This window comes from Onthophagus taurus, unplaced genomic scaffold, assembly GCF_036711975.1.
Source record: "Onthophagus taurus isolate NC unplaced genomic scaffold, IU_Otau_3.0 ScKx7SY_12, whole genome shotgun sequence".
NCBI lineage: Eukaryota > Metazoa > Arthropoda > Insecta > Coleoptera > Scarabaeidae > Onthophagus > Onthophagus taurus.
Genome location: NW_027248937.1, coordinates 1194465 through 1266553, shown reverse-complemented (window position 1 = coordinate 1266553; position 72089 = coordinate 1194465). Strand labels below are relative to the sequence as shown.

The 72089-nt window shown below is 35.0% G+C and overlaps 3 protein-coding genes across 5 annotated transcripts; 1 reads left to right on the top strand and 2 right to left on the bottom strand.

The window, feature by feature from the left end:
• Positions 1-38380: 38380 nt before the first annotated feature.
• On the top strand, positions 38381-42286 carry LOC139432271 (uncharacterized). The gene is made up of 2 exons (XM_071200753.1): positions 38381-39012; positions 39072-42286. Exons 1-2 carry the CDS (start codon positions 38454-38456, stop codon positions 42284-42286), a joined length of 3774 nt encoding a protein of 1257 aa, XP_071056854.1. The 5' UTR covers positions 38381-38453.
• Positions 42287-45797: 3511 nt separating this feature from the next.
• On the bottom strand, positions 45798-48939 carry LOC139432259 (uncharacterized). 3 transcript variants are annotated; one of them, XM_071200738.1, is made up of 3 exons: positions 48522-48939; positions 48381-48461; positions 45798-48320 (listed from the first exon to the last, which is right to left on the bottom strand). In XM_071200738.1, the coding sequence occupies exon 3, from the start codon at positions 48183-48185 to the stop codon at positions 47028-47030; it is 1158 nt and encodes a 385-aa protein (XP_071056839.1). In that variant the 5' UTR covers positions 48186-48320; positions 48381-48461; positions 48522-48939; the 3' UTR covers positions 45798-47027. The 3 variants fall into 3 exon arrangements, with proteins under 3 accessions (XP_071056839.1, XP_071056838.1, XP_071056840.1); XM_071200737.1 differs by having other exon boundaries at positions 45798-48461; XM_071200739.1 differs by lacking the exon at positions 48381-48461.
• A 1325-nt stretch (positions 48940-50264) lies between these two features.
• Positions 50265-51527, bottom strand: LOC139432270 (uncharacterized). The gene has a single exon (XM_071200752.1). The coding sequence runs from the start codon at positions 51525-51527 to the stop codon at positions 50265-50267; it is 1263 nt and encodes a 420-aa protein (XP_071056853.1).
• Between the last annotated feature and the right edge of the window lie 20562 nt (positions 51528-72089).

The following is a 72089-nucleotide window of genomic DNA, read 5'->3' as shown; positions in this document are numbered from 1 at the left end:
AATGTGGAAAATAGAAGAGTGTTGAAAAAAAACGGTATCGGAAGCAGAGTACAGAAAAACTTTTACTACAAAGGTTGTAGCAAATTGTACCCTTAACGCAATGGTCTGTAACATTTTTGCTCCCAGATGCATCAATATCGAGAATTTTTCAAAAATGTGGAAAATAGAAGAGTGTTGAAAAAAAACGGTATCGGAAGCAGAGTACAGAAAAACTTTTACTACAAAAGTTGTAGCAAATTGTACCCTTAACGCAATGGTCTGTAACATTTTTGCTCCCAGATGCATCAATGTCGAAAATTTTTCAAGAATGTTAAAAATAGAAGAGTGTTGAAAAAAAAACGGTATCGGAAGCATAGTACAGAAAAACTTTTACTACAAAAGTTGTAGCAAATTGTGCCCTTACGCAATGGTCTGTAACATTTTTGCTCCCAGATGCATCAATATCGAGAATTTTTCAAAAATGTGGAAAATAGAAGAGTGATGAAAAAAAACTGTATCGGAAGCAGAGTACAGAAAAACTTTTACTACAAAAGTTGTAGCAAATTGTGCCCTTAACGCAATGGTTTGTAACATTTTTGCTCCCAGATGCATCAATGTCGAAAATTTTTCAAGAATGTTAAAAATAGAAGAGTGTTGAAAGAAAAACGGTATCGGAAGCATAGTACAGAAAAACTTTTACTACAAAAGTTGTAGCAAATTGTGCCCTTAACGCAATGGTTTGTAACATTTTTGCTCCCAGATGCATCAATGTCGAAAATTTTTCAAGAATGTTAAAAATAGAAGAGTGTTGAAAAAAAAACGGTATCGGAAGCATAGTACAGAAAAACTTTTACTACAAAAGTTGTAGCAAATTGTGCCCTTAACGCAATGGTTTGTAACATTTTTGCTCCCAGATGCATCAATGTCGAAAATTTTTCAAGAATGTTAAAAATAGAAGAGTGTTGAAAAAAAACGGTATCGGAAGCATAGTACAGAAAAACTTTTTCTACAAAAGTTGTAGCAAATTGTGCCCTTAACGCAATGGTCTCTAACATTTTTGCTCCCAGATGCATCAATATCGAGAATTTTTCAAAAATGTGGAAAATAGAAGAGTGATGAAAAAAAACTGTATCGGAAGCAGAGTACAGAAAAACTTTTACTACAAAAGTTGTAGCAAATTGTACCCTTAATGCAATGGTCTGTAACATTTTTGCTCCCAGATGCATCAATATCGAGAATTTTTCAAAAATGTGGAAAATAGAAGAGTGTTGAAAAAAAACGGTATCGGAAGCAGAGTACAGAAAAACTTTTACTACAAAGGTTGTAGCAAATTGTACCCTTAACGCAATGGTCTGTAACATTTTTGCTCGCAGATGCATCAATATCGAGAATTTTTCAAAAATGTGGAAAATAGAAGAGTGTTGAAAAAAAACGGTGTCGGAAGCAGAGTACAGAAAAACTTTTACTACAAAAGTTGTAGCAAATTGTACCCTTAACGCAATGGTCTGTAACATTTTTGCTCCCAGATGCATCAATGTCGAAAATTTTTCAAGAATGTTAAAAATAGAAGAGTGTTGAAAAAAAAACGGTATCGGAAGCATAGTACAGAAAAACTTTTACTACAAAAGTTGTAGCAAATTGTGCCCTTACGCAATGGTCTGTAACATTTTTGCTCCCAGAAGCATCAATATCGAGAATTTTTCAAAAGTGTGGAAAATAGAAGAGTGTTGAAAAAAAACGGTATCGGAAGCAGAGTACAGAAAAACTTTTACTACAAAAGTAGTAGCAAATTGTACCCTTAACGCAATGGTCTGTAACATTTTTGCTCCCAGATGCATCAATATCGAGAATTTTTCAAAAATGTGGAAAATAGAAGAGTGTTGAAAAAAAACGGTATCGGAAGCAGAGTACAGAAAAACTTTTACTACAAAGGTTGTAGCAAATTGTACCCTTAACGCAATGGTCTGTAACATTTTTGCTCCCAGATGCATCAATATCGAGAATTTTTCAAAAATGTGGAAAATAGAAGAGTGTTGAAAAAAAACGGTATCGGAAGCAGAGTACAGAAAAACTTTTACTACAAAAGTAGTAGCAAATTGTACCCTTAACGCAATGGTCTGTAACATTTTTGCTCCCAGATGCATCAATATCGAGAATTTTTCAAAAATGTGGAAAATAGAAGAGTGTTGAAAAAAAACGGTATCGGAAGCAGAGTACAGAAAAACTTTTACTACAAAGGTTGTAGCAAATTGTACCCTTAACGCAATGGTCTGTAACATTTTTGCTCCCAGATGCATCAATATCGAGAATTTTTCAAAAATGTGGAAAATAGAAGAGTGTTGAAAAAAAACGGTATCGGAAGCAGAGTACAGAAAAACTTTTACTACAAAAGTTGTAGCAAATTGTACCCTTAACGCAATGGTCTGTAACATTTTTGCTCCCAGATGCATCAATGTCGAAAATTTTTCAAGAATGTTAAAAATAGAAGAGTGTTGAAAAAAAAACGGTATCGGAAGCATAGTACAGAAAAACTTTTACTACAAAAGTTGTAGCAAATTGTGCCCTTAACGCAATGGTTTGTAACATTTTTGCTCCCAGATGCATCAATGTCGAAAATTTTTCAAGAATGTTAAAAATAGAAGAGTGTTGAAAAAAAACGGTATCGGAAGCATAGTACAGAAAAACTTTTACTACAAAAGTTGTAGCAAATTGTGCCCTTAACGCAATGGTCTGTAACATTTTTGCTCCCAGATGCATCAATATCGAGAATTTTTCAAAAATGTGGAAAATAGAAGAGTGATGAAAAAAAACTGTATCGGAAGCAGAGTACAGAAAAACTTTTACTACAAAAGTTGCAGCAAATTGTACCCTTAATGCAATGGTCTGTAACATTTTTGCTCCCAGATGCATCAATATCGAGAATTTTTCAAAAATGTGGAAAATAGAAGAGTGTTGAAAAAAAACGGTATCGGAAGCAGAGTACAGAAAAACTTTTACTTCAAAGGTTGTAGCAAATTGTACCCTTAACGCAATGGTCTGTAACATTTTTGCTCCCAGATGCATCAATATCGAGAATTTTTCAAAAATGTGGAAAATAGAAGAGTGTTGAAAAAAAACGGTATCGGAAGCAGAGTACAGAAAAACTTTTACTACAAAAGTAGTAGCAAATTGTACCCTTAACGCAATGGTCTGTAACATTTTTGCTCCCAGATGCATCAATATCGAGAATTTTTCAAAAATGTGGAAAATAGAAGAGTGTTGAAAAAAAACGGTATCGGAAGCAGAGTACAGAAAAACTTTTACTACAAAGGTTGTAGCAAATTGTACCCTTAACGCAATGGTCTGTAACATTTTTGCTCCCAGATGCATCAATATCGAGAATTTTTCAAAAATGTGGAAAATAGAAGAGTGTTGAAAAAAAACGGTATCGGAAGCAGAGTACAGAAAAACTTTTACTACAAAAGTTGTAGCAAATTGTACCCTTAACGCAATGGTCTGTAACATTTTTGCTCCCAGATGCATCAATGTCGAAAATTTTTCAAGAATGTTAAAAATAGAAGAGTGTTGAAAAAAAAACGGTATCGGAAGCATAGTACAGAAAAACTTTTACTACAAAAGTTGTAGCAAATTGTGCCCTTAACGCAATGGTTTGTAACATTTTTGCTCCCAGATGCATCAATGTCGAAAATTTTTCAAGAATGTTAAAAATAGAAGAGTGTTGAAAAAAAACGGTATCGGAAGCATAGTACAGAAAAACTTTTACTACAAAAGTTGTAGCAAATTGTGCCCTTAACGCAATGGTCTGTAACATTTTTGCTCCCAGATGCATCAATATCGAGAATTTTTCAAAAATGTGGAAAATAGAAAAGTGATGAAAAAAAACTGTATCGGAAGCAGAGTACAGAAAAACTTTTACTACAAAAGTTGTAGCAAATTGTACCCTTAATGCAATGGTCTGTAACATTTTTGCTCCCAGATGCATCAATATCGAGAATTTTTCAAAAATGTGGAAAATAGAAGAGTGTTGAAAAAAAACGGTATCGGAAGCAGAGTACAGAAAAACTTTTACTACAAAGGTTGTAGCAAATTGTACCCTTAACGCAATGGTCTGTAACATTTTTGCTCCCAGATGCATCAATATCGAGAATTTTTCAAAAATGTGGAAAATAGAAGAGTGTTGAAAAAAAACGGTATCGGAAGCAGAGTACAGAAAAACTTTTACTACAAAAGTAGTAGCAAATTGTACCCTTAACGCAATGGTCTGTAACATTTTTGCTCCCAGATGCATCAATATCGAGAATTTTTCAAAAATGTGGAAAATAGAAGAGTGTTGAAAAAAAACGGTATCGGAAGCAGAGTACAGAAAAACTTTTACTACAAAAGTAGTAGCAAATTGTACCCTTAACGCAATGGTCTGTAACATTTTTGCTCCCAGATGCATCAATATCGAGAATTTTTCAAAAATGTGGAAAATAGAAGAGTGTTGAAAAAAAACGGTATCGGAAGCAGAGTACAGAAAAACTTTTACTACAAAGGTTGTAGCAAATTGTACCCTTAACGCAATGGTCTGTAACATTTTTGCTCCCAGATGCATCAATATCGAGAATTTTTCAAAAATGTGGAAAATAGAAGAGTGTTGAAAAAAAACGGTATCGGAAGCAGAGTACAGAAAAACTTTTACTACAAAAGTTGTAGCAAATTGTACCCTTAACGCAATGGTCTGTAACATTTTTGCTCCCAGATGCATCAATGTCGAAAATTTTTCAAGAATGTTAAAAATAGAAGAGTGTTGAAAAAAAAACGGTATCGGAAGCATAGTACAGAAAAACTTTTACTACAAAAGTTGTAGCAAATTGTGCCCTTAACGCAATGGTTTGTAACATTTTTGCTCCCAGATGCATCAATGTCGAAAATTTTTCAAGAATGTTAAAAATAGAAGAGTGTTGAAAAAAAACGGTATCGGAAGCAGAGTACAGAAAAACTTTTACTACAAAAGTAGTAGCAAATTGTACCCTTAACGCAATGGTCTGTAACATTTTTGCTCCCAGATGCATCAATATCGAGAATTTTTCAAAAATGTGGAAAATAGAAGAGTGTTGAAAAAAAACGGTATCGGAAGCAGAGTACAGAAAAACTTTTACTACAAAGGTTGTAGCAAATTGTACCCTTAACGCAATGGTCTGTAACATTTTTGCTCCCAGATGCATCAATGTCGAAAATTTTTCAAGAATGTTAAAAATAGAAGAGTGTTGAAAAAAAAACGGTATCGGAAGCATAGTACAGAAAAACTTTTACTACAAAAGTTGTAGCAAATTGTGCCCTTACGCAATGGTCTGTAACATTTTTGCTCCCAGAAGCATCAATATCGAGAATTTTTCAAAAATGTGGAAAATAGAAGAGTGTTGAAAAAAAACGGTATCGGAAGCAGAGTACAGAAAAACTTTTACTACAAAAGTTGTAGCAAATTGTACCCTTAACGCAATGGTCTGTAACATTTTTGCTCCCAGATGCATCAATGTCGAAAATTTTTCAAGAATGTTAAAAATAGAAGAGTGTTGAAAAAAAAACGGTATCGGAAGCATAGTACAGAAAAACTTTTACTACAAAAGTTGTAGCAAATTGTGCCCTTAACGCAATGGTTTGTAACATTTTTGCTCCCAGATGCATCAATGTCGAAAATTTTTCAAGAATGTTAAAAATAGAAGAGTGTTGAAAAAAAACGGTATCGGAAGCAGAGTACAGAAAAACTTTTACTACAAAAGTAGTAGCAAATTGTACCCTTAACGCAATGGTCTGTAACATTTTTGCTCCCAGATGCATCAATATCGAGAATTTTTCAAAAATGTGGAAAATAGAAGAGTGTTGAAAAAAAACGGTATCGGAAGCAGAGTACAGAAAAACTTTTACTACAAAGGTTGTAGCAAATTGTACCCTTAACGCAATGGTCTGTAACATTTTTGCTCCCAGATGCATCAATATCGAGAATTTTTCAAAAATGTGGAAAATAGAAGAGTGTTGAAAAAAAACGGTATCGGAAGCAGAGTACAGAAAAACTTTTACTACAAAAGTAGTAGCAAATTGTACCCTTAACGCAATGGTCTGTAACATTTTTGCTCCCAGATGCATCAATATCGAGAATTTTTCAAAAATGTGGAAAATAGAAGAGTGTTGAAAAAAAACGGTATCGGAAGCAGAGTACAGAAAAACTTTTACTACAAAAGTAGTAGCAAATTGTACCCTTAACGCAATGGTCTGTAACATTTTTGCTCCCAGATGCATCAATATCGAGAATTTTTCAAAAATGTGGAAAATAGAAGAGTGTTGAAAAAAAACGGTATCGGAAGCAGAGTACAGAAAAACTTTTACTACAAAGGTTGTAGCAAATTGTACCCTTAACGCAATGGTCTGTAACATTTTTGCTCCCAGATGCATCAATGTCGAAAATTTTTCAAGAATGTTAAAAATAGAAGAGTGTTGAAAAAAAAACGGTATCGGAAGCATAGTACAGAAAAACTTTTACTACAAAAGTTGTAGCAAATTGTGCCCTTAACGCAATGGTTTGTAACATTTTTGCTCCCAGATGCATCAATGTCGAAAATTTTTCAAGAATGTTAAAAATAGAAGAGTGTTGAAAAAAAACGGTATCGGAAGCATAGTACAGAAAAACTTTTACTACAAAAGTTGTAGCAAATTGTGCCCTTAACGCAATGGTCTGTAACATTTTTGCTCCCAGATGCATCAATATCGAGAATTTTTCAAAAATGTGGAAAATAGAAAAGTGATGAAAAAAAACTGTATCGGAAGCAGAGTACAGAAAAACTTTTACTACAAAAGTTGTAGCAAATTGTACCCTTAATGCAATGGTCTGTAACATTTTTGCTCCCAGATGCATCAATATCGAGAATTTTTCAAAAATGTGGAAAATAGAAGAGTGTTGAAAAAAAACGGTATCGGAAGCAGAGTACAGAAAAACTTTTACTACAAAGGTTGTAGCAAATTGTACCCTTAACGCAATGGTCTGTAACATTTTTGCTCCCAGATGCATCAATATCGAGAATTTTTCAAAAATGTGGAAAATAGAAGAGTGTTGAAAAAAAACGGTATCGGAAGCAGAGTACAGAAAAACTTTTACTACAAAAGTAGTAGCAAATTGTACCCTTAACGCAATGGTCTGTAACATTTTTGCTCCCAGATGCATCAATATCGAGAATTTTTCAAAAATGTGGAAAATAGAAGAGTGTTGAAAAAAAACGGTATCGGAAGCAGAGTACAGAAAAACTTTTACTACAAAAGTAGTAGCAAATTGTACCCTTAACGCAATGGTCTGTAACATTTTTGCTCCCAGATGCATCAATATCGAGAATTTTTCAAAAATGTGGAAAATAGAAGAGTGTTGAAAAAAAACGGTATCGGAAGCAGAGTACAGAAAAACTTTTACTACAAAGGTTGTAGCAAATTGTACCCTTAACGCAATGGTCTGTAACATTTTTGCTCCCAGATGCATCAATATCGAGAATTTTTCAAAAATGTGGAAAATAGAAGAGTGTTGAAAAAAAACGGTATCGGAAGCAGAGTACAGAAAAACTTTTACTACAAAAGTTGTAGCAAATTGTACCCTTAACGCAATGGTCTGTAACATTTTTGCTCCCAGATGCATCAATGTCGAAAATTTTTCAAGAATGTTAAAAATAGAAGAGTGTTGAAAAAAAAACGGTATCGGAAGCATAGTACAGAAAAACTTTTACTACAAAAGTTGTAGCAAATTGTGCCCTTAACGCAATGGTTTGTAACATTTTTGCTCCCAGATGCATCAATGTCGAAAATTTTTCAAGAATGTTAAAAATAGAAGAGTGTTGAAAAAAAACGGTATCGGAAGCAGAGTACAGAAAAACTTTTACTACAAAAGTAGTAGCAAATTGTACCCTTAACGCAATGGTCTGTAACATTTTTGCTCCCAGATGCATCAATATCGAGAATTTTTCAAAAATGTGGAAAATAGAAGAGTGTTGAAAAAAAACGGTATCGGAAGCAGAGTACAGAAAAACTTTTACTACAAAGGTTGTAGCAAATTGTACCCTTAACGCAATGGTCTGTAACATTTTTGCTCCCAGATGCATCAATGTCGAAAATTTTTCAAGAATGTTAAAAATAGAAGAGTGTTGAAAAAAAAACGGTATCGGAAGCATAGTACAGAAAAACTTTTACTACAAAAGTTGTAGCAAATTGTGCCCTTACGCAATGGTCTGTAACATTTTTGCTCCCAGAAGCATCAATATCGAGAATTTTTCAAAAATGTGGAAAATAGAAGAGTGTTGAAAAAAAACGGTATCGGAAGCAGAGTACAGAAAAACTTTTACTACAAAAGTTGTAGCAAATTGTACCCTTAACGCAATGGTCTGTAACATTTTTGCTCCCAGATGCATCAATGTCGAAAATTTTTCAAGAATGTTAAAAATAGAAGAGTGTTGAAAAAAAAACGGTATCGGAAGCATAGTACAGAAAAACTTTTACTACAAAAGTTGTAGCAAATTGTGCCCTTAACGCAATGGTTTGTAACATTTTTGCTCCCAGATGCATCAATGTCGAAAATTTTTCAAGAATGTTAAAAATAGAAGAGTGTTGAAAAAAAACGGTATCGGAAGCAGAGTACAGAAAAACTTTTACTACAAAAGTAGTAGCAAATTGTACCCTTAACGCAATGGTCTGTAACATTTTTGCTCCCAGATGCATCAATATCGAGAATTTTTCAAAAATGTGGAAAATAGAAGAGTGTTGAAAAAAAACGGTATCGGAAGCAGAGTACAGAAAAACTTTTACTACAAAGGTTGTAGCAAATTGTACCCTTAACGCAATGGTCTGTAACATTTTTGCTCCCAGATGCATCAATATCGAGAATTTTTCAAAAATGTGGAAAATAGAAGAGTGTTGAAAAAAAACGGTATCGGAAGCAGAGTACAGAAAAACTTTTACTACAAAAGTAGTAGCAAATTGTACCCTTAACGCAATGGTCTGTAACATTTTTGCTCCCAGATGCATCAATATCGAGAATTTTTCAAAAATGTGGAAAATAGAAGAGTGTTGAAAAAAAACGGTATCGGAAGCAGAGTACAGAAAAACTTTTACTACAAAAGTAGTAGCAAATTGTACCCTTAACGCAATGGTCTGTAACATTTTTGCTCCCAGATGCATCAATATCGAGAATTTTTCAAAAATGTGGAAAATAGAAGAGTGTTGAAAAAAAACGGTATCGGAAGCAGAGTACAGAAAAACTTTTACTACAAAGGTTGTAGCAAATTGTACCCTTAACGCAATGGTCTGTAACATTTTTGCTCCCAGATGCATCAATATCGAGAATTTTTCAAAAATGTGGAAAATAGAAGAGTGTTGAAAAAAAACGGTATCGGAAGCAGAGTACAGAAAAACTTTTACTACAAAAGTTGTAGCAAATTGTACCCTTAACGCAATGGTCTGTAACATTTTTGCTCCCAGATGCATCAATGTCGAAAATTTTTCAAGAATGTTAAAAATAGAAGAGTGTTGAAAAAAAAACGGTATCGGAAGCATAGTACAGAAAAACTTTTACTACAAAAGTTGTAGCAAATTGTGCCCTTAACGCAATGGTTTGTAACATTTTTGCTCCCAGATGCATCAATGTCGAAAATTTTTCAAGAATGTTAAAAATAGAAGAGTGTTGAAAAAAAACGGTATCGGAAGCAGAGTACAGAAAAACTTTTACTACAAAAGTAGTAGCAAATTGTACCCTTAACGCAATGGTCTGTAACATTTTTGCTCCCAGATGCATCAATATCGAGAATTTTTCAAAAATGTGGAAAATAGAAGAGTGTTGAAAAAAAACGGTATCGGAAGCAGAGTACAGAAAAACTTTTACTACAAAGGTTGTAGCAAATTGTACCCTTAACGCAATGGTCTGTAACATTTTTGCTCCCAGATGCATCAATGTCGAAAATTTTTCAAGAATGTTAAAAATAGAAGAGTGTTGAAAAAAAAACGGTATCGGAAGCATAGTACAGAAAAACTTTTACTACAAAAGTTGTAGCAAATTGTGCCCTTACGCAATGGTCTGTAACATTTTTGCTCCCAGAAGCATCAATATCGAGAATTTTTCAAAAATGTGGAAAATAGAAGAGTGTTGAAAAAAAACGGTATCGGAAGCAGAGTACAGAAAAACTTTTACTACAAAAGTTGTAGCAAATTGTACCCTTAACGCAATGGTCTGTAACATTTTTGCTCCCAGATGCATCAATGTCGAAAATTTTTCAAGAATGTTAAAAATAGAAGAGTGTTGAAAAAAAAACGGTATCGGAAGCATAGTACAGAAAAACTTTTACTACAAAAGTTGTAGCAAATTGTGCCCTTAACGCAATGGTTTGTAACATTTTTGCTCCCAGATGCATCAATGTCGAAAATTTTTCAAGAATGTTAAAAATAGAAGAGTGTTGAAAAAAAACGGTATCGGAAGCAGAGTACAGAAAAACTTTTACTACAAAAGTAGTAGCAAATTGTACCCTTAACGCAATGGTCTGTAACATTTTTGCTCCCAGATGCATCAATATCGAGAATTTTTCAAAAATGTGGAAAATAGAAGAGTGTTGAAAAAAAACGGTATCGGAAGCAGAGTACAGAAAAACTTTTACTACAAAGGTTGTAGCAAATTGTACCCTTAACGCAATGGTCTGTAACATTTTTGCTCCCAGATGCATCAATGTCGAAAATTTTTCAAGAATGTTAAAAATAGAAGAGTGTTGAAAAAAAAACGGTATCGGAAGCATAGTACAGAAAAACTTTTACTACAAAAGTTGTAGCAAATTGTGCCCTTACGCAATGGTCTGTAACATTTTTGCTCCCAGAAGCATCAATATCGAGAATTTTTCAAAAATGTGGAAAATAGAAGAGTGTTGAAAAAAAACGGTATCGGAAGCAGAGTACAGAAAAACTTTTACTACAAAAGTAGTAGCAAATTGTACCCTTAACGCAATGGTCTGTAACATTTTTGCTCCCAGATGCATCAATATCGAGAATTTTTCAAAAATGTGGAAAATAGAAGAGTGTTGAAAAAAAACGGTATCGGAAGCAGAGTACAGAAAAACTTTTACTACAAAAGTAGTAGCAAATTGTACCCTTAACGCAATGGTCTGTAACATTTTTGCTCCCAGATGCATCAATATCGAGAATTTTTCAAAAATGTGGAAAATAGAAGAGTGTTGAAAAAAAACGGTATCGGAAGCAGAGTACAGAAAAACTTTTACTACAAAGGTTGTAGCAAATTGTACCCTTAACGCAATGGTCTGTAACATTTTTGCTCCCAGATGCATCAATATCGAGAATTTTTCAAAAATGTGGAAAATAGAAGAGTGTTGAAAAAAAACGGTATCGGAAGCAGAGTACAGAAAAACTTTTACTACAAAAGTTGTAGCAAATTGTACCCTTAACGCAATGGTCTGTAACATTTTTGCTCCCAGATGCATCAATGTCGAAAATTTTTCAAGAATGTTAAAAATAGAAGAGTGTTGAAAAAAAAACGGTATCGGAAGCATAGTACAGAAAAACTTTTACTACAAAAGTTGTAGCAAATTGTGCCCTTAACGCAATGGTTTGTAACATTTTTGCTCCCAGATGCATCAATGTCGAAAATTTTTCAAGAATGTTAAAAATAGAAGAGTGTTGAAAAAAAACGGTATCGGAAGCATAGTACAGAAAAACTTTTACTACAAAAGTTGTAGCAAATTGTGCCCTTAACGCAATGGTCTGTAACATTTTTGCTCCCAGATGCATCAATATCGAGAATTTTTCAAAAATGTGGAAAATAGAAGAGTGATGAAAAAAAACTGTATCGGAAGCAGAGTACAGAAAAACTTTTACTACAAAGGTTGTAGCAAATTGTACCCTTAACGCAATGGTCTGTAACATTTTTGCTCCCAGATGCATCAATATCGAGAATTTTTCAAAAATGTGGAAAATAGAAGAGTGTTGAAAAAAAACGGTATCGGAAGCAGAGTACAGAAAAACTTTTACTACAAAAGTAGTAGCAAATTGTACCCTTAACGCAATGGTCTGTAACATTTTTGCTCCCAGATGCATCAATATCGAGAATTTTTCAAAAATGTGGAAAATAGAAGAGTGTTGAAAAAAAACGGTATCGGAAGCAGAGTACAGAAAAACTTTTACTACAAAAGTAGTAGCAAATTGTACCCTTAACGCAATGGTCTGTAACATTTTTGCTCCCAGATGCATCAATATCGAGAATTTTTCAAAAATGTGGAAAATAGAAGAGTGTTGAAAAAAAACGGTATCGGAAGCAGAGTACAGAAAAACTTTTACTACAAAGGTTGTAGCAAATTGTACCCTTAACGCAATGGTCTGTAACATTTTTGCTCCCAGATGCATCAATATCGAGAATTTTTCAAAAATGTGGAAAATAGAAGAGTGTTGAAAAAAAACGGTATCGGAAGCAGAGTACAGAAAAACTTTTACTACAAAAGTTGTAGCAAATTGTACCCTTAACGCAATGGTCTGTAACATTTTTGCTCCCAGATGCATCAATATCGAGAATTTTTCAAAAATGTGGAAAATAGAAGAGTGTTGAAAAAAAACGGTATCGGAAGCAGAGTACAGAAAAACTTTTACTACAAAGGTTGTAGCAAATTGTACCCTTAACGCAATGGTCTGTAACATTTTTGCTCCCAGATGCATCAATATCGAGAATTTTTCAAAAATGTGGAAAATAGAAGAGTGTTGAAAAAAAACGGTATCGGAAGCAGAGTACAGAAAAACTTTTACTACAAAAGTTGTAGCAAATTGTACCCTTAACGCAATGGTCTGTAACATTTTTGCTCCCAGATGCATCAATGTCGAAAATTTTTCAAGAATGTTAAAAATAGAAGAGTGTTGAAAAAAAAACGGTATCGGAAGCATAGTACAGAAAAACTTTTACTACAAAAGTTGTAGCAAATTGTGCCCTTAACGCAATGGTTTGTAACATTTTTGCTCCCAGATGCATCAATGTCGAAAATTTTTCAAGAATGTTAAAAATAGAAGAGTGTTGAAAAAAAACGGTATCGGAAGCAGAGTACAGAAAAACTTTTACTACAAAAGTAGTAGCAAATTGTACCCTTAACGCAATGGTCTGTAACATTTTTGCTCCCAGATGCATCAATATCGAGAATTTTTCAAAAATGTGGAAAATAGAAGAGTGTTGAAAAAAAACGGTATCGGAAGCAGAGTACAGAAAAACTTTTACTACAAAGGTTGTAGCAAATTGTACCCTTAACGCAATGGTCTGTAACATTTTTGCTCCCAGATGCATCAATATCGAGAATTTTTCAAATATGTGGAAAATAGAAGAGTGTTGAAAAAAAACGGTATCGGAAGCAGAGTACAGAAAAACTTTTACTACAAAAGTTGTAGCAAATTGTACCCTTAACGCAATGGTCTGTAACATTTTTGCTCCCAGATGCATCAATGTCGAAAATTTTTCAAGAATGTTAAAAATAGAAGAGTGTTGAAAAAAAAACGGTATCGGAAGCATAGTACAGAAAAACTTTTACTACAAAAGTTGTAGCAAATTGTGCCCTTACGCAATGGTCTGTAACATTTTTGCTCCCAGAAGCATCAATATCGAGAATTTTTCAAAAATGTGGAAAATAGAAGAGTGTTGAAAAAAAACGGTATCGGAAGCAGAGTACAGAAAAATTTTTACTACAAAAGTAGTAGCAAATTGTACCCTTAACGCAATGGTCTGTAACATTTTTGCTCCCAGATGCATCAATATCGAGAATTTTTCAAAAATGTGGAAAATAGAAGAGTGTTGAAAAAAAACGGTATCGGAAGCAGAGTACAGAAAAACTTTTACTACAAAGGTTGTAGCAAATTGTACCCTTAACGCAATGGTCTGTAACATTTTTGCTCCCAGATGCATCAATATCGAGAATTTTTCAAAAATGTGGAAAATAGAAGAGTGTTGAAAAAAAACGGTATCGGAAGCAGAGTACAGAAAAACTTTTACTACAAAAGTAGTAGCAAATTGTACCCTTAACGCAATGGTCTGTAACATTTTTGCTCCCAGATGCATCAATATCGAGAATTTTTCAAAAATGTGGAAAATAGAAGAGTGTTGAAAAAAAACGGTATCGGAAGCAGAGTACAGAAAAACTTTTACTACAAAGGTTGTAGCAAATTGTACCCTTAACGCAATGGTCTGTAACATTTTTGCTCCCAGATGCATCAATATCGAGAATTTTTCAAAAATGTGGAAAATAGAAGAGTGTTGAAAAAAAACGGTATCGGAAGCAGAGTACAGAAAAACTTTTACTACAAAAGTTGTAGCAAATTGTACCCTTAACGCAATGGTCTGTAACATTTTTGCTCCCAGATGCATCAATGTCGAAAATTTTTCAAGAATGTTAAAAATAGAAGAGTGTTGAAAAAAAAACGGTATCGGAAGCATAGTACAGAAAAACTTTTACTACAAAAGTTGTAGCAAATTGTGCCCTTAACGCAATGGTTTGTAACATTTTTGCTCCCAGATGCATCAATGTCGAAAATTTTTCAAGAATGTTAAAAATAGAAGAGTGTTGAAAAAAAACGGTATCGGAAGCATAGTACAGAAAAACTTTTACTACAAAAGTTGTAGCAAATTGTGCCCTTAACGCAATGGTCTGTAACATTTTTGCTCCCAGATGCATCAATATCGAGAATTTTTCAAAAATGTGGAAAATAGAAGAGTGATGAAAAAAAACTGTATCGGAAGCAGAGTACAGAAAAACTTTTACTACAAAGGTTGTAGCAAATTGTACCCTTAACGCAATGGTCTGTAACATTTTTGCTCCCAGATGCATCAATATCGAGAATTTTTCAAAAATGTGGAAAATAGAAGAGTGTTGAAAAAAAACGGTATCGGAAGCAGAGTACAGAAAAACTTTTACTACAAAAGTAGTAGCAAATTGTACCCTTAACGCAATGGTCTGTAACATTTTTGCTCCCAGATGCATCAATATCGAGAATTTTTCAAAAATGTGGAAAATAGAAGAGTGTTGAAAAAAAACGGTATCGGAAGCAGAGTACAGAAAAACTTTTACTACAAAAGTAGTAGCAAATTGTACCCTTAACGCAATGGTCTGTAACATTTTTGCTCCCAGATGCATCAATATCGAGAATTTTTCAAAAATGTGGAAAATAGAAGAGTGTTGAAAAAAAACGGTATCGGAAGCAGAGTACAGAAAAACTTTTACTACAAAGGTTGTAGCAAATTGTACCCTTAACGCAATGGTCTGTAACATTTTTGCTCCCAGATGCATCAATATCGAGAATTTTTCAAAAATGTGGAAAATAGAAGAGTGTTGAAAAAAAACGGTATCGGAAGCAGAGTACAGAAAAACTTTTACTACAAAAGTTGTAGCAAATTGTACCCTTAACGCAATGGTCTGTAACATTTTTGCTCCCAGATGCATCAATGTCGAAAATTTTTCAAGAATGTTAAAAATAGAAGAGTGTTGAAAAAAAAACGGTATCGGAAGCATAGTACAGAAAAACTTTTACTACAAAAGTTGTAGCAAATTGTGCCCTTAACGCAATGGTTTGTAACATTTTTGCTCCCAGATGCATCAATGTCGAAAATTTTTCAAGAATGTTAAAAATAGAAGAGTGTTGAAAAAAAACGGTATCGGAAGCAGAGTACAGAAAAACTTTTACTACAAAAGTAGTAGCAAATTGTACCCTTAACGCAATGGTCTGTAACATTTTTGCTCCCAGATGCATCAATATCGAGAATTTTTCAAAAATGTGGAAAATAGAAGAGTGTTGAAAAAAAACGGTATCGGAAGCAGAGTACAGAAAAACTTTTACTACAAAGGTTGTAGCAAATTGTACCCTTAACGCAATGGTCTGTAACATTTTTGCTCCCAGATGCATCAATATCGAGAATTTTTCAAATATGTGGAAAATAGAAGAGTGTTGAAAAAAAACGGTATCGGAAGCAGAGTACAGAAAAACTTTTACTACAAAAGTTGTAGCAAATTGTACCCTTAACGCAATGGTCTGTAACATTTTTGCTCCCAGATGCATCAATGTCGAAAATTTTTCAAGAATGTTAAAAATAGAAGAGTGTTGAAAAAAAAACGGTATCGGAAGCATAGTACAGAAAAACTTTTACTACAAAAGTTGTAGCAAATTGTGCCCTTACGCAATGGTCTGTAACATTTTTGCTCCCAGAAGCATCAATATCGAGAATTTTTCAAAAATGTGGAAAATAGAAGAGTGTTGAAAAAAAACGGTATCGGAAGCAGAGTACAGAAAAATTTTTACTACAAAAGTAGTAGCAAATTGTACCCTTAACGCAATGGTCTGTAACATTTTTGCTCCCAGATGCATCAATATCGAGAATTTTTCAAAAATGTGGAAAATAGAAGAGTGTTGAAAAAAAACGGTATCGGAAGCAGAGTACAGAAAAACTTTTACTACAAAGGTTGTAGCAAATTGTACCCTTAACGCAATGGTCTGTAACATTTTTGCTCCCAGATGCATCAATATCGAGAATTTTTCAAAAATGTGGAAAATAGAAGAGTGTTGAAAAAAAACGGTATCGGAAGCAGAGTACAGAAAAACTTTTACTACAAAGGTTGTAGCAAATTGTACCCTTAACGCAATGGTCTGTAACATTTTTGCTCCCAGATGCATCAATATCGAGAATTTTTCAAAAATGTGGAAAATAGAAGAGTGTTGAAAAAAAACGGTATCGGAAGCAGAGTACAGAAAAACTTTTACTACAAAAGTTGTAGCAAATTGTACCCTTAACGCAATGGTCTGTAACATTTTTGCTCCCAAACGCATCAATGTCGAAAATTTTTCAAGAATGTTAAAAATAGAAGAGTGTTGAAAGAAAAACGGTATCGGAAGCATAGTACAGAAAAACTTTTACTACAAAAGTTGTAGCAAATTGTGCCCTTAACGCAATGGTTTGTAACATTTTTGCTCCCAGATGCATCAATGTCGAGAATTTTTCAAAAATGTGGAAAATAGAAGAGTGTTGAAAAAAAACGGTATCGGAAGCAGAGTACAGAAAAACTTTTACTACAAAAGTTGTAGCAAATTGTGCCCTTAACGCAATGGTTTGTAACATTTTTGCTCCCAGATGCATCAATGTCGAAAATTTTTCAAGAATGTTAAAAATAGAAGAGTGTTGAAAAAAAACGGTATCGGAAGCATAGTACAGAAAAACTTTTACTACAAAAGTTGTAGCAAATTGTGCCCTTAACGCAATGGTCTGTAACATTTTTGCTCCCAGATGCATCAATATCGAGAATTTTTCAAAAATGTGGAAAATAGAAGAGTGATGAAAAAAAACTGTATCGGAAGCAGAGTACAGAAAAAGTTTTACTACAAAAGTTGTAGCAAATTGTACCCTTAATGCAATGGTCTGTAACATTTTTGCTCCCAGATGCATCAATATCGAGAATTTTTCAAAAATGTGGAAAATAGAAGAGTGTTGAAAAAAAACGGTATCGGAAGCAGAGTACAGAAAAACTTTTACTACAAAGGTTGTAGCAAATTGTACCCTTAACGCAATGGTCTGTAACATTTTTGCTCCCAGATGCATCAATATCGAGAATTTTTCAAAAATGTGGAAAATAGAAGAGTGTTGAAAAAAAACGGTATCGGAAGCAGAGTACAGAAAAACTTTTACTACAAAAGTTGTAGCAAATTGTACCCTTAACGCAATGGTCTGTAACATTTTTGCTCCCAGATGCATCAATGTCGAAAATTTTTCAAGAATGTTAAAAATAGAAGAGTGTTGAAAAAAAAACGGTATCGGAAGCATAGTACAGAAAAACTTTTACTACAAAAGTTGTAGCAAATTGTGCCCTTACGCAATGGTCTGTAACATTTTTGCTCCCAGAAGCATCAATATCGAGAATTTTTCAAAAATGTGGAAAATAGAAGAGTGTTGAAAAAAAACGGTATCGGAAGCAGAGTACAGAAAAACTTTTACTACAAAAGTTGTAGCAAATTGTACCCTTAACGCAATGGTCTGTAACATTTTTGCTCCCAGATGCATCAATATCGAGAATTTTTCAAAAATGTGGAAAATAGAAGAGTGTTGAAAAAAAACGGTATCGGAAGCAGAGTACAGAAAAACTTTTACTACAAAGGTTGTAGCAAATTGTACCCTTAACGCAATGGTCTGTAACATTTTTGCTCCCAGATGCATCAATATCGAGAATTTTTCAAAAATGTGGAAAATAGAAGAGTGTTGAAAAAAAACGGTATCGGAAGCAGAGTACAGAAAAACTTTTACTACAAAAGTAGTAGCAAATTGTACCCTTAACGCAATGGTCTGTAACATTTTTGCTCCCAGATGCATCAATATCGAGAATTTTTCAAAAATGTGGAAAATAGAAGAGTGTTGAAAAAAAACGGTATCGGAAGCAGAGTACAGAAAAACTTTTACTACAAAAGTAGTAGCAAATTGTACCCTTAACGCAATGGTCTGTAACATTTTTGCTCCCAGATGCATCAATATCGAGAATTTTTCAAAAATGTGGAAAATAGAAGAGTGTTGAAAAAAAACGGTATCGGAAGCAGAGTACAGAAAAACTTTTACTACAAAGGTTGTAGCAAATTGTACCCTTAATGCAATGGTCTGTAACATTTTTGCTCCCAGATGCATCAATATCGAGAATTTTTCAAAAATGTGGAAAATAGAAGAGTGTTGAAAAAAAACGGTATCGGAAGCAGAGTACAGAAAAACTTTTACTACAAAAGTTGTAGCAAATTGTACCCTTAACGCAATGGTCTGTAACATTTTTGCTCCCAGATGCATCAATGTCGAAAATTTTTCAAGAATGTTAAAAATAGAAGAGTGTTGAAAAAAAAACGGTATCGGAAGCATAGTACAGAAAAACTTTTACTACAAAAGTTGTAGCAAATTGTGCCCTTAACGCAATGGTTTGTAACATTTTTGCTCCCAGATGCATCAATGTCGAAAATTTTTCAAGAATGTTAAAAATAGAAGAGTGTTGAAAAAAAACGGTATCGGAAGCAGAGTACAGAAAAACTTTTACTACAAAAGTAGTAGCAAATTGTACCCTTAACGCAATGGTCTGTAACATTTTTGCTCCCAGATGCATCAATATCGAGAATTTTTCAAAAATGTGGAAAATAGAAGAGTGTTGAAAAAAAACGGTATCGGAAGCAGAGTACAGAAAAACTTTTACTACAAAGGTTGTAGCAAATTGTACCCTTAACGCAATGGTCTGTAACATTTTTGCTCCCAGATGCATCAATATCGAGAATTTTTCAAAAATGTGGAAAATAGAAGAGTGTTGAAAAAAAACGGTATCGGAAGCAGAGTACAGAAAAACTTTTACTACAAAAGTTGTAGCAAATTGTACCCTTAACGCAATGGTCTGTAACATTTTTGCTCCCAGATGCATCAATGTCGAAAATTTTTCAAGAATGTTAAAAATAGAAGAGTGTTGAAAAAAAAACGGTATCGGAAGCATAGTACAGAAAAACTTTTACTACAAAAGTTGTAGCAAATTGTGCCCTTACGCAATGGTCTGTAACATTTTTGCTCCCAGAAGCATCAATATCGAGAATTTTTCAAAAATGTGGAAAATAGAAGAGTGTTGAAAAAAAACGGTATCGGAAGCAGAGTACAGAAAAACTTTTACTACAAAAGTAGTAGCAAATTGTACCCTTAACGCAATGGTCTGTAACATTTTTGCTCCCAGATGCATCAATATCGAGAATTTTTCAAAAATGTGGAAAATAGAAGAGTGTTGAAAAAAAACGGTATCGGAAGCAGAGTACAGAAAAACTTTTACTACAAAGGTTGTAGCAAATTGTACCCTTAACGCAATGGTCTGTAACATTTTTGCTCCCAGATGCATCAATATCGAGAATTTTTCAAAAATGTGGAAAATAGAAGAGTGTTGAAAAAAAACGGTATCGGAAGCAGAGTACAGAAAAACTTTTACTACAAAGGTTGTAGCAAATTGTACCCTTAACGCAATGGTCTGTAACATTTTTGCTCCCAGATGCATCAATATCGAGAATTTTTCAAAAATGTGGAAAATAGAAGAGTGTTGAAAAAAAACGGTATCGGAAGCAGAGTACAGAAAAACTTTTACTACAAAAGTTGTAGCAAATTGTACCCTTAACGCAATGGTCTGTAACATTTTTGCTCCCAAACGCATCAATGTCGAAAATTTTTCAAGAATGTTAAAAATAGAAGAGTGTTGAAAGAAAAACGGTATCGGAAGCATAGTACAGAAAAACTTTTACTACAAAAGTTGTAGCAAATTGTGCCCTTAACGCAATGGTTTGTAACATTTTTGCTCCCAGATGCATCAATGTCGAAAATTTTTCAAGAATGTTAAAAATAGAAGAGTGTTGAAAAAAAAACGGTATCGGAAGCATAGTACAGAAAAACTTTTACTACAAAAGTTGTAGCAAATTGTGCCCTTAACGCAATGGTTTGTAACATTTTTGCTCCCAGATGCATCAATGTCGAAAATTTTTCAAGAATGTTAAAAATAGAAGAGTGTTGAAAAAAAACGGTATCGGAAGCATAGTACAGAAAAACTTTTACTACAAAAGTTGTAGCAAATTGTGCCCTTAACGCAATGGTCTGTAACATTTTTGCTCCCAGATGCATCAATATCGAGAATTTTTCAAAAATGTGGAAAATAGAAGAGTGATGAAAAAAAACTGTATCGGAAGCAGAGTACAGAAAAACTTTTACTACAAAAGTTGTAGCAAATTGTGCCCTTAACGCAATGGTTTGTAACATTTTTGCTCCCAGATGCATCAATGTCGAGAATTTTTCAAAAATGTGGAAAATAGAAGAGTGTTGAAAAAAAACGGTATCGGAAGCAGAGTACAGAAAAACTTTTACTACAAAAGTTGTAGCAAATTGTGCCCTTAACGCAATGGTTTGTAACATTTTTGCTCCCAGATGCATCAATGTCGAAAATTTTTCAAGAATGTTAAAAATAGAAGAGTGTTGAAAAAAAACGGTATCGGAAGCATAGTACAGAAAAACTTTTACTACAAAAGTTGTAGCAAATTGTGCCCTTAACGCAATGGTCTGTAACATTTTTGCTCCCAGATGCATCAATATCGAGAATTTTTCAAAAATGTGGAAAATAGAAGAGTGATGAAAAAAAACTGTATCGGAAGCAGAGTACAGAAAAACTTTTACTACAAAAGTTGTAGCAAATTGTGCCCTTAACGCAATGGTTTGTAACATTTTTGCTCCCAGATGCATCAATGTCGAGAATTTTTCAAAAATGTGGAAAATAGAAGAGTGTTGAAAAAAAACGGTATCGGAAGCAGAGTACAGAAAAACTTTTACTACAAAAGTTGTAGCAAATTGTGCCCTTAACGCAATGGTTTGTAACATTTTTGCTCCCAGATGCATCAATGTCGAAAATTTTTCAAGAATGTTAAAAATAGAAGAGTGTTGAAAAAAAACGGTATCGGAAGCATAGTACAGAAAAACTTTTACTACAAAAGTTGTAGCAAATTGTGCCCTTAACGCAATGGTCTGTAACATTTTTGCTCCCAGATGCATCAATATCGAGAATTTTTCAAAAATGTGGAAAATAGAAGAGTGATGAAAAAAAACTGTATCGGAAGCAGAGTACAGAAAAAGTTTTACTACAAAAGTTGTAGCAAATTGTACCCTTAATGCAATGGTCTGTAACATTTTTGCTCCCAGATGCATCAATATCGAGAATTTTTCAAAAATGTGGAAAATAGAAGAGTGTTGAAAAAAAACGGTATCGGAAGCAGAGTACAGAAAAACTTTTACTACAAAGGTTGTAGCAAATTGTACCCTTAACGCAATGGTCTGTAACATTTTTGCTCCCAGATGCATCAATATCGAGAATTTTTCAAAAATGTGGAAAATAGAAGAGTGTTGAAAAAAAACGGTATCGGAAGCAGAGTACAGAAAAACTTTTACTACAAAAGTTGTAGCAAATTGTACCCTTAACGCAATGGTCTGTAACATTTTTGCTCCCAAACGCATCAATGTCGAAAATTTTTCAAGAATGTTAAAAATAGAAGAGTGTTGAAAGAAAAACGGTATCGGAAGCATAGTACAGAAAAACTTTTACTACAAAAGTTGTAGCAAATTGTGCCCTTAACGCAATGGTTTGTAACATGTTTGCTCCCAGATGCATCAATGTCGAAAATTTTTCAAGAATGTTAAAAATAGAAGAGTGTTGAAAAAAAAACGGTATCGGAAGCATAGTACAGAAAAACTTTTACTACAAAAGTTGTAGCAAATTGTGCCCTTAACGCAATGGTTTGTAACATTTTTGCTCCCAGATGCATCAATGTCGAAAATTTTTCAAGAATGTTAAAAATAGAAGAGTGTTGAAAAAAAACGGTATCGGAAGCATAGTACAGAAAAACTTTTACTACAAAAGTTGTAGCAAATTGTGCCCTTAACGCAATGGTCTGTAACATTTTTGCTCCCAGATGCATCAATATCGAGAATTTTTCAAAAATGTGGAAAATAGAAGAGTGATGAAAAAAAACTGTATCGGAAGCAGAGTACAGAAAAAGTTTTACTACAAAAGTTGTAGCAAATTGTACCCTTAATGCAATGGTCTGTAACATTTTTGCTCCCAGATGCATCAATATCGAGAATTTTTCAAAAATGTGGAAAATAGAAGAGTGTTGAAAAAAAACGGTATCGGAAGCAGAGTACAGAAAAACTTTTACTACAAAAGTTGTAGCAAATTGTACCCTTAACGCAATGGTCTGTAACATTTTTGCTCCCAGATGCATCAATGTCGAAAATTTTTCAAGAATGTTAAAAATAGAAGAGTGTTGAAAAAAAAACGGTATCGGAAGCATAGTACAGAAAAACTTTTACTACAAAAGTTGTAGCAAATTGTGCCCTTACGCAATGGTCTGTAACATTTTTGCTCCCAGAAGCATCAATATCGAGAATTTTTCAAAAATGTGGAAAATAGAAGAGTGTTGAAAAAAAACGGTATCGGAAGCAGAGTACAGAAAAACTTTTACTACAAAAGTTGTAGCAAATTGTACCCTTAACGCAATGGTCTGTAACATTTTTGCTCCCAAACGCATCAATGTCGAAAATTTTTCAAGAATGTTAAAAATAGAAGAGTGTTGAAAGAAAAACGGTATCGGAAGCATAGTACAGAAAAACTTTTACTACAAAAGTTGTAGCAAATTGTGCCCTTAACGCAATGGTTTGTAACATTTTTGCTCCCAGATGCATCAATGTCGAAAATTTTTCAAGAATGTTAAAAATAGAAGAGTGTTGAAAAAAAAACGGTATCGGAAGCATAGTACAGAAAAACTTTTACTACAAAAGTTGTAGCAAATTGTGCCCTTAACGCAATGGTTTGTAACATTTTTGCTCCCAGATGCATCAATGTCGAAAATTTTTCAAGAATGTTAAAAATAGAAGAGTGTTGAAAAAAAACGGTATCGGAAGCATAGTACAGAAAAACTTTTACTACAAAAGTTGTAGCAAATTGTGCCCTTAACGCAATGGTCTGTAACATTTTTGCTCCCAGATGCATCAATATCGAGAATTTTTCAAAAATGTGGAAAATAGAAGAGTGATGAAAAAAAACTGTATCGGAAGCAGAGTACAGAAAAACTTTTACTACAAAAGTTGTAGCAAATTGTGCCCTTAACGCAATGGTTTGTAACATTTTTGCTCCCAGATGCATCAATGTCGAGAATTTTTCAAAAATGTGGAAAATAGAAGAGTGTTGAAAAAAAAACGGTATCGGAAGCAGAGTACAGAAAAACTTTTACTACAAAAGTTGTAGCAAATTGTGCCCTTAACGCAATGGTTTGTAACATTTTTGCTCCCAGATGCATCAATGTCGAAAATTTTTCAAGAATGTTAAAAATAGAAGAGTGTTGAAAAAAAACGGTATCGGAAGCATAGTACAGAAAAACTTTTACTACAAAAGTTGTAGCAAATTGTGCCCTTAACGCAATGGTCTGTAACATTTTTGCTCCCAGATGCATCAATATCGAGAATTTTTCAAAAATGTGGAAAATAGAAGAGTGATGAAAAAAAACTGTATCGGAAGCAGAGTACAGAAAAACTTTTACTACAAAAGTTGTAGCAAATTGTGCCCTTAACGCAATGGTTTGTAACATTTTTTCTCCCAGATGCATCAATGTCGAGAATTTTTCAAAAATGTGGAAAATAGAAGAGTGTTGAAAAAAAACGGTATCGGAAGCAGAGTACAGAAAAACTTTTACTACAAAAGTTGTAGCAAATTGTGCCCTTAACGCAATGGTTTGTAACATTTTTGCTCCCAGATGCATCAATGTCGAAAATTTTTCAAGAATGTTAAAAATAGAAGAGTGTTGAAAAAAAACGGTATCGGAAGCATAGTACAGAAAAACTTTTACTACAAAAGTTGTAGCAAATTGTGCCCTTAACGCAATGGTCTGTAACATTTTTGCTCCCAGATGCATCAATATCGAGAATTTTTCAAAAATGTGGAAAATAGAAGAGTGATGAAAAAAAACTGTATCGGAAGCAGAGTACAGAAAAAGTTTTACTACAAAAGTTGTAGCAAATTGTACCCTTAATGCAATGGTCTGTAACATTTTTGCTCCCAGATGCATCAATATCGAGAATTTTTCAAAAATGTGGAAAATAGAAGAGTGTTGAAAAAAAACGGTATCGGAAGCAGAGTACAGAAAAACTTTTACTACAAAAGTTGTAGCAAATTGTACCCTTAACGCAATGGTCTGTAACATTTTTGCTCCCAGATGCATCAATATCGAGAATTTTTCAAAAATGTGGAAAATAGAAGAGTGATGAAAAAAAACTGTATCGGAAGCAGAGTACAGAAAAAGTTTTACTACAAAAGTTGTAGCAAATTGTACCCTTAATGCAATGGTCTGTAACATTTTTGCTCCCAGATGCATCAATATCGAGAATTTTTCAAAAATGTGGAAAATAGAAGAGTGTTGAAAAAAAACGGTATCGGAAGCAGAGTACAGAAAAACTTTTACTACAAAAGTTGTAGCAAATTGTACCCTTAACGCAATGGTCTGTAACATTTTTGCTCCCAGATGCATCAATGTCGAAAATTTTTCAAGAATGTTAAAAATAGAAGAGTGTTGAAAAAAAAACGGTATCGGAAGCATAGTACAGAAAAACTTTTACTACAAAAGTTGTAGCAAATTGTGCCCTTACGCAATGGTCTGTAACATTTTTGCTCCCAGAAGCATCAATATCGAGAATTTTTCAAAAATGTGGAAAATAGAAGAGTGTTGAAAAAAAACGGTATCGGAAGCAGAGTACAGAAAAACTTTTACTACAAAAGTTGTAGCAAATTGTACCCTTAACGCAATGGTCTGTAACATTTTTGCTCCCAGATGCATCAATATCGAGAATTTTTCAAAAATGTGGAAAATAGAAGAGTGTTGAAAAAAAACGGTATCGGAAGCAGAGTACAGAAAAACTTTTACTACAAAGGTTGTAGCAAATTGTACCCTTAACGCAATGGTCTGTAACATTTTTGCTCCCAGATGCATCAATATCGAGAATTTTTCAAAAATGTGGAAAATAGAAGAGTGTTGAAAAAAAACGGTATCGGAAGCAGAGTACAGAAAAACTTTTACTACAAAAGTAGTAGCAAATTGTACCCTTAACGCAATGGTCTGTAACATTTTTGCTCCCAGATGCATCAATATCGAGAATTTTTCAAAAATGTGGAAAATAGAAGAGTGTTGAAAAAAAACGGTATCGGAAGCAGAGTACAGAAAAACTTTTACTACAAAAGTAGTAGCAAATTGTACCCTTAACGCAATGGTCTGTAACATTTTTGCTCCCAGATGCATCAATATCGAGAATTTTTCAAAAATGTGGAAAATAGAAGAGTGTTGAAAAAAAACGGTATCGGAAGCAGAGTACAGAAAAACTTTTACTACAAAGGTTGTAGCAAATTGTACCCTTAACGCAATGGTCTGTAACATTTTTGCTCCCAGATGCATCAATATCGAGAATTTTTCAAAAATGTGGAAAATAGAAGAGTGTTGAAAAAAAACGGTATCGGAAGCAGAGTACAGAAAAACTTTTACTACAAAAGTTGTAGCAAATTGTACCCTTAACGCAATGGTCTGTAACATTTTTGCTCCCAGATGCATCAATGTCGAAAATTTTTCAAGAATGTTAAAAATAGAAGAGTGTTGAAAAAAAAACGGTATCGGAAGCATAGTACAGAAAAACTTTTACTACAAAAGTTGTAGCAAATTGTGCCCTTAACGCAATGGTTTGTAACATTTTTGCTCCCAGATGCATCAATGTCGAAAATTTTTCAAGAATGTTAAAAATAGAAGAGTGTTGAAAAAAAACGGTATCGGAAGCAGAGTACAGAAAAACTTTTACTACAAAAGTAGTAGCAAATTGTACCCTTAACGCAATGGTCTGTAACATTTTTGCTCCCAGATGCATCAATATCGAGAATTTTTCAAAAATGTGGAAAATAGAAGAGTGTTGAAAAAAAACGGTATCGGAAGCAGAGTACAGAAAAACTTTTACTACAAAGGTTGTAGCAAATTGTACCCTTAACGCAATGGTCTGTAACATTTTTGCTCCCAGATGCATCAATATCGAGAATTTTTCAAAAATGTGGAAAATAGAAGAGTGTTGAAAAAAAACGGTATCGGAAGCAGAGTACAGAAAAACTTTTACTACAAAAGTTGTAGCAAATTGTACCCTTAACGCAATGGTCTGTAACATTTTTGCTCCCAGATGCATCAATGTCGAAAATTTTTCAAGAATGTTAAAAATAGAAGAGTGTTGAAAAAAAAACGGTATCGGAAGCATAGTACAGAAAAACTTTTACTACAAAAGTTGTAGCAAATTGTGCCCTTACGCAATGGTCTGTAACATTTTTGCTCCCAGAAGCATCAATATCGAGAATTTTTCAAAAATGTGGAAAATAGAAGAGTGTTGAAAAAAAACGGTATCGGAAGCAGAGTACAGAAAAACTTTTACTACAAAAGTAGTAGCAAATTGTACCCTTAACGCAATGGTCTGTAACATTTTTGCTCCCAGATGCATCAATATCGAGAATTTTTCAAAAATGTGGAAAATAGAAGAGTGTTGAAAAAAAACGGTATCGGAAGCAGAGTACAGAAAAACTTTTACTACAAAGGTTGTAGCAAATTGTACCCTTAACGCAATGGTCTGTAACATTTTTGCTCCCAGATGCATCAATATCGAGAATTTTTCAAAAATGTGGAAAATAGAAGAGTGTTGAAAAAAAACGGTATCGGAAGCAGAGTACAGAAAAACTTTTACTACAAAGGTTGTAGCAAATTGTACCCTTAACGCAATGGTCTGTAGCATTTTTGCTCCCAGATGCATCAATATCGAGAATTTTTCAAAAATGTGGAAAATAGAAGAGTGTTGAAAAAAAACGGTATCGGAAGCAGAGTACAGAAAAACTTTTACTACAAAAGTTGTAGCAAATTGTACCCTTAACGCAATGGTCTGTAACATTTTTGCTCCCAAACGCATCAATGTCGAAAATTTTTCAAGAATGTTAAAAATAGAAGAGTGTTGAAAGAAAAACGGTATCGGAAGCATAGTACAGAAAAACTTTTACTACAAAAGTTGTAGCAAATTGTGCCCTTAACGCAATGGTTTGTAACATTTTTGCTCCCAGATGCATCAATGTCGAAAATTTTTCAAGAATGTTAAAAATAGAAGAGTGTTGAAAAAAAAACGGTATCGGAAGCATAGTACAGAAAAACTTTTACTACAAAAGTTGTAGCAAATTGTGCCCTTAACGCAATGGTTTGTAACATTTTTGCTCCCAGATGCATCAATGTCGAAAATTTTTCAAGAATGTTAAAAATAGAAGAGTGTTGAAAAAAAACGGTATCGGAAGCATAGTACAGAAAAACTTTTACTACAAAAGTTGTAGCAAATTGTGCCCTTAACGCAATGGTCTGTAACATTTTTGCTCCCAGATGCATCAATATCGAGAATTTTTCAAAAATGTGGAAAATAGAAGAGTGATGAAAAAAAACTGTATCGGAAGCAGAGTACAGAAAAACTTTTACTACAAAAGTTGTAGCAAATTGTACCCTTAATGCAATGGTCTGTAACATTTTTGCTCCCAGAATCATCAATATCGAGAATTTTTCAAAAATGTGGAAAATAGAAGAGTGTTGAAAAAAAACGGTATCGGAAGCAGAGTACAGAAAAACTTTTACTACAAAAGTTGTAGCAAATTGTACTCTTAACGCAATGGTCTGTAACATTTTTGCTCCCAGATGCATCAATGTCGAAAATTTTTCAAGAATGTTAAAAATAGAAGAGTGTTGAAAAAAAACGGTATCGGAAGCATAGTACAGAAAAACTTTTACTACAAAAGTTGTAGCAAATTGTGCCCTTACGCAATGGTCTGTAACATTTTTGCTCCCAGAAGCATCAATATCGAGAATTTTTCAAAAATGTGGAAAATAGAAGAGTGTTGAAAAAAAACGGTATCGGAAGCAGAGTACAGAAAAACTTTTACTACAAAAGTTGTAGCAAATTGTACCCTTAACGCAATGGTCTGTAACATTTTTGCTCCCAGATGCATCAATATCGAGAATTTTTCAAAAATGTGGAAAATAGAAGTGTTGAAAAAAAACGGTATCGGAAGCAGAGTACAGAAAAACTTTTACTACAAAAGTTGTAGCAAATTGTACCCTTAACGCAATGGTCTGTAACATTTTTGCTCCCAGATGCATCAATGTCGAAAATTTTTCAAGAATGTTAAAAATAGAAGAGTGTTGAAAAAAAACGGTATCGGAAGCAGAGTACAGAAAAACTTTTACTACAAAGGTTGTTGCAAATTGTACCCTTAACGCAATGGTCTGTAACATTTTTGCTCCCAGATGCATCAATATCGAGAATTTTTCAAAAATGTGGAAAATAGAAGAGTGTTGAAAAAAAACGGTATCGGAAGCAGAGTACAGAAAAACTTTTACTACAAAAGTAGTAGCAAATTGTACCCTTAACGCAATGGTCTGTAACATTTTTGCTCCCAGATGCATCAATATCGACAATTTTTCAAAAATGTGGAAAATAGAAGAGTGTTGAAAAAAAACGGTATCGGAAGCAGAGTACAGAAAAACTTTTACTACAAAAGTAGTAGCAAATTGTACCCTTAACGCAATGGTCTGTAACATTTTTGCTTCCAGATGCATCAATATCGAGAATTTTTCAAAAATGTGGAAAATAGAAGAGTGTTGAAAAAAAACGGTATCGGAAGCAGAGTACAGAAAAACTTTTACTACAAAAGTTGTAGCAAATTGTACCCTTAACGCAATGGTCTGTAACATTTTTGCTCCCAGATGCATCAATGTCGAAAATTTTTCAAGAATGTTAAAAATAGAAGAGTGTTGAAAAAAAAACGGTATCGGAAGCATAGTACAGAAAAACTTTTACTACAAAAGTTGTAGCAAATTGTGCCCTTAACGCAATGGTTTGTAACATTTTTGCTCCCAGATGCATCAATGTCGAAAATTTTTCAAGAATGTTAAAAATAGAAGAGTGTTGAAAAAAAACGGTATCGGAAGCAGAGTACAGAAAAACTTTTACTACAAAAGTAGTAGCAAATTGTACCCTTAACGCAATGGTCTGTAACATTATTGATCCCAGATGCATCAATATCGAGAATTTTTCAAAAATGTGGAAAATAGAAGAGTGTTGAAAAAAAACGGTATCGGAAGCAGAGTACAGAAAAACTTTTACTACAAAAGTTGTAGCAAATTGTACCCTTAACGCAATGGTCTGTAACATTTTTGCTCCCAAACGCATCAATGTCGAAAATTTTTCAAGAATGTTAAAAATAGAAGAGTGTTGAAAGAAAAACGGTATCGGAAGCATAGTACAGAAAAACTTTTACTACAAAAGTTGTAGCAAATTGTGCCCTTAACGCAATGGTTTGTAACATTTTTGCTCCCAGATGCATCAATGTCGAAAATTTTTCAAGAATGTTAAAAATAGAAGAGTGTTGAAAAAAAAACGGTATCGGAAGCATAGTACAGAAAAACTTTTACTACAAAAGTTGTAGCAAATTGTGCCCTTAACACAATGGTTTGTAACATTTTTGCTCCCAGATGCATCAATGTCGAAAATTTTTCAAGAATGTTAAAAATAGAAGAGTGTTGAAAAAAAACGGTATCGGAAGCATAGTACAGAAAAACTTTTACTACAAAAGTTGTAGCAAATTGTGCCCTTAACGCAATGGTCTGTAACATTTTTGCTCCCAGATGCATCAATATCGAGAATTTTTCAAAAATGTGGAAAATAGAAGAGTGATGAAAAAAAACTGTATCGGAAGCAGAGTACAGAAAAACTTTTACTACAAAAGTTGTAGCAAATTGTACCCTTAATGCAATGGTCTGTAACATTTTTGCTCCCAGATGCATCAATATCGAGAATTTTTCAAAAATGTGGAAAATAGAAGAGTGTTGAAAAAAAACGGTATCGGAAGCAGAGTACAGAAAAACTTTTACTACAAAAGTTGTAGCAAATTGTACCCTTAACGCAATGGTCTGTAACATTTTTGCTCCCAGATGCATCAATGTCGAAAATTTTTCAAGAATGTTAAAAATAGAAGAGTGTTGAAAAAAAACGGTATCGGAAGCATAGTACAGAAAAACTTTTACTACAAAAGTTGTAGCAAATTGTGCCCTTACGCAATGGTCTGTAACATTTTTGCTCCCAGAAGCATCAATATCGAGAATTTTTCAAAAATGTGGAAAATAGAAGAGTGTTGAAAAAAAACGGTATCGGAAGCAGAGTACAGAAAAACTTTTACTACAAAAGTTGTAGCAAATTGTACCCTTAACGCAATGGTCTGTAACATTTTTGCTCCCAGATGCATCAATATCGAGAATTTTTCAAAAATGTGGAAAATAGAAGAGTGTTGAAAAAAAACGGTATCGGAAGCAGAGTACAGAAAAACTTTTACTACAAAAGTAGTAGCAAATTGTACCCTTAACGCAATGGTCTGTAACATTTTTGCTCCCAGATGCATCAATATCGAGAATTTTTCAAAAATGTGGAAAATAGAAGAGTGTTGAAAAAAAACGGTATCGGAAGCAGAGTAGAGAAAAACTTTTACTACAAAAGTAGTAGCAAATTGTACCCTTAACGCAATGGTCTGTAACATTTTTGCTTCCAGATGCATCAATATCGAGAATTTTTCAAAAATGTGGAAAATAGAAGAGTGTTGAAAAAAAACGGTATCGGAAGCAGAGTACAGAAAAACTTTTACTACAAAAGTTGTAGCAAATTGTACCCTTAACGCAATGGTCTGTAACATTTTTGCTCCCAGATGCATCAATGTCGAAAATTTTTCAAGAATGTTAAAAATAGAAGAGTGTTGAAAAAAAAACGGTATCGGAAGCATAGTACAGAAAAACTTTTACTACAAAAGTTGTAGCAAATTGTGCCCTTAACGCAATGGTTTGTAACATTTTTGCTCCCAGATGCATCAATGTCGAAAATTTTTCAAGAATGTTAAAAATAGAAGAGTGTTGAAAAAAAACGGTATCGGAAGCAGAGTACAGAAAAACTTTTACTACAAAAGTAGTAGCAAATTGTACCCTTAACGCAATGGTCTGTAACATTTTTGATCCCAGATGCATCAATATCGAGAATTTTTCAAAAATGTGGAAAATAGAAGAGTGTTGAAAAAAAACGGTATCGGAAGCAGAGTACAGAAAAACTTTTACTACAAAAGTTGTAGCAAATTGTACCCTTAACGCAATGGTCTGTAACATTTTTGATCCCAGATGCATCAATATCGAGAATTTTTCAAAAATGTGGAAAATAGAAGAGTGTTGAAAAAAAACGGTATCGGAAGCAGAGTACAGAAAAACTTTTACTACAAAGGTTGTAGCAAATTGTACCCTTAACGCAATGGTCTGTAACATTTTTGCTCCCAGATGCATCAATATCGAGAATTTTTCAAAAATGTGGAAAATAGAAGTGTTGAAAAAAAACGGTATCGGAAGCAGAGTACAGAAAAACTTTTACTACAAAAGTTGTAGCAAATTGTACCCTTAACGCAATGGTCTGTAACATTTTTGCTCCCAGATGCATCAATGTCGAAAATTTTTCAAGAATGTTAAAAATAGAAGAGTGTTGAAAAAAAACGGTATCGGAAGCAGAGTACAGAAAAACTTTTACTACAAAGGTTGTAGCAAATTGTACCCTTAACGCAATGGTCTGTAACATTTTTGCTCCCAGATGCATCAATATCGAGAATTTTTCAAAAATGTGGAAAATAGAAGAGTGTTGAAAAAAAACGGTATCGGAAGCAGAGTACAGAAAAACTTTTACTACAAAAGTAGTAGCAAATTGTACCCTTAACGCAATGGTCTGTAACATTTTTGCTCTCAGATGCATCAATATCGAGAATTTTTCAAAAATGTGGAAAATAGAAGAGTGTTGAAAAAAAACGGTATCGGAAGCAGAGTACAGAAAAACTTTTACTACAAAAGTAGTAGCAAATTGTACCCTTAACGCAATGGTCTGTAACATTTTTGCTTCCAGATGCATCAATATCGAGAATTTTTCAAAAATGTGGAAAATAGAAGAGTGTTGAAAAAAAACGGTATCGGAAGCAGAGTACAGAAAAACTTTTACTACAAAAGTTGTAGCAAATTGTACCCTTAACGCAATGGTCTGTAACATTTTTGCTCCCAGATGCATCAATGTCGAAAATTTTTCAAGAATGTTAAAAATAGAAGAGTGTTGAAAAAAAAACGGTATCGGAAGCATAGTACAGAAAAACTTTTACTACAAAAGTTGTAGCAAATTGTGCCCTTAACGCAATGGTTTGTAACATTTTTGCTCCCAGATGCATCAATGTCGAAAATTTTTCAAGAATGTTAAAAATAGAAGAGTGTTGAAAAAAAACGGTATCGGAAGCAGAGTACAGAAAAACTTTTACTACAAAAGTAGTAGCAAATTGTACCCTTAACGCAATGGTCTGTAACATTTTTGATCCCAGATGCATCAATATCGAGAATTTTTCAAAAATGTGGAAAATAGAAGAGTGTTGAAAAAAAACGGTATCGGAAGCAGAGTACAGAAAAACTTTTACTACAAAGGTTGTAGCAAATTGTACCCTTAACGCAATGGTCTGTAACATTTTTGCTCCCAGATGCATCAATAACGAGAATTTTTCAAAAATGTGGAAAATAGAAGAGTGTTGAAAAAAAACGGTATCGGAAGCAGAGTACAGAAAAACTTTTACTACAAAAGTTGTAGCAAATTGTACCCTTAACGCAATGGTCTGTAACATTTTTGCTCCCAGATGCATCAATGTCGAAAATTTTTCAAGAATGTTAAAAATAGAAGAGTGTTGAAAAAAAAACGGTATCGGAAGCATAGTACAGAAAAACTTTTACTACAAAAGTTGTAGCAAATTGTGCCCTTACGCAATGGTCTGTAACATTTTTGCTCCCAGAAGCATCAATATCGAGAATTTTTCAAAAATGTGGAAAATAGAAGAGTGTTGAAAAAAAACGGTATCGGAAGCAGAGTACAGAAAAACTTTTACTACAAAAGTAGTAGCAAATTGTACCCTTAACGCAATGGTCTGTAACATTTTTGCTCCCAGATGCATCAATATCGAGAATTTTTCAAAAATGTGGAAAATAGAAGAGTGTTGAAAAAAAACGGTATCGGAAGCAGAGTACAGAAAAACTTTTACTACAAAGGTTGTAGCAAATTGTACCCTTAACGCAATGGTCTGTAACATTTTTGCTCCCAGATGCATCAATATCGAGAATTTTTCAAAAATGTGGAAAATAGAAGAGTGTTGAAAAAAAACGGTATCGGAAGCAGAGTACAGAAAAACTTTTACTACAAAGGTTGTAGCAAATTGTACCCTTAACGCAATGGTCTGTAACATTTTTGCTCCCAGATGCATCAATATCGAGAATTTTTCAAAAATGTGGAAAATAGAAGAGTGTTGAAAAAAAACGGTATCGGAAGCAGAGTACAGAAAAACTTTTACTACAAAAGTTGTAGCAAATTGTACCCTTAACGCAATGGTCTGTAACATTTTTGCTCCCAAATGCATCAATGTCGAAAATTTTTCAAGAATGTTAAAAATAGAAGAGTGTTGAAAGAAAAACGGTATCGGAAGCATAGTACAGAAAAACTTTTACTACAAAAGTTGTAGCAAATTGTGCCCTTAACGTAATGGTTTGTAACATTTTTGCTCCCAGATGCATCAATGTCGAAAATTTTTCAAGAATGTTAAAAATAGAAGAGTGTTGAAAAAAAAACGGTATCGGAAGCATAGTACAGAAAAACTTTTACTACAAAAGTTGTAGCAAATTGTGCCCTTAACGCAATGGTTTGTAACATTTTTGCTCCCAGATGCATCAATGTCGAAAATTTTTCAAGAATGTTAAAAATAGAAGAGTGTTGAAAAAAAACGGTATCGGAAGCATAGTACAGAAAAACTTTTTCTACAAAAGTTGTAGCAAATTGTGCCCTTAACGCAATGGTCTGTAACATTTTTGCTCCCAGATGCATCAATATCGAGAATTTTTCAAAAATGTGGAAAATAGAAGAGTGATGAAAAAAAACTGTATCGGAAGCAGAGTACAGAAAAACTTTTACTACAAAAGTTGTAGCAAATTGTACCCTTAATGCAATGGTCTGTAACATTTTTGCTCCCAGATGCATCAATATCGAGAATTTTTCAAAAATGTGGAAAATAGAAGAGTGTTGAAAAAAAACGGTATCGGAAGCAGAGTACAGAAAAACTTTTACTACAAAAGTTGTAGCAAATTGTACCCTTAACGCAATGGTCTGTAACATTTTTGCTCCCAGATGCATCAATGTCGAAAATTTTTCAAGAATGTTAAAAATAGAAGAGTGTTGAAAAAAAAACGGTATCGGAAGCATAGTACAGAAAAACTTTTACTACAAAAGTTGTAGCAAATTGTGCCCTTACGCAATGGTCTGTAACATTTTTGCTCCCAGAAGCATCAATATCGAGAATTTTTCAAAAATGTGGAAAATAGAAGAGTGTTGAAAAAAAACGGTATCGGAAGCAGAGTACAGAAAAACTTTTACTACAAAAGTTGTAGCAAATTGTACCCTTAACGCAATGGTCTGTAACATTTTTGCTCCCAGATGCATCAATATCGAGAATTTTTCAAAAATGTGGAAAATAGAAGTGTTGAAAATAAACGGTATCGGAAGCAGAGTACAGAAAAACTTTTACTACAAAAGTTGTAGCAAATTGTACCCTTAACGCAATGGTCTGTAACATTTTTGCTCCCAGATGCATCAATGTCGAAAATTTTTCAAGAATGTTAAAAATAGAAGAGTGTTGAAAAAAAACGGTATCGGAAGCAGAGTACAGAAAAACTTTTACTACAAAGGTTGTAGCAAATTGTACCCTTAACGCAATGGTCTGTAACATTTTTGCTCCCAGATGCATCAATATCGAGAATTTTTCAAAAATGTGGAAAATAGAAGAGTGTTGAAAAAAAACGGTATCGGAAGCAGAGTACAGAAAAACTTTTACTACAAAGGTTGTAGCAAATTGTACCCTTAACGCAATGGTCTGTAACATTTTTGCTCCCAGATGCATCAATATCGAGAATTTTTCAAAAATGTGGAAAATAGAAGAGTGTTGAAAAAAAACGGTATCGGAAGCAGAGTACAGAAAAACTTTTACTACAAAAGTTGTAGCAAATTGTACCCTTAACGCAATGGTCTGTAACATTTTTGCTCCCAAATGCATCAATGTCGAAAATTTTTCAAGAATGTTAAAAATAGAAGAGTGTTGAAAGAAAAACGGTATCGGAAGCATAGTACAGAAAAACTTTTACTACAAAAGTTGTAGCAAATTGTGCCCTTAACGCAATGGTTTGTAACATTTTTGCTCCCAGATGCATCAATGTCGAAAATTTTTCAAGAATGTTAAAAATAGAAGAGTGTTGAAAAAAAAACGGTATCGGAAGCATAGTACAGAAAAACTTTTACTACAAAAGTTGTAGCAAATTGTGCCCTTAACGCAATGGTTTGTAACATTTTTGCTCCCAGATGCATCAATGTCGAAAATTTTTCAAGAATGTTAAAAATAGAAGAGTGTTGAAAAAAAACGGTATCGGAAGCATAGTACAGAAAAACTTTTTCTACAAAAGTTGTAGCAAATTGTGCCCTTAACGCAATGGTCTGTAACATTTTTGCTCCCAGATGCATCAATATCGAGAATTTTTCAAAAATGTGGAAAATAGAAGAGTGATGAAAAAAAACTGTATCGGAAGCAGAGTACAGAAAAACTTTTACTACAAAAGTTGTAGCAAATTGTACCCTTAATGCAATGGTCTGTAACATTTTTGCTCCCAGATGCATCAATATCGAGAATTTTTCAAAAATGTGGAAAATAGAAGAGTGTTGAAAAAAAACGGTATCGGAAGCAGAGTACAGAAAAACTTTTACTACAAAAGTTGTAGCAAATTGTACCCTTAACGCAATGGTCTGTAACATTTTTGCTCCCAGATGCATCAATGTCGAAAATTTTTCAAGAATGTTAAAAATAGAAGAGTGTTGAAAAAAAAACGGTATCGGAAGCATAGTACAGAAAAACTTTTACTACAAAAGTTGTAGCAAATTGTGCCCTTACGCAATGGTCTGTAACATTTTTGCTCCCAGAAGCATCAATATCGAGAATTTTTCAAAAATGTGGAAAATAGAAGAGTGTTGAAAAAAAACGGTATCGGAAGCAGAGTACAGAAAAACTTTTACTACAAAAGTTGTAGCAAATTGTACCCTTAACGCAATGGTCTGTAACATTTTTGCTCCCAGATGCATCAATATCGAGAATTTTTCAAAAATGTGGAAAATAGAAGTGTTGAAAATAAACGGTATCGGAAGCAGAGTACAGAAAAACTTTTACTACAAAAGTTGTAGCAAATTGTACCCTTAACGCAATGGTCTGTAACATTTTTGCTCCCAGATGCATCAATGTCGAAAATTTTTCAAGAATGTTAAAAATAGAAGAGTGTTGAAAAAAAACGGTATCGGAAGCAGAGTACAGAAAAACTTTTACTACAAAGGTTGTAGCAAATTGTACCCTTAACGCAATGGTCTGTAACATTTTTGCTCCCAGATGCATCAATATCGAGAATTTTTCAAAAATGTGGAAAATAGAAGAGTGTTGAAAAAAAACGGTATCGGAAGCAGAGTACAGAAAAACTTTTACTACAAAAGTAGTAGCAAATTGTACCCTTAACGCAATGGTCTGTAACATTTTTGCTCCCAGATGCATCAATATCGAGAATTTTTCAAAAATGTGGAAAATAGAAGAGTGTTGAAAAAAAACGGTATCGGAAGCAGAGTACAGAAAAACTTTTACTACAAAAGTAGTAGCAAATTGTACCCTTAACGCAATGGTCTGTAACATTTTTGCTTCCAGATGCATCAATATCGAGAATTTTTCAAAAATGTGGAAAATAGAAGAGTGTTGAAAAAAAACGGTATCGGAAGCAGAGTACAGAAAAACTTTTACTACAAAAGTTGTAGCAAATTGTACCCTTAACGCAATGGTCTGTAACATTTTTGCTCCCAGATGCATCAATGTCGAAAATTTTTCAAGAATGTTAAAAATAGAAGAGTGTTGAAAAAAAAACGGTATCGGAAGCATAGTACAGAAAAACTTTTACTACAAAAGTTGTAGCAAATTGTGCCCTTAACGCAATGGTTTGTAACATTTTTGCTCCCAGATGCATCAATGTCGAAAATTTTTCAAGAATGTTAAAAATAGAAGAGTGTTGAAAAAAAACGGTATCGGAAGCAGAGTACAGAAAAACTTTTACTACAAAAGTAGTAGCAAATTGTACCCTTAACGCAATGGTCTGTAACATTTTTGCTCCCAGATGCATCAATATCGAGAATTTTTCAAAAATGTGGAAAATAGAAGAGTGTTGAAAAAAAACGGTATCGGAAGCAGAGTACAGAAAAACTTTTACTACAAAAGTAGTAGCAAATTGTACCCTCAAGCCAAGGTCACGTTGAGTGACCATGACCTTGACCTTGCCCTGAGGTTCTGGGAGGAGGTTCCAGAATCGGCTATTGCAAAGGGGGTCGTTGACCAGTAACCTTGACCTAAACAATGACCTTTACTTTGAGCTCACCTCAGGTCAAGATCACGTTTAGTGACCATGACCTTGATCAGTAACCTTGACCTGAACAATGACCTTTACTTTGACCTCAACGGAGACCTTGAAGTCAACCTTAATTGTGACCATGACATTGACCTTGTACGTGACCTGAAATGAAGGTTACACGACGTGAGTTCATTGAAAACCCCACTTCGGAGGAGGTATGCTTTAAATAGCAGATAGAAAATCGTGTTCAACAGTATTGAAGTAAGAGTGTTGTGAACATGTTGACCTGCGACGTGTGTTACAAAGAGTTTACTAGACCAGATAATCTTGTGAGACATCAACGCACAGCATGTATTGGGAAACGTCGAAAGGTGGAAGAGGATCAACAAGGAGATGTTATAGTGTGTGAAATATGTGATGAACACGTAACCAGACAATGTTATTCCTCACATCTGCGCAGCAACAAACATAAACAGAAAGCCTTCGTAATAATAGATGATGGTGTAGAAAAAATAGATTCGATATTTGGAGATAAAATATGTAGTTTTAGAGTGAGCGATCATGAACGGAAGTACGTAGACATGAAGGAATTCAGTAACCGAATTAGAGAAAAAGTTATCAGTTTGATACAGTCCGTGAGGAATGTAAATGGTAGTTTAAAAGTGAATACGGAAATTTTTGGATTGTATTTCATAAATACGAAGGAAGAAGTGGAAATCAAATCATTCAACACAAAAAATAAAATTATAACAGTAGCCGTAGACTTGTACCAAACATACGAGGACTTTATGGACGAGATTATGGTGAAAATGTCGGAATTCCAAGAACGGGACTCAGGTAAGAGTATAAGAATAGAAAAGTAGTAAAATGCGAAACTAAAGGCGTTAATACTGCAGGTTGGACCTTGTTGGAAATATTATATCTTGAAGTGAACTGTAACAAGTTTAATCCTACAAGAGCATCGAGCTACATCGACTTACCGACATCCATAAAAGGGAAGAGAGCGGTAATAAACGTGCAAAATAACGATAATAAGTGCTTTGCTTGGGCACTGATATCCGCGCTGTACCAACCCACAGGTTTACCGCAAAGAATATCATCATACCCAGATTATAGGGAAACAGAATTAAAGTTTGACTGCGTAACATTCCCAGTACCCATCAGAGACATACCAAAATTTGAGGAAGAAAATAACATTTCAATTAACGTCTATGGTATAAATTCTTGGTATAATGGAGAGAAAATGGTAGATGATATTGTAACTGTATGTATATGTAAACAGAAACGGGAGCGACATGTAAACTTATTAGTAGTCAGCGACAATTTCGGGAATAACCACTATTGTTGGATAAAAAACTTATCTCGACTGATAAATACACAATCATCGACTCATGAACATCAAAGATATATTTGTGAGGGTTGTTTGCAATACTTTTCAACTGAAGACAAGTTGGTACGACATCAGATGGATGACTGTAAAAAAGTGAAAGCAACAGTACCAAGCGAACAAATAAAAGTGAATAAGTTCGGACATCTAGAAAAGGAAAATGTTTTACAATTTGAAGGATTTGAAAAAAAAATGAAAGTTCCGTTTGTGGTGTACGCCGATTTCGAGGCGATTCTGAAACCCTTAACGCCCGAAGAAGGAAAAGTTTACGATGATAATAAACCATATACGGCCCGATGTTTTGAACACGAACCATACGCGTTTGCGTACTACATTAAGTGTGCTTACGATGATAACTTATCGAAATTCCGAATATACCGAGGGCGAAACGCTGCTCTGGAATTTATTATAAGATTGGAGAAGGATGTAATAGAGATCTATAAACAACATTTGAGGCAAACAAAGGATATGATACCGCTAAGCTGTCTGGACCAATTTGTACATGAACTGAGTTCCGTATGTCACATTTGTGATAAACCAATAAACAAAGAAGAGAAAGTGTGTGATCACGATCACTTGACAGGATTGTATAGGGGTCCTGCGCATTCCGTCTGCAATATAAATTATAAATTACCGATGTTTATCCCTGTGTTTTTCCACAACCTGTCGAATTACGATGCCCACATGTTTGTGAAAAGTATTGCCCTAAACAAGGAGGAAGTAGAGGTGATAGCACAAAACAAAGAAAAATATATTTCTTTTTCCAAAAAAATAGTTGTCGGAGAAACAACCGATAACAAGGGAAAGAAACGCAAAGTGTTTATGAAAATAAGATTCGTCGACTCGTTTAGATTTATGGCGAGTTCTTTGGAAAAGTTGGTTTCATATTTGGATGATAAGGATTGTGTGGAAGTGAAAAAAAAATTCAAAGACTCTGAAGAATTTAGATTGATGCGCCAGAAAGGTGTATTTCCATATTCGTTCGTAGATTCGTTTGAAAAGTTGGAGTATAGTAAATTGCCTGATCATACACAGTTTTACGACATATTGAGTTCAAGTAATATTTCAAAGGAACAATACTCTAGAGCACAGACTGTATGGAATAAATTTAAGTGTACAACGTTGGGAGAATACAGTGACCTGTATTTGACGTCAGATGTGTTAATGTTGACTGACGTCTTTGAAAATTTCAGGACAATATCTTTGGAGAATTACAATCTGGATCCTTGCCATTATTATACTGCGCCCGGGTTTGGGTGGGATGCTCTGTTAAAAATGACAGGTGTAAAATTAGAATTGTTATCAGACATTGACATGTTACACTTTTTTAAGAAAGGAATTAGAGGCGGTCTCTGTATGTGTGTAAAACGATCGGCAATAGCAAACAACAAGTTCCTTGACGATTTTAACCCGGAAAAACCATCATCATATATTCTATACTTGGACGCTACCAATTTGTATGGGTATGCAATGAGTTGTAAATTACCAACAGGCGGTTTTCGATGGTTGTCGAACCAAGAAATAGCAGATATAGATGTGGAGTGTTTAGATGATGAACACCTTGGTTATGTCTTTGAAGTGGATTTGGAGTATCCCGAAAGGTTACACAACCAGCATGATGATCTACCGTTTTGTCCCGAAAACATAATCGCTCCCGGATCGAAGCATCCTAAGTTGATTGCGAACTTACAAAATAAATCGAAATACATAATTCACTATGTAAACCTACGTGAATGTGTGAAAAAAGGTCTTAAGCTAACCAAAATACACCGTGCATTGCAATTTCAACAATCGCCGTGGATGAAACCATATATCGATTTTAACTCTGAGAAACGAATGAATGCTACGAATGAATTTGGGAAAAATCATTATAAACAAATGAATAATATCGTGTATGGGAAAACGATGGAAAATGTTGAAAATAGAGTCGATATACGATTAGTGTCACATTGGGAGAATCGTTACAGGAGACCCGGTGCAGAAGCTCTTATCGCAAAGCCGACTTTCAAGTCATCGAAAATTTTCTGCCATAATTTGGCAGCCATTGAAATGCAGAAGGTGGAGGTCAAATATAACAAACCTCTGTATGTAGGGTTTAGCGTACTGGAATTGTCGAAAGCGGTCATTTATAACTTTTTTTATAATTTTTTAAAAGAGAAATATGGTGAAAACGTATTATTGTTATATACAGATACGGATTCGTTAATTCTCGAAATATTTACTGAGAATGTATACCAGGATATCAAAGAAAATATAGAGATGTTCGATACCTCTAATTACAAGTTAAACAACAGACATAATATTCCTCCAGGGCCGCCGATAGTTGGAAAAATGAAAGATGAGTACCCAAATACGATATTAACATCGTTTTATGGTACAGGAGCTAAAGCTTATTGTATTAACACTTTGGAAGGAGTTGTCAAGCGTGCCAAGGGTGTGAAAAAGTATGTTATCGATAAAAACTTAAGTGTTTCAGAATATAAACGGATTATCGAAGATGGAGGTTCTGTGCGAAAAAAGATGTATGTCTTTCGCTCCTCCTATCACACGATGTATACAGAACTAAAGAATAAAGTGGCGCTCTCTGCACATGACGATAAACGTTACGTGATGGAGGATGGATGTCATACGTTAGCTTGGGGAAACTATCTTATTGAAGATCTACGCAGGGAAGATCTTTTGGACAACTTATTGGAGTTGTTAAACGTAAACATGTATGGCTAGTTAAATTGCGATCAGTTAATTTGTAAAAAAAAAAAAATACTTGCTTGTATCACAAAACTTGTATATAAAGTAGAAAGTAGGTTGTTAAAAAGGTTACTTGAAATAAAATCAACGAAATTAAAAAAAAAGTTTTTTATTTTCTTAGTGTAAAAATTATAATACATCCTTTTTTGCAATCCAAGAATTATGAGAGCTATCCATTCCCAACCATTTCACTCGGACTTTATTTCCTTTTCGACGAAGAACTTTTTCAATTAAAAATACATCCGGGTGTTTCACACGTTGTAATTCTTCGTCGTAAAATGCTCCAAGAATGGGTTCTCCTCTACCATCTTTAATAAGGTAAGTCCTGGGATTGGTATTTTGAACTGTCGCTATGGTGAAAATTTCATTGGACCAAGTTGGTTGGTAACCTTTAGCAAAAGCGTGTCTGTACTTGCTAATTCGCACGTGTTCCCCCACATTAAATTTATGGTGGTTGGGGTCGACAACTTTAATGGAATTGTATACAGTATTTAACAGAGCAGATTCATTTCGTCGATTAACAGCTGAAGGTTTCATGTGAATGGTGCGATGTATTGTGTTGTTGTAAGATTTTAGTAATTTGGGTAGTAAGTCTAACCAGCGATAATTTCCTTGCATACTAAATTCTTTCCACATTTTATTTTTTAGGGTTCTATTAAACCGTTCGATAATCGAGCTTTTTAAAGTGGAATAGGTGCTGTAATGATTAATGTTAAGTTGTTCCATTAATTTTTGAAAATCGCTATTGTAAAACTCTTTCCCATTATCGGTTTGTAAGTTGCTCGGAGTAATATTCTTTTTACTATGCAAAATGTCCTTCATAGCTTGAGTAACCTCTTTCCCAGTTTTGGTTTTGAGTGGTAAGGCCCATGCGTATTTTGAAAAAGCGTTGATAACAGTCAGTATATACTTGTAACCTTTATTGACCGACGCATATGGGATCATTTCAACCAAATCAGCTTGATAAAGATCCAATAGTCCGTGAAGCAGAACGCGGCGTCGCCGATAATGTCGTCTCGCAGGTGCATGTAGTTCGTTAACGAGATCTCGCTTAACACTAACCATTACTCTACAACCCCTTCAATCAACAACTCTACAAGAAAAGGTAGTCCTCCTATCGGTGCATTATTTTTACACTTAATGGTATCTCCGCGTTTGAGTTGGACTCCCTGGAGCGACTTAATAACGATATCGTTAACAAGTAACTGAACATGAGCGGACTTTACAACATCTTTTATCATACCTTCGTAGAAAGAATTGATGTAATCCGTAATTCCACTTTTGTTTGTGATTTTATAAAGTTTTGTTTTTGGATCAACATCTCCATCACCACGTAAAGTTAAAATAAATGTTGATGAAGGTTGTAGAACTTCGGATCTTGCTATGTGGTTCTGTATAACATGGTGGTGAACATGCTTACCAAATTTATCGATAGATGTAGAACCATGTTCACCAAAACGGTTTAAAGGCATATTGGCTTCTGAAGCGTCACAGAAACAGAAAAAAGTTTATATACCCTTAACGAATGACTTGCGCTTCCCGTAATTCCTCTATGAGGGATATAATTTCGTTATGATGAGCAGTATGACCTGCTGCTTCGGAAGCAAGTAGTAAACGCAACCGATCAACTAATTCGTTCACGTCGTCCCAGTATTCGTACTCTTTAATTGCAGCAGGTACTAACAACTTATTTAAGTGACCTGATCCAGTTTTAGGTTTTGGCCAATATCGAGCCCAGTACACATTTGGTCTTTGACCCAAGGAAATTGGTTTGATTATGTTCACAAACTTTTCATTTTCATCATCAGTTATGATACTTTTTGAAGCGTCATAATCTCTTTTATGTACATTCGAACGTTGTAAGATATCTTTGTAATTTCTCGCATCTGGTAAAGTAAATTTACCCGGTTTATTTTTGAATAACAACTCGTATAACCCCGGTGTTCCTGTATAAGTAAATTCACCCACCAAAATGTTTTTCCCGTCAAACGTTATTGGTTGATTTGCGATATACAATCCATCGGTAAGTGCACGAACACCGTAAGTTTGATCGAACTCGTTATTTACATCTACTGTTAAACCCGTAACATAGGTACGTGGTAAGGGGTCCAGCTGCCCTAAAGCTTCTCTAATAACTGTCTGTTCCATCATTCCCTCCATATTCTCTTTCATGCGCGCCAACTGCTCCCTAGCGTCCCGCTCGTAGACATCTAAAGATGTGTCTGACTCACGAACAGAAACCTCAGGTGTAGTATCTCGACCCTCGAACACCTCTTCGTCGCTGAGAAATTGCGGACTCCGTGCGAGTTCCGGTGAAACATCCATGCTAGCTCCCGGTTTAATGGGTGTTGACGTAACTCTACGTTTAGGTTTCACTCTAGGAGTTTCCAGTTTAAGTCCTTTAGAAGGTTTCTGCAAGTCAGCCAGTAAGGCTGAGATATCTGGTGACTGCTCCTTTTTCGGGGTAAATAAATCACGTTTTATCCCGAATTTATTGTCGAGCGCTAATAAATTGACAGTTTGTAATTTTTTGGAAATATCTGTCAGAGGTTCTTTCAGTGGAGCGAGTTGAGCTTCGGCAATGGACTGCTTCTGTTTTATATCTCCTTTCAAAGTGCGTATTTTATGTTTAACATCTTCTCGCGCAGCTATTAACTGTTGTGCAACATTACGATTCATAGTTCAACGTGATAGTGTAATGATCGCACAGAGACTGAGCATGCAGTCGTAAAGTCAATGGTTTTACAGTATAATGTACTCATCGAAACCTTTCCGATAGCGTCCGTTATTTTTATCGCAATCTAAATCAATAACTAATATACCGTGCGGTGTATCCCAACAAGTTCGACAAATTCTGACAAAATCATCCCACGTAATGTCCCCTAGCAAATGATCGTTGTAAATATGTTTCAAGTTAGTGAGATCTTGTTTAAATAAAACTAAAAGGTTGCAATTGTCACGTAAAAGCTGCTTGGAAATGGCGCTATAACTTTGAGCGAGTAAAAAAGTATCAACGTTTCTATGACGACCGTATGAAAAATATTCCTTGATAATCTGTTGCTCTGTAGGAGCAATATCATCAAAAATAATAATTGAATATTCTTTCACCTTTGACGGTGGTAGAAATCGTCCGACATCTGAGTATTCATAATAGCCGCAAGAGCGGATAGGTTTAAGTAATTGTCGTAGAAATTCGTATTTGATTTGGTAGAGTGAATTAGAGCACAAATATACATTCAAAAAGCGCAACCCGTTGAGAGCTGTCAATAAAGTTAACATTACGTTTGTTTTTCCGGCACCCGAAGAACCAATTATCAAACCACGTTTACATTCCCCACCAAATAATTCGCTATGTCGTTTAAATTTATTTGCAGCGAAGTCGTTATGAAGATTACAGATTGGTAGTGTTAAAGGTTGGCTAACAAACTTAACGTCTTCAACCATGCTGACGGGTGATACTTGAACGGGAGATTAACAAGAAATGAAGTCGTAGTAGAAAACAATGTTTATTTTATCATAAAATGTAGCATACAAAAAATTTCAGCAGATTATTTATTATCATTGTTTCAAAATAATGGTTTACAACACTTTAACTATATAAACTGTTAACATTGAGTTTGAAAGTTATTTAAAGCGTGCGTAATATTACACAATATTTATTTTACAATAAGACGTGGTATACATAAATTTACAAAATTATTTATTATCATGATTTCAAAAGTATCTGTATGGTTGATGTAGTAGAACCACCAGTGGGTTATTCACATACAGATGTTATGTGATTAAACAAAATAAAGCAGTGTAAGTCACAGTACAATTTACACTACTTAGTATTAAATTAACAATAAGTAGATACGGTAAATATTCAAATAAGTAATTAATAATACATATTAACAAAAGCATGGGAGCGGTAACAATAAGTAGATACGGTAAATATTCAAATAAATAATTAATAATACATATAAACAAAAGCATGGGAGCGGAAAAGGTGAAAAGGAAGCGAACTTGTTGTCATATCATCAATTCGAACGATTTTCAGTATCATACAAGGATGGTGTACAAATTTGAAAAAACCACCTACAACATATTAGTTGCTGAGACATCCCTCCGACAATTCCTCAGTACTTTGATCCTCCTCAAGTTGTGGTTTAAAACAGACTCGAAACAAAGACACACGACAACACATCGCACACCAATATTTTTTATTTAAAATAATAGTCTGCAATCGTTCAGAAGATGCATACTTTATTTTCGAGCGCAATTTCACACGACAATCCAGTTGTAAAACGTTCGTTATACTAATATGGTGTAGGCGGCGTCGACAACGATAGCAAAGGTTGCCCAAATGTGATTCATAAAAAACATACCTTGCTTGATACTGAAGACCCACTCCGAAAGTTGAACTCCAATCAACCGGAGAACCGTGGAACAACTTATGTACGGTGCCTTGCGACATTTTCTTTCCAAAGCGTTCCACGGTGGGGAAGCAAACCTCCCCAAGATTGATTCGATCGCCCTTTCGGGATATTCGACGCCAGAAGCATATGTCCCAGCTGTACATTACGTTTAGTAGTAGAGTCTTTGGTAAAACATCTACTAACCGCAACGTACGGTCTTTACGGGAAATCGTCGAATTAACGCTCTCCATAGCCAACTCCTGCAACGTTAACACTGCAAGAGACAAAAAAACTGAACGAGCTTCAAAAAAAAAACGCTATTAACCGTTGTCAGGCAGCAGCCTGAGAAGGGACTTATACAGGTTAATTTTGGTGTTGTACATGTTAAGGATGTTTGAAGAAGCAGCAAAGCAGACGGTGGGATTCTGGTTTACTGCATTCAACGCGTTCACGAAGTGGCGCTTATGATGTTCCAAAGTCGTCACTTTGGTTTGCAATTGAGGTTTCAAGCCCAAGATGAAAAAATCCTCTTGGGACAAAAGACTGCTTGCCAAGTTGGTTGTTGAATGCAGAAACGCATCAACCCATGGGTCGGGATGTGCGGTATTTACAGCTGGAAGATTTTGCCTCTGCGGGATAGTAGGGATAGGTAAAGGTGGTGGGAACACCACATTTTGTGGTGGGATAGTTGTGATAGTTGGCGGGCTGTCACGGATGTCGATGGTCACCTCTGGTGGAGATGTAACCACCGTTGCAGGTCTGGTTACTGTAGCGAGTGTAGGTACTCTTCGTGTGTTACGGGGAGGTTTGGCTAATGCGTTTCGCAGCAATCTACAGGAGTCTTGTGAAGCAGGAGAAGGGTTTGGGCGGGTAGTTTGTTTCACGCAACCCCTTGACAACAAGTTGACGCGTTTTTTTATACGGCGGGATGTGTACCGTATGGGTCCACTCGAGAAGACAGGCGAAACACATATCCTATCGGAGGGTTGGGATACGTCTTCCGTCGCTGGTACAGACGGTGCCGCAAGCACCTGGTTTTCAGCAGGTGCTTGACTTGTGACATCCGTATGTACAATATCTGGAAGTGGTTGTACCACGTCGGCCTGATTGGTAGCAGGTTCAGGTGGCACAACAACTTCCTGATATGTTCCTTCTTCTCGTATCTCCATACTGATGCGAGTTAAGCCGTAGGACGACAAGGTTGGACTGGTGGTAACAATCGCACCATTGTCGTTCCCTGGCTGTGACCGGAGCTCATTCATTATTTGCTCGTACAGTGGTGGGTCTGTAGTGAAATCCTGCATGGTACGACTCAAACCGTCAAAGTTGCCGCTGCAATATAATGGTAACGACGGTAGGCTTGACTCAACAACATTCGTACTGTCGTTATTGCGTGGCAGCACGGCAACCAGTGGGTCGGTCATACCATCGGTATTATCGCTTGCACGAGCGTGGCTGTTACCAATTAAGTGAAGCATAATGGGAAAGACTTCAAGGAATCAAAAGGGTTACAAAAAATTTGGATTATTTTATTAAAATTATACGTTCGCTCACGTCTGACAAGTTTGCAATCCGCTGAAGAACCACTTTTCTCAGCGTATAACAATTAATGTCTGAAATCATCACAAACATACATGAAGAAAACCGATAAAAATTGTATTGATGTAACTTACTTTTCAAATGGTTTTCTATCACGTCTGACAGGTTTGCAATGCGCTGAAGAACCACTTTTCTCAGCGTATAACAATTAATACCTGAAATCATCACAAACATACATGAAGAAAACCGATAAAAATTGTATTGATGTAACTTACTTTTCAAATGGTTTTCTAGCAGAAGGCGATTTCTTCGTGGTCGGAAAAACACAGTTTTTAACAAAATCTGTTATTATTGTAAACACACTTTTTAAGGAATTATCGTCTTTTGTACACTACTATATCACTCAGCGACTGCTGTACACGGAGTGAGGAGTAACCCACTTTCCACTACCTTTAAGTACGGGTTAGTGAACAGGTATTTGTCCGGTCAACTGTCTGGGAATGCGAGGTCGTTTAGGTCTTCTCCTTGTTATCGCCTGTGACTGAAGGGGAGGTCATACTGTCTGGGAATGCGAGGTTGTCCAGGTTTTCTCCTTGTTATCGCCTGTGGCCCAAGGGGAGGTCATACTGTCTGAGAATGCGAGGTCGTTCGGACCTTATCTTCGCCCGTGACTCAAGGGGGGTTACAATCCCCCCTCCCCCCTCCCCCTCCCCTCCCCCTCCCCTGCCCCACCCCTGCCCCACCCCCCCGCGCGGGCGGTCGCGCGAAGCGCGGTACGGAGCGGAGCGAAGCGGAGCGTAGTTGAGCCCGCGCGGGGGGGTGGGGCAGGGGTGGGGCAGGGGAGGGGGAGGGGAGGGGGGAGGGGGGAGGGGGGAGGGGGGAGGGGAGGTGAAGAGGTTTCTTTAAATAAAACTCATCAATATGGATAAAAAAATAACATTTATTTCTTTTCTAACGTACATTTAATACAATGCATTTTAGGTGGTGGTGGTCCATCGAAATGAGTTTCCGCACAATCATTATTATAATGTTCAAGACACGGTAACTTCATTTGTAACATTTTCGATTGCTGGTAGGCGAACGGTAGTTGGGTCCAAATTCTTCGTAATTCCATAGATGGTACTTTATCGAAATAATACTGTGTTGGTAAATATTTTAAATCACGAGCTGGAATGTTCGCAAATGAGGCATCTTGTTCATATTTTTTCATTACGCTGTACACTTTCTTGGCAGATGTAAGTGGCCAACACCCAAACACAGTGAACACTTGTTCCATCGCAACCAGCTCTTAACTATCCCCCATTACGACTTGTCTCTGCTTTATAGTCACCGACTGTCTTTCGCATCCTTGTTTTGCACCCCCTCTTCGACAACTTCTTGTAAGTGGCGTACATTGGAAAGAGCGCACATACTTCTTCGTCGCGAGTGAAAAGCACAGCTCGGTATACCCATCTCAAGTTTATAGATACTACCTTCCAACGCAAATATCGGCGCGGAAATAATATGTCTTAAAAATTTAATTTTTTCAGGTCCTTTAACATACACTTTCTTGACATTCCGACACAGATATTTGACTATGGCGTCGAATTCCATTGGATGGATAAAACCAACTTTCCAGTCGATGCAATGATGATGTGTCATTAACCAGTTTGCAGTATTCCTATATTTAGATGGTAATGAAGCTATACTGCTACTCGGTTGAAAAACGTGGTGGGTTATGCATTTGTTACTATCACATGATGCTAATTCTTTAGGTACGAACTGATCTTCGTTGACCATGAAACCTTGTATATCGAGAATTATGTATTGAGTTTTATTTGAATACATCTTGCTTCCGTACATCAACACGATTATCCATACTATGCAGCCGTAGAAATCTGTCGCACAACTTATACTCTACGACTTTTTTTTTGTTTACGCTGAATATAGAAGTCTCACATTTCGGATGATGAGCTACGGGTGCGATGCGGCTCAGGATCCGATCCAACTACACACTACCAACCCTTCTTTCCCCATACTCAAGTCATTTGTTTGACGATTTTTGTTAGTGGAGAATATTGAAACGCCTTATCATGTAAAACTAAACAGTATGCTGTGGTACCATCAGGAATCGGATTTTTTGTCGTAAATTCTATCCGTATTTCTACCCCACTTTTGTGTAGCGCTTCTGCTTGATATGTACAATCAATTCCAATCAGTGGATAATTTTCAATAAATTGTTTCGGAGTGAGTAATGGTTCTCCTTCCTTCCCATAGTAGGACTTTTGAAAGCGTGTATACATGTCATATAACACTGCGACACGATTACTATCAAAGTCCACGTTCAGATTATCGTATGGGTAGCGTTCACCGTTTAGGAATACCGTCAAATTGGTGAGTTTTACATTATCAAAGGTTGCCATGTTCGCCAACTGTTTTCCTTTCTTCTTTGTTTGAAACCCAATTATTATAAATCTAGGTGTTTCCAACTGCGGAGCTGTTTTCACAGCCCATGAATGCTTTGTTGTTTGAGGTAAAGAAGGATATTCATGTACTTCCCAACTGCGAAAAGGTATTTGCAGATCAATATTTCGTCCTGCTATTTTTGTTAGAGCTAATTGTTCTCGTAAGCCTACGGCTAGATGGGGCATTCTCCACACAACTTTATCGATTTTTAACTGTAACGGTTCTTCTACCGTATTCACAAGCACATCATTATCATCATTATTACGAATTAACACTAGCTCTTGTCTCACATTCATCACAATTGTTTTAAAATCTTCAGCAAACCCTATTAATGTCTTTAGCGGTACACTCAATCCAAAATTTCCATTTTTATCCATTATTGCATCCGTTACAGGGGATGTTGGGACCACTTGACCTAGCAGATCCTCGCCCATGTTCCAACCTGCGTTCGCCAACTTTATTATATCGTGAGGGGTATACGAAAAGTATCCTTTCATACATGATGTTAACCCCACGTTTCTCACTCCATCTATTTGAACACCATTTATAAGATAGCGAATATCACTGAACATAAACGCTACAGGATTATTTATCAATTTTGCAGTTGCACTAGCATCTTTTGTTGCTTTACCACTCGCATCCAGTTTACGTACGCTCCCTTCCACATACAAAAAACTTTCATGAGGCAATGTGTAATTGTCTATTTCGGGTATGCCTATACGAATTTCATCATTGTTACCGAAGCTAGTAGAACCAAACGGTTGATGGGAATGATATTCGTAACTTACAATCGAGTTATCTACTTTTATTTTCTCCGTGACGTTTAAGGACTCCATTTATAGTAGTTGAAAACCTAAGTTGCTTAAATACTGACGATTGACGCGTGTTAACTGGGTAGTTGATTTTCGCTTACTGTTAGGTTTTACATCCTTTCGTACCGTTTTATACATTACTCTATCACCCAGATTTTCCTGTGCTTTTCTTCGAACGTCGTACACTATACCCATATTAAATACCCTACTACTCACACCGATTTCAAGTGCACTCTCACGGTCACTTCTTCGTCTCTGAAGTTTACCAACTGACCGTCCTGATCAAGTATGCGTACTATTAATGTACTAATCACGTTCGTTGTAACAGGTAAGTAAATCGGTTGTTGCGGAGCTTCTATTATTTTAAAACCAGCCGGTACGTTCGGGAAGAAATGATACAACACGTGCATGGGTTGTCCATTCGTATACGATCCGGAGCTCAAATTACAATAAATTTGTAATGCATTCGTTTTATTTATATTCACGATATGATCCGATTCTGTTATCGTGTTTTTAGGTATAACTTTAGGGTTAAAACCAAGTAAGGAACCGATTGAATTATCGCTAGCAAAATTTATTCGCCGGTTTGTTTTTATCTCAGCACGTTGCGTATTATTATTACCTCTTATGCGTATCTGTGTACCCGGTGTAGTCACGCTGAGAATATTCCTCGCTGTTAATGTTTTTTTAACGTATTCGTTAATATCGTTAATATCGTATGTTCCTAGCGGTATTTCAATATTCTCTGTAAAATTTCCCATATGATCTTCATATTGTAAAATATTGTTTGTTGAATCGATATTAGGTAACGTATTGAACGTTTCGAAATTTAAAAGAGCTAACTCGTATGTACCGAGTTCATTCAAATAAATCGGTGGGTTAAAGTTACAAGACAACTCCGACCCCCTTCCGGTGAGCGTAAATGTATAACTTGTATGTATTGTATCTTGTTCCATTGTTGTTCTCAAGACTAATCTTACACGGATACTTCCTTGGTATTTAAACTATCTAAGAAATGCAGACACAATTGTCCACAATTTGTTTGATCTTCTTTTTGATATCGTCGATAATTATACCTCACAATATTTCTCCCCCCATCCGATATAAAATACTTCTCCACTTCAATCGGTGGTCGTAAATCTCCATAACTGTCAAAGTAGTTAACATTTACACCATCCTTGTTGTAAGCTGTCCAGTGAGTACCGGGACCCGTACGATTATCAAGATTTATTATCCCACTCTCTCGTTTTCGGATTTTCTTCGGTAAATTGTTTCTCATGTACACCCCACGAAAGTTTAACAGATCAAGCGCTCGTGCATATCGCCTTAACTCTACATCCGTTAAAGAATGTTGGGGTATTTTTATTAGTTTTTTGCTACAGTTTTATAACCACAACCCTTTTTATATGGATTAATAAACATTCCTGTACCAATTTTGTTCGCCCTCTTGGGGCGTTTTAGTCGCTTTGATTTTCGTGATACCGTTTTCATGACTAGTCCGCAACCTTGCTTATATGGTTTAATATACAAACCGCTGCCGATCGCTTTTGGTTCCATAGCCCGATTGTGACGTTGGGCTTCTTGTAACTGCTCCCTTGCTATTTTTGCTTCGTTTACGGTTTTTGCAATAGCTGCTGCACCTCCGCCTAAAGAACCGAGAGCACCCAAAGCTGCAAGTATTAAGGGTAAAAAACCTCCCGTCTTGGGAATCTTGATTATTTTTCCGCGCGGTTTAAGTATTCTACCTTGATAAGGTTTCAACAGATTGTAACCCACTTGTACATCTCCCTTTGTATTCGTACTGTTGGTCTGTGCAATCGCTCGCCGCACTAAGTTCATTGCCTGCGTAAACGACAACTTACCGCCACGTTTCAACTTCTGACGAGTTGTCCCTCTACGTCTTAGGGCACGAATTTGCATTCCCATACCCATTATTGTTTTTCCTTTCATTATCGTTGACACTAACGCCGACGATAGTCGCTCTCCTAAGCTTGCGTCTTTACTTCTCAACCGCTCTTTCGCCGTCTTATACAACTCTTTATCGGCTATGTGTCGCTCAGCTAAATTCGATGTCGCTGCGTAGGCAATATCATGCGTTTTACAGGCGTCGTCTAATTTATTCACTCCCCGATCTCCACGAACTAATCTCTTTACCAATTTGGTTCCCGGACCGCAATAATTATAACCTGGCAAATGTAGTTCTATCGGAAGCTTATTGATTAATGTATTCACAATACCTCGACCAGACCGTTTGCTTGATCGATGCATACTGTTTCACTGTCCTAACATTCATACCATTATATTTAATAGCTTTCGCACATTATTCGGTGAATATTGGATGGTTAATAATACGCTCACATTTGAAAAAAAATTTTATTTATTTTAAGTCATTACATATTTAAATCTTTCATGAAAAATCTTATTTCTAAATTCGCTGCTTAAGTACAGGTGTAACATATCATTTACATAACTTATTCTATTCTTAAATCTAAGACGATCTAAATACATTTCCTCCCAATTACACTTTCGTGATTGTCTATACGCATAAGTCCATGCATACATTCTATGCATCTCATTTTTACTCTCATCAATCCGCACCTTACCCATGTCTTTATTGATTGTGAAATAATTTAAACAAATCTACATCCAACAAGATTTTATCGAAATTGTACAACATCACTTCCTTACTTATACATATTTGTTCAGAACACGATTCATTGAGCATCGTTAACATATTACGTTTCACATCTCCATCCATTGCAGCTAACGCGTTTATAACACTATCATAATATGCTTTGTAATTCACAGTTCTCAATAATTTCAGTCGAGTTGCTACTAAATCTGCTACGTTCCAAAGCTCATGCAACGATTCATATGCAATATATACATATTCTCCACCCCTCTCCAACTTTAAAATCTTGCAAACGTTTTCCATCCAATCGCACGATATACTGACACCACACAACACTATCTGCGACGGAGACTGATTAGCAAAACTGTTTGTGATTGTTGACTTATACATAATAATGTTGTGCCAATCGTTTTCCGTTAATGTTAAACATTGACCTTTTCCCATTAACCTTACCACTGGTTCAAAATGTAAGTCAGCACTTAATCCTATTGCCACACATTTCGTGCGGCTCTTATTTAGTGCATACACTGTTTCCGAAAATAGAGGACCTCTACTTGCTCTTACTGTACTGTCCGACATGTTGGTTAAGCTCTCCATGTTATCTATTCTCGAAACTACTTCATTATTACCGTTAACACTTTGCGTCATAATAAAAGGGCTTAAGTCTGCAAACGAATCTTTTCCATCAGCGACCGCTTGCATATTGTTACCACACTCTATAACTGTATTAAACTTTTCTTGTTTTAACACCTCTTCAGATGCCACGGGTGTCAACGAGGGTTTTATCACCTTTGGACTTATGCTCGCTTTTTTGGACACCGCCTGTTGAACCTCGAGACTTCTCTTCGGTGCTTTTGTATATTGTTGTCTGGAACCCACTAAGTATATATAACATTAATACTTCTGCTGTAAGACAAGTGTTTATGGACTTACTTGTTCTGCGTTGTTATGTCACCACTACGTCGGATGATTTCAATGAAACTAATCTTTTATGAACCTGACTTGCTATTTATGCACATCATTTTAGGTGGGGACGTCACGGTCACAATTAAGGTTGACTTCAAGTTCTCCGTTGAGGTCAAAGTAAAGGTCATTGTTCAGGTCAAGGTTACTGATCAATGTCATAGTCACTCAACGTGATCTTGACCTGAGGTGAGCTCAAAGTAAATCCAACCCGGTCATGCTCCACTCCTCCGGGAGCACCCGAGAAGAGTCATCACTCGACTTGAGTACACCAAAAAAAAACATCATGAACTGCTAACTCGGGGGCGTCGAGTTGACACCATAAATAATACGTTAAAAAGATATGCAATTGTTTATCATTTATTAAAGACGAGTTCAATAAATTAAATGAAATTTAATTCGGTTGTTTTTCTTTTCCATTTTATATATTAGGATTAGGAATGTGATACATTTAAATTGAATAAAAAAAGTCAGTACAATAAAAATTAATTTATTTAAATTTTAAATTTTAACACTAATCTAAATCCATTTTTAAAAATTTTAAAATTAATTTAACATTTTCAATTGCACAACTGCTTTCCGATTTATAATGATATGCGCAAGAATTTTGACTCAACGAAAGCAAAGGGCAATATATATTATCTTGTAAATTAATAATCACTGGCTTTACCGATGATAATAGGTCTCTCAATACCTTTTCTTTTTGAGATCCCTTTACAAACACCACCTCCACTCCGCATGTATGCTGTTCCAGAATGTCTTTCAGTTGATTATAGGGCACATATCCATTCTCGTAATGCAAATGGTGTAAGTTATTCTCCTCCCAACGCACTTGTCGACATTCTCGCTTATTGAGTCTTTCATAACTTATATCAGGTTGAAATATGAAATGGGAAATCGACTCACCATCACCGATAGCCAATTCTTTAACTCGAAATCCCGAAGATAAAGTAAACCCTTGCATATCGATGACTTTAATTGGATTTCTCGATGCCATTATATTTAAGCGATGTAAACTGCTTAAAATAGGAGCTACAAGTTCCTCAATTTCTTTATGTTCACAACACTCTTACTTCAATACTGTTGAACACGATTTTCTATCTGCTATTTAAAGCATACCTCCTCCGAAGTGGGGTTTTCAATGGCCTCACGTCGTGTAACCTTCATTTCCGGTCACGTACACGGTCAATGTAATGGTCACAATTAAGGTTGACTTCAAGGTCTCCGTTGAGATCAAAGTAAAGGTCATTGTTCAGGTCAAGGTTACTGATCAAGGTCATGGTCACTAAACGTGATCTTGACCTGAGGTGAGCTCAAAGTAAAGGTCATTGTTTAGGTCAAGGTTACTGGTCAACGACCCCCTTTGCAATAGCCGATTCTGGAACCTCCTCCCAGAACCTCAGGGCAAGGTCAAGGTCATGGTCACTCAACGTGACCTTGGCCTTGACCTTGACCTGAGGTTCTGAGAGGAGGTTCTAGAATCGGCTTTTATCTACTATGGTCTGTAACATTTTTGCTCCCAGATGCATCAATATCGAGAATTTTTCAAAAATGTGGAAAATAGAAGAGTGTTGAAAAAAAACGGTATCGGAAGCAGAGTACAGAAAAACTTTTACTACAAAGGTTGTAGCAAATTGTACCCTTAACGCAATGGTCTGTAACATTTTTGCTCCCAGATGCATCAATAACGAGAATTTTTCAAAAATGTGGAAAATAGAAGAGTGTTGAAAAAAAACGGTATCGGAAGCAGAGTACAGAAAAACTTTTACTACAAAAGTTGTAGCAAATTGTACCCTTAACGCAATGGTCTGTAACATTTTTGCTCCCAGATGCATCAATGTCGAAAATTTTTCAAGAATGTTAAAAATAGAAGAGTGTTGAAAAAAAAACGGTATCGGAAGCATAGTACAGAAAAACTTTTACTACAAAAGTTGTAGCAAATTGTGCCCTTACGCAATGGTCTGTAACATTTTTGCTCCCAGAAGCATCAATATCGAGAATTTTTCAAAAATGTGGAAAATAGAAGAGTGTTGAAAAAAAACGGTATCGGAAGCAGAGTACAGAAAAACTTTTACTACAAAAGTAGTAGCAAATTGTACCCTTAACGCAATGGTCTGTAACATTTTTGCTCCCAGATGCATCAATATCGAGAATTTTTCAAAAATGTGGAAAATAGAAGAGTGTTGAAAAAAAACGGTATCGGAAGCAGAGTACAGAAAAACTTTTACTACAAAAGTAGTAGCAAATTGTACCCTTAACGCAATGGTCTGTAACATTTTTGCTTCCAGATGCATCAATATCGAGAATTTTTCAAAAATGTGGAAAATAGAAGAGTGTTGAAAAAAAACGGTATCGGAAGCAGAGTACAGAAAAACTTTTACTACAAAAGTTGTAGCAAATTGTACCCTTAACGCAATGGTCTGTAACATTTTTGCTCCCAGATGCATCAATGTCGAAAATTTTTCAAGAATGTTAAAAATAGAAGAGTGTTGAAAAAAAAACGGTATCGGAAGCATAGTACAGAAAAACTTTTACTACAAAAGTTGTAGCAAATTGTGCCCTTAACGCAATGGTTTGTAACATTTTTGCTCCCAGATGCATCAATGTCGAAAATTTTTCAAGAATGTTAAAAATAGAAGAGTGTTGAAAAAAAACGGTATCGGAAGCAGAGTACAGAAAAACTTTTACTACAAAAGTAGTAGCAAATTGTACCCTTAACGCAATGGTCTGTAACATTTTTGCTCCCAGATGCATCAATATCGAGAATTTTTCAAAAATGTGGAAAATAGAAGAGTGTTGAAAAAAAACGGTATCGGAAGCAGAGTACAGAAAAACTTTTACTACAAAAGTAGTAGCAAATTGTACCCTTAACGCAATGGTCTGTAACATTTTTGCTCCCAGATGCATCAATATCGAGAATTTTTCAAAAATGTGGAAAATAGAAGAGTGTTGAAAAAAAACGGTATCGGAAGCAGAGTACAGAAAAACTTTTACTACAAAGGTTGTAGCAAATTGTACCCTTAACGCAATGGTCTGTAACATTTTTGCTCCCAGATGCATCAATAACGAGAATTTTTCAAAAATGTGGAAAATAGAAGAGTGTTGAAAAAAAACGGTATCGGAAGCAGAGTACAGAAAAACTTTTACTACAAAAGTTGTAGCAAATTGTACCCTTAACGCAATGGTCTGTAACATTTTTGCTCCCAGATGCATCAATGTCGAAAATTTTTCAAGAATGTTAAAAATAGAAGAGTGTTGAAAAAAAAACGGTATCGGAAGCATAGTACAGAAAAACTTTTACTACAAAAGTTGTAGCAAATTGTGCCCTTACGCAATGGTCTGTAACATTTTTGCTCCCAGAAGCATCAATATCGAGAATTTTTCAAAAATGTGGAAAATAGAAGAGTGTTGAAAAAAAACGGTATCGGAAGCAGAGTACAGAAAAACTTTTACTACAAAAGTAGTAGCAAATTGTACCCTTAACGCAATGGTCTGTAACATTTTTGCTCCCAGATGCATCAATATCGAGAATTTTTCAAAAATGTGGAAAATAGAAGAGTGTTGAAAAAAAACGGTATCGGAAGCAGAGTACAGAAAAACTTTTACTACAAAGGTTGTAGCAAATTGTACCCTTAACGCAATGGTCTGTAACATTTTTGCTCCCAGATGCATCAATATCGAGAATTTTTCAAAAATGTGGAAAATAGAAGAGTGTTGAAAAAAAACGGTATCGGAAGCAGAGTACAGAAAAACTTTTACTACAAAGGTTGTAGCAAATTGTACCCTTAACGCAATGGTCTGTAACATTTTTGCTCCCAGATGCATCAATATCGAGAATTTTTCAAAAATGTGGAAAATAGAAGAGTGTTGAAAAAAAACGGTATCGGAAGCAGAGTACAGAAAAACTTTTACTACAAAAGTTGTAGCAAATTGTACCCTTAACGCAATGGTCTGTAACATTTTTGCTCCCAAATGCATCAATGTCGAAAATTTTTCAAGAATGTTAAAAATAGAAGAGTGTTGAAAGAAAAACGGTATCGGAAGCATAGTACAGAAAAACTTTTACTACAAAAGTTGTAGCAAATTGTGCCCTTAACGCAATGGTTTGTAACATTTTTGCTCCCAGATGCATCAATGTCGAAAATTTTTCAAGAATGTTAAAAATAGAAGAGTGTTGAAAAAAAAACGGTATCGGAAGCATAGTACAGAAAAACTTTTACTACAAAAGTTGTAGCAAATTGTGCCCTTAACGCAATGGTTTGTAACATTTTTGCTCCCAGATGCATCAATGTCGAAAATTTTTCAAGAATGTTAAAAATAGAAGAGTGTTGAAAAAAAACGGTATCGGAAGCATAGTACAGAAAAACTTTTTCTACAAAAGTTGTAGCAAATTGTGCCCTTAACGCAATGGTCTGTAACATTTTTGCTCCCAGATGCATCAATATCGAGAATTTTTCAAAAATGTGGAAAATAGAAGAGTGATGAAAAAAAACTGTATCGGAAGCAGAGTACAGAAAAACTTTTACTACAAAAGTTGTAGCAAATTGTACCCTTAATGCAATGGTCTGTAACATTTTTGCTCCCAGATGCATCAATATCGAGAATTTTTCAAAAATGTGGAAAATAGAAGAGTGTTGAAAAAAAACGGTATCGGAAGCAGAGTACAGAAAAACTTTTACTACAAAGGTTGTAGCAAATTGTACCCTTAACGCAATGGTCTGTAACATTTTTGCTCCCAGATGCATCAATATCGAGAATTTTTCAAAAATGTGGAAAATAGAAGAGTGTTGAAAAAAAACGGTGTCGGAAGCAGAGTACAGAAAAACTTTTACTACAAAAGTTGTAGCAAATTGTACCCTTAACGCAATGGTCTGTAACATTTTTGCTCCCAGATGCATCAATGTCGAAAATTTTTCAAGAATGTTAAAAATAGAAGATTGTTGAAAAAAAACGGTATCGGAAGCATAGTACAGAAAAACTTTTACTACAAAAGTTGTAGCAAATTGTGCCCTTACGCAATGGTCTGTAACATTTTTGCTCCCAGAAGCATCAATATCGAGAATTTTTCAAAAGTGTGGAAAATAGAAGAGTGTTGAAAAAAAACGGTATCGGAAGCAGAGTACAGAAAAACTTTTACTACAAAAGTAGTAGCAAATTGTACCCTTAACGCAATGGTCTGTAACATTTTTGCTCCCAGATGCATCAATATCGAGAATTTTTCAAAAATGTGGAAAATAGAAGAGTGTTGAAAAAAAACGGTATCGGAAGCAGAGTACAGAAAAACTTTTACTACAAAGGTTGTAGCAAATTGTACCCTTAACGCAATGGTCTGTAACATTTTTGCTCCCAGATGCATCAATATCGAGAATTTTTCAAAAATGTGGAAAATAGAAGAGTGTTGAAAAAAAACGGTATCGGAAGCAGAGTACAGAAAAACTTTTACTACAAAAGTAGTAGCAAATTGTACCCTTAACGCAATGGTCTGTAACATTTTTGCTCCCAGATGCATCAATATCGAGAATTTTTCAAAAATGTGGAAAATAGAAGAGTGTTGAAAAAAAACGGTATCGGAAGCAGAGTACAGAAAAACTTTTACTACAAAGGTTGTAGCAAATTGTACCCTTAACGCAATGGTCTGTAACATTTTTGCTCCCAGATGCATCAATATCGAGAATTTTTCAAAAATGTGGAAAATAGAAGAGTGTTGAAAAAAAACGGTATCGGAAGCAGAGTACAGAAAAACTTTTACTACAAAAGTAGTAGCAAATTGTACCCTTAACGCAATGGTCTGTAACATTTTTGCTCCCAGATGCATCAATATCGAGAATTTTTCAAAAATGTGGAAAATAGAAGAGTGTTGAAAAAAAACGGTATCGGAAGCAGAGTACAGAAAAACTTTTACTACAAAGGTTGTAGCAAATTGTACCCTTAACGCAATGGTCTGTAACATTTTTGCTCCCAGATGCATCAATATCGAGAATTTTTCAAAAATGTGGAAAATAGAAGAGTGTTGAAAAAAAACGGTATCGGAAGCAGAGTACAGAAAAACTTTTACTACAAAGGTTGTAGCAAATTGTACCCTTAACGCAATGGTCTGTAACATTTTTGCTCCCAGATGCATCAATATCGAGAATTTTTCAAAAATGTGGAAAATAGAAGAGTGTTGAAAAAAAACGGTATCGGAAGCAGAGTACAGAAAAACTTTTACTACAAAAGTAGTAGCAAATTGTACCCTTAACGCAATGGTCTGTAACATTTTTGCTCCCAGATGCATCAATATCGAGAATTTTTCAAAAATGTGGAAAATAGAAGAGTGTTGAAAAAAAACGGTATCGGAAGCAGAGTACAGAAAAACTTTTACTACAAAGGTTGTAGCAAATTGTACCCTTAACGCAATGGTCTGTAACATTTTTGCTCCCAGATGCATCAATATCGAGAATTTTTCAAAAATGTGGAAAATAGAAGAGTGTTGAAAAAAAACGGTATCGGAAGCAGAGTACAGAAAAACTTTTACTACAAAAGTTGTAGCAAATTGTACCCTTAACGCAATGGTCTGTAACATTTTTGCTCCCAGATGCATCAATGTCGAAAATTTTTCAAGAATGTTAAAAATAGAAGAGTGTTGAAAAAAAAACGGTATCGGAAGCATAGTACAGAAAAACTTTTACTACAAAAGTTGTAGCAAATTGTGCCCTTAACGCAATGGTTTGTAACATTTTTGCTCCCAGATGCATCAATATCGAGAATTTTTCAAAAATGTGGAAAATAGAAGAGTGATGAAAAAAAACTGAATCGGAAGCAGAGTACAGAAAAACTTTTACTACAAAAGTTGTAGCAAATTGTACCCTTAATGCAATGGTCTGTAACATTTTTGCTGCCAGATGCATCAATATCGAGAATTTTTCAAAAATGTGGAAAATAGAAGAGTGTTGAAAAAAAACGGTATCGGAAGCAGAGTACAGAAAAACTTTTACTACAAAGGTTGTAGCAAATTGTACCCTTAACGCAATGGTCTGTAACATTTTTGCTCCCAGATGCATCAATATCGAGAATTTTTCAAAAATGTGGAAAATAGAAGAGTGTTGAAAAAAAACGGTATCGGAAGCAGAGTACAGAAAAACTTTTACTACAAAGGTTGTAGCAAATTGTACCCTTAACGCAATGGTCTGTAACATTTTTGCTCCCAGATGCATCAATATCGAGAATTTTTCAAAAATGTGGAAAATAGAAGAGTGTTGAAAAAAAACGGTATCGGAAGCAGAGTACAGAAAAACTTTTACTACAAAAGTAGTAGCAAATTGTACCCTTAACGCAATGGTCTGTAACATTTTTGCTCCCAGATGCATCAATATCGAGAATTTTTCAAAAATGTGGAAAATAGAAGAGTGTTGAAAAAAAACGGTATCGGAAGCAGAGTACAGAAAAACTTTTACTACAAAGGTTGTAGCAAATTGTACCCTTAACGCAATGGTCTGTAACATTTTTGCTCCCAGATGCATCAATATCGAGAATTTTTCAAAAATGTGGAAAATAGAAGAGTGTTGAAAAAAAACGGTATCGGAAGCAGAGTACAGAAAAACTTTTACTACAAAAGTTGTAGCAAATTGTACCCTTAACGCAATGGTCTGTAACATTTTTGCTCCCAGATGCATCAATGTCGAAAATTTTTCAAGAATGTTAAAAATAGAAGAGTGTTGAAAAAAAAACGGTATCGGAAGCATAGTACAGAAAAACTTTTACTACAAAAGTTGTAGCAAATTGTGCCCTTAACGCAATGGTTTGTAACATTTTTGCTCCCAGATGCATCAATGTCGAAAATTTTTCAAGAATGTTAAAAATAGAAGGGTGATGAAAAAAAACGGTATCGGAAGCATAGTACAGAAAAACTTTTACTACAAAAGTTGTAGCAAATTGTGCCCTTAACGCAATGGTCTGTAACATTTTTGCTGCCAGATGCATCAATATCGAGAATTTTTCAAAAATGTGGAAAATAGAAGAGTGTTGAAAAAAAACGGTATCGGAAGCAGAGTACAGAAAAACTTTTACTACAAAGGTTGTAGCAAATTGTACCCTTAACGCAATGGTCTGTAACATTTTTGCTCCCAGATGCATCAATATCGAGAATTTTTCAAAAATGTGGAAAATAGAAGAGTGTTGAAAAAAAACGGTATCGGAAGCAGAGTACAGAAAAACTTTTACTACAAAAGTTGTAGCAAATTGTACCCTTAACGCAATGGTCTGTAACATTTTTGCTCCCAGATGCATCAATGTCGAAAATTTTTCAAGAATGTTAAAAATAGAAGAGTGTTGAAAAAAAAACGGTATCGGAAGCATAGTACAGAAAAACTTTTACTACAAAAGTTGTAGCAAATTGTGCCCTTAACGCAATGGTTTGTAACATTTTTGCTCCCAGATGCATCAATGTCGAAAATTTTTCAAGAATGTTAAAAATAGAAGAGTGTTGAAAAAAAACGGTATCGGAAGCATAGTACAGAAAAACTTTTACTACAAAAGTTGTAGCAAATTGTGCCCTTAACGCAATGGTCTGTAACATTTTTGCTCCCAGATGCATCAATATCGAGAATTTTTCAAAAATGTGGAAAATAGAAGAGTGATGAAAAAAAACTGAATCGGAAGCAGAGTACAGAAAAACTTTTACTACAAAAGTTGTAGCAAATTGTACCCTTAATGCAATGGTCTGTAACATTTTTGCTGCCAGATGCATCAATATCGAGAATTTTTCAAAAATGTGGAAAATAGAAGAGTGTTGAAAAAAAACGGTATCGGAAGCAGAGTACAGAAAAACTTTTACTACAAAGGTTGTAGCAAATTGTACCCTTAACGCAATGGTCTGTAACATTTTTGCTCCCAGATGCATCAATATCGAGAATTTTTCAAAAATGTGGAAAATAGAAGAGTGTTGAAAAAAAACGGTATCGGAAGCAGAGTACAGAAAAACTTTTACTACAAAGGTTGTAGCAAATTGTACCCTTAACGCAATGGTCTGTAACATTTTTGCTCCCAGATGCATCAATATCGAGAATTTTTCAAAAATGTGGAAAATAGAAGAGTGTTGAAAAAAAACGGTATCGGAAGCAGAGTACAGAAAAACTTTTACTACAAAAGTAGTAGCAAATTGTACCCTTAACGCAATGGTCTGTAACATTTTTGCTCCCAGATGCATCAATATCGAGAATTTTTCAAAAATGTGGAAAATAGAAGAGTGTTGAAAAAAAACGGTATCGGAAGCAGAGTACAGAAAAACTTTTACTACAAAGGTTGTAGCAAATTGTACCCTTAACGCAATGGTCTGTAACATTTTTGCTCCCAGATGCATCAATATCGAGAATTTTTCAAAAATGTGGAAAATAGAAGAGTGTTGAAAAAAAACGGTATCGGAAGCAGAGTACAGAAAAACTTTTACTACAAAGGTTGTAGCAAATTGTACCCTTAACGCAATGGTCTGTAACATTTTTGCTCCCAGATGCATCAATATCGAGAATTTTTCAAAAATGTGGAAAATAGAAGAGTGTTGAAAAAAAACGGTATCGGAAGCAGAGTACAGAAAAACTTTTACTACAAAAGTAGTAGCAAATTGTACCCTTAACGCAATGGTCTGTAACATTTTTGCTCCCAGATGCATCAATATCGAGAATTTTTCAAAAATGTGGAAAATAGAAGAGTGTTGAAAAAAAACGGTATCGGAAGCAGAGTACAGAAAAACTTTTACTACAAAGGTTGTAGCAAATTGTACCCTTAACGCAATGGTCTGTAACATTTTTGCTCCCAGATGCATCAATATCGAGAATTTTTCAAAAATGTGGAAAATAGAAGAGTGTTGAAAAAAAACGGTATCGGAAGCAGAGTACAGAAAAACTTTTACTACAAAAGTTGTAGCAAATTGTACCCTTAACGCAATGGTCTGTAACATTTTTGCTCCCAGATGCATCAATGTCGAAAATTTTTCAAGAATGTTAAAAATAGAAGAGTGTTGAAAAAAAAACGGTATCGGAAGCATAGTACAGAAAAACTTTTACTACAAAAGTTGTAGCAAATTGTGCCCTTAACGCAATGGTTTGTAACATTTTTGCTCCCAGATGCATCAATGTCGAAAATTTTTCAAGAATGTTAAAAATAGAAGGGTGATGAAAAAAAACGGTATCGGAAGCATAGTACAGAAAAACTTTTACTACAAAAGTTGTAGCAAATTGTGCCCTTAACGCAATGGTCTGTAACATTTTTGCTGCCAGATGCATCAATATCGAGAATTTTTCAAAAATGTGGAAAATAGAAGAGTGTTGAAAAAAAACGGTATCGGAAGCAGAGTACAGAAAAACTTTTACTACAAAGGTTGTAGCAAATTGTACCCTTAACGCAATGGTCTGTAACATTTTTGCTCCCAGATGCATCAATATCGAGAATTTTTCAAAAATGTGGAAAATAGAAGAGTGTTGAAAAAAAACGGTATCGGAAGCAGAGTACAGAAAAACTTTTACTACAAAAGTTGTAGCAAATTGTACCCTTAACGCAATGGTCTGTAACATTTTTGCTCCCAGATGCATCAATGTCGAAAATTTTTCAAGAATGTTAAAAATAGAAGAGTGTTGAAAAAAAAACGGTATCGGAAGTATAGTACAGAAAAACTTTTACTACAAAAGTTGTAGCAAATTGTGCCCTTAACGCAATGGTTTGTAACATTTTTGCTCCCAGATGCATCAATGTCGAAAATTTTTCAAGAATGTTAAAAATAGAAGAGTGTTGAAAAAAAACGGTATCGGAAGCATAGTACAGAAAAACTTTTACTACAAAAGTTGTAGCAAATTGTGCCCTTAACGCAATGGTCTGTAACATTTTTGCTCCCAGATGCATCAATATCGAGAATTTTTCAAAAATGTGGAAAATAGAAGAGTGATGAAAAAAAACTGAATCGGAAGCAGAGTACAGAAAAACTTTTACTACAAAAGTTGTAGCAAATTGTACCCTTAATGCAATAGTCTGTAACATTTTTGCTGCCAGATGCATCAATATCGAGAATTTTTCAAAAATGTGGAAAATAGAAGAGTGTTGAAAAAAAACGGTATCGGAAGCAGAGTACAGAAAAACTTTTACTACAAAGGTTGTAGCAAATTGTACCCTTAACGCAATGGTCTGTAACATTTTTGCTCCCAGATGCATCAATATCGAGAATTTTTCAAAAATGTGGAAAATAGAAGAGTGTTGAAAAAAAACGGTATCGGAAGCAGAGTACAGAAAAACTTTTACTACAAAAGTTGTAGCAAATTGTACCCTTAACGCAATGGTCTGTAACATTTTTGCTCCCAGATGCATCAATGTCGAAAATTTTTCAAGAATGTTAAAAATAGAAGAGTGTTGAAAAAAAAACGGTATCGGAAGCATAGTACAGAAAAACTTTTACTACAAAAGTTGTAGCAAATTGTGCCCTTAACGCAATGGTTTGTAACATTTTTGCTCCCAGATGCATCAATGTCGAAAATTTTTCAAGAATGTTAAAAATAGAAGAGTGTTGAAAAAAAACGGTATCGGAAGCATAGTACAGAAAAACTTTTACTACAAAAGTTGTAGCAAATTGTGCCCTTAACGCAATGGTCTGTAACATTTTTGCTCCCAGATGCATCAATATCGAGAATTTTTCAAAAATGTGGAAAATAGAAGAGTGATGAAAAAAAACTGAATCGGAAGCAGAGTACAGAAAAACTTTTACTACAAAAGTTGTAGCAAATTGTACCCTTAATGCAATGGTCTGTAACATTTTTGCTCCCAGATGCATCAATATCGAGAATTTTTCAAAAATGTGGAAAATAGAAGAGTGTTGAAAAAAAACGGTATCGGAAGCAGAGTACAGAAAAACTTTTACTACAAAGGTTGTAGCAAATTGTACCCTTAACGCAATGGTCTGTAACATTTTTGCTCCCAGATGCATCAATATCGAGAATTTTTCAAAAATGTGGAAAATAGAAGAGTGTTGAAAAAAAAACGGTATCGGAAGCAGAGTACAGAAAAACTTTTACTACAAAAGTAGTAGCAAATTGTACCCTTAACGCAATGGTCTGTAACATTTTTGCTCCCAGATGCATCAATATCGAGAATTTTTCAAAAATGTGGAAAATAGAAGAGTGTTGAAAAAAAACGGTATCGGAAGCAGAGTACAGAAAAACTTTTACTACAAAAGTAGTGGCAAATTGTACCCTTAACGCAATGGTCTGTAACATTTTTGCTCCCAGATGCATCAATATCGAGAATTTTTCAAAAATGTGGAAAATAGAAGAGTGTTGAAAAAAAACGGTATCGGAAGCAGAGTACAGAAAAACTTTTACTACAAAGGTTGTAGCAAATTGTACCCTTAACGCAATGGTCTGTAACATTTTTGCTCCCAGATGCATCAATATCGAGAATTTTTCAAAAATGTGGAAAATAGAAGAGTGTTGAAAAAAAACGGTATCGGAAGCAGAGTACAGAAAAACTTTTACTACAAAAGTTGTAGCAAATTGTGCCCTTAACGCAATGGTTTGTAACATTTTTGCTCCCAGATGCATCAATGTCGAAAATTTTTCAAGAATTTTAAAAATAGAAGGGTGTTGAAAAAAAACGGTATCGGAAGCATAGTACAGAAAAACTTTTACTACAAAAGTTGTAGCAAATTGTGCCCTTAACGCAATGGTCTGTAACATTTTTGCTCCCAGATGCATCAATATCGAGAATTTTTCAAAAATGTGGAAAATAGAAGAGTGATGAAAAAAAACTGTATCGGAAGCAGAGTACAGAAAAACTTTTACTACAAAAGTTGTAGCAAATTGTACCCTTAATGCAATGGTCTGTAACATTTTTGCTCCCAGATGCATCAATATCGAGAATTTTTCAAAAATGTGGAAAATAGAAGAGTGTTGAAAAAAAACGGTATCGGAAGCAGAGTACAGAAAAACTTTTACTACAAAGGTTGTAGCAAATTGTACCCTTAACGCAATGGTCTGTAACATTTTTGCTCCCAGATGCATCAATATCGAGAATTTTTCAAAAATGTGGAAAATAGAAGAGTGTTGAAAAAAAACGGTATCGGAAGCAGAGTACAGAAAAACTTTTACTACAAAAGTAGTAGCAAATTGTACCCTTAACGCAATGGTCTGTAACATTTTTGCTCCCAGATGCATCAATATCGAGAATTTTTCAAAAATGTGGAAAATAGAAGAGTGTTGAAAAAAAACGGTATCGGAAGCAGAGTACAGAAAAACTTTTACTACAAAGGTTGTAGCAAATTGTACCCTTAACGCAATGGTCTGTAACATTTTTGCTCCCAGATGCATCAATATCGAGAATTTTTCAAAAATGTGGAAAATAGAAGAGTGTTGAAAAAAAACGGTATCGGAAGCATAGTACAGAAAAACTTTTACTACAAAAGTTGTAGCAAATTGTGCCCTTAACGCAATGGTTTGTAACATTTTTGCTCCCAGATGCATCAATGTCGAAAATTTTTCAAGAATGTTAAAAATAGAAGGGTGTTGAAAAAAAACGGTATCGGAAGCATAGTACAGAAAAACTTTTACTACAAAAGTTGTAGCAAATTGTGCCCTTAACGCAATGGTCTGTAACATTTTTGCTCCCAGATGCATCAATATCGAGAATTTTTCAAAAATGTGGAAAATAGAAGAGTGATGAAAAAAAACTGTATCGGAAGCAGAGTACAGAAAAACTTTTACTACAAAAGTTGTAGCAAATTGTACCCTTAATGCAATGGTCTGTAACATTTTTGCTCCCAGATGCATCAATATCGAGAATTTTTCAAAAATGTGGAAAATAGAAGAGTGTTGAAAAAAAACGGTATCGGAAGCAGAGTACAGAAAAACTTTTACTACAAAGGTTGTAGCAAATTGTACCCTTAACGCAATGGTCTGTAACATTTTTGCTCCCAGATGCATCAATGTCGAAAATTTTTCAAGAATGTTAAAAATAGAAGAGTGTTGAAAAAAAAACGGTATCGGAAGCATAGTACAGAAAAACTTTTACTACAAAAGTTGTAGCAAATTGTGCCCTTAACGCAATGGTTTGTAACATTTTTGCTCCCAGATGCATCAATGTCGAAAATTTTTCAAGAATGTTAAAAATAGAAGAGTGTTGAAAAAAAACGGTATCGGAAGCAGAGTACAGAAAAACTTTTACTACAAAAGTAGTAGCAAATTGTACCCTTAACGCAATGGTCTGTAACATTTTTGCTCCCAGATGCATCAATATCGAGAATTTTTCAAAAATGTGGAAAATAGAAGAGTGTTGAAAAAAAACGGTATCGGAAGCAGAGTACAGAAAAACTTTTACTACAAAGGTTGTAGCAAATTGTACCCTTAACGCAATGGTCTGTAACATTTTTGCTCCCAGATGCATCAATATCGAGAATTTTTCAAAAACGTGGAAAATAGAAGAGTGTTGAAAAAAAACGGTATCGGAAGCAGAGTACAGAAAAACTTTTACTACAAAAGTTGTAGCAAATTGTACCCTTAACGCAATGGTCTGTAACATTTTTGCTCCCAGATGCATCAATGTCGAAAATTTTTCAAGAATGTTAAAAATAGAAGAGTGTTGAAAAAAAAACGGTATCGGAAGCATAGTACAGAAAAACTTTTACTACAAAAGTTGTAGCAAATTGTGCCCTTACGCAATGGTCTGTAACATTTTTGCTCCCAGACGCATCAATATCGAGAATTTTTCAAAAATGTGGAAAATAGAAGAGTGTTGAAAAAAAACGGTATCGGAAGCAGAGTACAGAAAAACTTTTAATACAAAAGTAGTAGCAAATTGTACCCTTAACGCAATGGTCTGTAACATTTTTGCTCCCAGATGCATCAATATCGAGAATTTTTCAAAAATGTGGAAAATAGAAGAGTGTTGAAAAAAAACGGTATCGGAAGCAGAGTACAGAAAAACTTTTACTACAAAGGTTGTAGCAAATTGTACCCTTAACGCAATGGTCTGTAACATTTTTGCTCCCAGATGCATCAATATCGAGAATTTTTCAAAAATGTGGAAAATAGAAGAGTGTTGAAAAAAAACGGTATCGGAAGCAGAGTACAGAAAAACTTTTACTACAAAGGTTGTAGCAAATTGTACCCTTAACGCAATGGTCTGTAACATTTTTGCTCCCAGATGCATCAATGTCGAAAATTTTTCAAGAATGTTAAAAATAGAAGAGTGTTGAAAAAAAAACGGTATCGGAAGCATAGTACAGAAAAACTTTTACTACAAAAGTTGTAGCAAATTGTGCCCTTAACGCAATGGTTTGTAACATTTTTGCTCCCAGATGCATCAATGTCGAAAATTTTTCAAGAATGTTAAAAATAGAAGAGTGTTGAAAAAAACGGTATCGGAAGCAGAGTACAGAAAAACTTTTACTACAAAAGTAGTAGCAAATTGTACCCTTAACGCAATGGTCTGTAACATTTTTGCTCCCAGATGCATCAATATCGAGAATTTTTCAAAAATGTGGAAAATAGAAGAGTGTTGAAAAAAAACTGTATCGGAAGCAGAGTACAGAAAAACTTTTACTACAAAGGTTGTAGCAAATTGTACCCTTAACGCAATGGTCTGTAACATTTTTGCTCCCAGATGCATCAATATCGAGAATTTTTCAAAAATGTGGAAAATAGAAGAGTGTTGAAAAAAAACGGTATCGGAAGCAGAGTACAGAAAAACTTTTACTACAAAAGTTGTAGCAAATTGTACCCTTAACGCAATGGTCTGTAACATTTTTGCTCCCAGATGCATCAATGTCGAAAATTTTTCAAGAATGTTAAAAATAGAAGAGTGTTGAAAAAAAAACGGTATCGGAAGCATAGTACAGAAAAACTTTTACTACAAAAGTTGTAGCAAATTGTGCCCTTAACGCAATGGTTTGTAACATTTTTGCTCCCAGATGCATCAATGTCGAAAATTTTTCAAGAATGTTAAAAATAGAAGAGTGTTGAAAAAAAACGGTATCGGAAGCATAGTACAGAAAAACTTTTACTACAAAAGTTGTAGCAAATTGTGCCCTTAACGCAATGGTCTGTAACATTTTTGCTCCCAGATGCATCAATATCGAGAATTTTTCAAAAATGTGGAAAATAGAAGAGTGATGAAAAAAAACTGTATCGGAAGCAGAGTACAGAAAAACTTTTACTACAAAAGTTGTAGCAAATTGTACCCTTAATGCAATGGTCTGTAACATTTTTGCTCCCAGATGCATCAATATCGAGAATTTTTCAAAAATGTGGAAAATAGAAGAGTGTTGAAAAAAAACGGTATCGGAAGCAGAGTACAGAAAAACTTTTACTACAAAGGTTGTAGCAAATTGTACCCTTAACGCAATGGTCTGTAACATTTTTGCTCCCAGATGCATCAATGTCGAAAATTTTTCAAGAATGTTAAAAATAGAAGAGTGTTGAAAAAAAAACGGTATCGGAAGCATAGTACAGAAAAACTTTTACTACAAAAGTTGTAGCAAATTGTGCCCTTAACGCAATGGTTTGTAACATTTTTGCTCCCAGATGCATCAATGTCGAAAATTTTTCAAGAATGTTAAAAATAGAAGGGTGATGAAAAAAAACGGTATCGGAAGCATAGTACAGAAAAACTTTTACTACAAAAGTTGTAGCAAATTGTGCCCTTAACGCAATGGTCTGTAACATTTTTGCTGCCAGATGCATCAATATCGAGAATTTTTCAAAAATGTGGAAAATAGAAGAGTGTTGAAAAAAAACGGTATCGGAAGCAGAGTACAGAAAAACTTTTACTACAAAGGTTGTAGCAAATTGTACCCTTAACGCAATGGTCTGTAACATTTTTGCTCCCAGATGCATCAATATCGAGAATTTTTCAAAAATGTGGAAAATAGAAGAGTGTTGAAAAAAAACGGTATCGGAAGCAGAGTACAGAAAAACTTTTACTACAAAAGTTGTAGCAAATTGTACCCTTAACGCAATGGTCTGTAACATTTTTGCTCCCAGATG

Coding starts and splice junctions, on each gene's coding strand:
- LOC139432271 (XM_071200753.1), top strand. CDS start 38,454: ATGTTGACCTGCGACGTGTGTTACAAAGAGTTTACTAGACCAGATAAT. Junction 39,013..39,071: donor ATTCCAAGAACGGGACTCAG/GTAAGAGTATAA, acceptor TTAATACTGCAG/GTTGGACCTTGTTGGAAATA.
- LOC139432259 (XM_071200737.1), bottom strand. CDS start 48,185: ATGCTTCACTTAATTGGTAACAGCCACGCTCGTGCAAGCGATAATACC.
- LOC139432270 (XM_071200752.1), bottom strand. CDS start 51,527: ATGGAGTCCTTAAACGTCACGGAGAAAATAAAAGTAGATAACTCGATT.